Here is a 72,089-nt window from a genome sequence, read left to right on the forward strand (position 1 = left end):
GTTTCATGAAGACTCTCATCCAAAATTCTCTTCTCTTCTCTATCATTTTAGCTTTTGGATTAACTAATGTGTCAAGGCAAGGACTATATAGGTAAGAACAAATTTCGTTTGCAAGTCTTCCGTTCAACTTTATGTGCTTGGTCGCTCTTTCTTTAGCATATTTTCTTTACGCTTGTATGTATTATCATCCTCCAAGCTCCAACGAACCATGATCAAAAACATTTTCTCGGTGAGGTACTTTTAGCAGTAGTGTTATTTTGCGATTAACACTTGTGTGTGGTTGCTTTTTCCGAAAATTATTTTGCGACGGACGCTAACTTTTTAATCATATGGTGTAGTTTGATTACAATATTTGATAGATCTCAAGAAACTTTTAATAGTTAGTTACAACCGAAGAAATGATTTGTAGAGACTTGTATAGTTTAGATTTCTTTCCTCTTTCTGAAATAATTATTCTTTGGTAGGTATGATTAGAATAGAAATATTGTAAACATCATACATAGTATTTAGTAGTATCATATTAACAATTGTCTAGATTTTTTATTCAAGAAAAGAAGAAGGAAAAAAGGGTTTGGTATTTTTATATTAAATAAAATTAGTTTATTTTTTGTGTTTTGTGTTATTTTAATTAGAGAATTTATTTTATTTATTCATAACTGTATTAAAACTTTTTAGTTTAACTGGTAGGATATGATGAGGAGTTTTATTATTCTCATAACGAAAATTAAAATATGAACTAATTTATTTTATGATGTCATTGTTTAATTTATTTTTTTCTACTCTTTTGTGTATTTAACAATCTTTTTTTTGTTGTTGCTTTTCTTTTCGCTGTTTATATAGTGCAGGTTATTTTTACATACATTTAACTACATAACTAAGAAAATTTATATATATATGTATTATATAATTGTGATCTTTGAAATAGTGATGTGACACCTCTGCCATCAAATACATTTTTTTTATGCCTTTTTCTCCATATTTTCCCCCTTTATCTATTTTTTAACTCGGGAGATGAAATAAAAGAAAGAAAATATAAAGGGTCTTCACTTTTTGTTCTCTTTTTTGTGTTTCCATGTTTCTTCTTGAAAAGAACTTGTACAGATTTGCTACTTTCTGTTGATCATGAGTAAGCATATGCATGATATTATAACCGAGTTATCTTTTCTATTAAAAAAATCCAATGCGTAATGATTAATGTATTTAATGACTAATAAATATTATATATTAAAATTTCTTATAACTCACATCTCATCATCTTCCTAACTTCTACTCTTAATTGGGATCCACTTCATATGTATTTCATTTTCGTAACTCCTAAAAAATTAATTAATGTGTAAAAGATTGTAGTGAACAAATGTACTAAAAAAGAGGGGATTGAAACAAAAAATAATTATTTTCAACTTAATACGATAAAATGTCGTTCAAAATATGACCTCTGATTCCATTATCTTCACCACCCACCCACCCTAAATTATTATTATTACTTCTACTATGTACATATGAATGGTCAGTAATTAAAAAGAAATAAATATACGTTACATACTCCTTAATTATAATAAGAAACTATCAATCTATACAATTAGTTTTTGTATGTATATAAAGTGTAAATATAACAAATTCATTAATATTTTAATAACTGTGTGAAGCGCGAATAATTTCACTAGTATATAATAATAATATGTAAAATATAGTGATTAAACCTACTTCCCCACCTTAAACCCCATTTCTTGTTTTCTGTGATACTCATCAATCAACAATGGCATTCTCATCTCCAATTTCTCCATCTTATTCATGTCATCTCTCCTCTAAAGATAATAACGAATTAAATTTCAAGCCGAAGGGGACGAAGCTTAACAAGATCTACCACCCATTTTCTCTGCTCCAACGCTCTCCTTTTCTCAAGTAACACTCTTATCTCCTTATTACCCATTTGCTTGCTTTTTTGCTTTTTGGTTTATCTGGGCATGTTCTCTTGAGCCGAGGGTCTTTCGGAAACAGCCTCCCTGTCTTCCGAGATAGGTATACTGTCTGCGTACACTTTACCCTCCCGGACCCCACATTGTGTAATTTCACTGGGTATGTTATTGTTGTTGTTGTTGGTTTATCTGTGCATGTTATGGTAATTGAAATGTCAAGTCTTGGATTTTCCTTAATTTTTTATGTTCTTTTTTGGGGGATGAGTGAGTAATATCAGCTTTTACCCAAAGCTCAAGAAAGTTATCTTTTTTTGATGGGTTTGTGCACGGTTGCATGGGATTGAAATGCATCTTTATTGTGAGATAGAATCTGCAATTTACATCCTTGTGGTGTTACATCAGCAGCCACTTTCCTAGAGAAGGAAGGGGTGATTATTTGCTACTTTGTTATGGGTATTAGTCTTGAACTTTAGTAAAAGGAAACTGACAACGGTGGCGTTATGCTAAAAGCATGATAAAAACACTGCCTTAAACTATTTGAATAACCTCATCATTCTGCTAGCTTTTGAGCACTAGCCACCTTTTGTGGTTTTATGGTCTTCTTCTGACTAGTGAGGAGTGACCCTAGATAGGAAGGTATGGGGGACGGTTAATAGGTAGCCAAGTATTACCGCACTTTATTGTGGGAGAGACAGGGGGTTAACCTCGTCTCCTCTCTGCTTATTAGTAGCAGTAGTTAGTAATTGCGTAGTTTCTTATTTTCCCTGCTTTTGCTTCGAAAACTTCTCTTTTGAGCAGAGGGTCTATTTGAAACAACCTCTGGGGTAAGGTCTGCGTACATCCTACCCTCTCTAGACACCACTTGTCGGACTACTCTGTGTAAGTTGTTGTTGTTGTTGTATTGACTAGTGAGGAGGACTAGGAACTTCCTTTGACATAATTTTAATGTGCTTTGTTTTGTGGGTCCACATTTAGGAAGTCTAGTATCTATGTCTAATTACTCCATCAGAGAATTACTTATCTTGTACTCCAATTAAGCTTTGAACTTCTGTACCATAGCAATGACTGTAAAATGGATAGAGATATTTACTTGCTAGAATATTGGGGAGGGGATTTGTAAAATCACTGGATATTGAACATTTTCCATTGTTGGTCCACATCTTAGATGAATTGTATTCATCTATACTGAGGCTTGTATTCAATTTAAAGAGAAAAAAAAATCGTTAGTATTGTGTATGTGTTGGCACATATAGGAAAACAGGAAGAAAAGAAAGAGGGCAAGTATATCTTGGTGAAAGAACATTTCACTAATAAAGCACTTCTAATTTGCTATTTCAATTAAGGGTAAACTGTTATCAATATCACTGTGTTAGATCATACCATCTTCTTTGGTTTGGCACTATAATTGATGTAGGACAATAGAGGGCCTCTTTAGCCCACAATTGGGTAGAAGACAGGGAAGTTGAGCCTAAATATAGACGCTTATGTTACTGAATCTGGGTTGGAGAAAATAAGAGCATTTGATGGGTAGTTAACTGGTATGGGGTGGGGGACTCTGAGAACGAATAATTCAAATATTCGGGACCTTTTAGGAAGCAGATCAGAGATACCTCCATATAAAGTGTGAGCAGTGAAATTCTCAGAAAACTTTGAAGGAACAACTGAATCAACAAATAGTTGTTGAAATGAGCAAGTCCAAAATGTATTCAACTGATATTGTTTCAATATTATGTCCATAAAAGTCTTTATCCATTCTTCTTGTAAGAAGAACAAGGATTATTTTGCACATTCAAATCTGTAATAAGGCTACCAGCACAACCTATTGTGCTGATGATGTTTACAATGCTACCTTTCTGGAAAAAAAATTAACATCCATTCAGATACAGCAGTTTGATTGTAGAAAATTTGCCTCATCTGTGGTTACTGGAACAATGTCATCACCTTAAAGAAATAACATAAACAGAAAGCAGCTAACTGATGTCCGCACGATATTGATTAGCAAAGAAGTGAGGATATTCTGCAAAGGTCAAGAGAATGGTTATAGAGGAGCGTGTGCTAGCAAATTTAAGCCTGATGTTTGATCCCGTAAGAGATTGAAACTTCTTAAATAAGCCTGATGTTTGATCCACAAAGAGATGTTTCTCCGACATATCTGATTTCTTCTTTGGTGGAATTTAAGGCTACAAACTGTGGAAAGAGAAAGAAAGAAAGAAAGAAAGAAAGAGAAAATTATCCAACTCAGGGGGATAAGGTGGACTAACCATCTATGAATGAACATGTACTTTATACAAATGCAGATGATGTATAGAGCTAATTGACTAAGGCCATTTTTAATGCACAATGTGTCCATTCATCAACATGAATATCCATATATAATGCAGTTTTACTATTCAGATTCTTTTTTTTGGTGAACAGAAGAACAAGATAGCAAAAGACTTGGGTACCATCGAAATGCGAACCTTATAGATCATTATAACAAAGAGCTAGTGCCATGCTTATTAAATGATACACCTTTCAGACATACACAAACCTACATTCATACCTGCATAAATGCTCTTTAATTAAATCGTTTCGGTCATTTATATATCATGAGATGCGAAAAAGAAAAAGTAGAAAATTGATTTTAGTTGCATCTTTATCATGTGAATTTTCTCTTTTTTTTTTTTTTTTTTTTTTGTTTTTTTTGTTTTTGCTTTTTCCCCTTTTTCTCCTCTAAAAAAATGCCGTGTCTGCATTTATTTGGTCCATGTTGATGTTCCAGAAAAATAGCAAGTAATGATCTGCAGGTGGTTGAGGCAGTCCAATTCCTTTTATCTTCTTCTTGCTAATTTAGAAGAGGTTTCTGATCCATTAGAATTGAATTTACATCATTCTACTTATTCCCTTCTGTTGACTGTTGTAGGACTATTCAAAATTTTGCTGGTCTTGCTAATGCATGACATAACATTGAAGTGGTCCTCATATATAAATAAATTTTGGGCTAATGACCGTACGCCATAAGAAAGTAATGGAGTAGTTTTTCTCATGTCTAAACTTCCAGTTCAATTTTTATGTTACCCTCCCAAAAGGTGAAAAGAGCGAAGGAGAAAAAGGAAAAAGAAAGAACGAATTTAAGGACCATAGTTGTATACAGTCAGACCTCTCTATAACGGCATCCGCATATAACAACATCTCTCTATCACAGCCAAGTTTTTTCGGAACCGATTTTTTATGTTATATTTTACTTTTCTATAACAGCATTTCACCTATAACAGCAACATCCAACTTTATAATAGTACACTCTTTGTAAAATTACCCCCCATATAACAGCTATCTTTTTTTTTTTTTGGTAATATAATAATTAACCATCTTTATAAAAATAGAATATCTATGGTCTTGGTCACTACCCAGTGTAATCCCACAATAGTGGGGTCTGGGGAGGGTAAGATGTACGCAGCCTTACCCCTACCTGGGTAGGGAGGCTGTTTCCGATTGACCCTCGGCAACCCTCCTCCTTTATCCGGGCTTGGGACCGGCAATGTGAGCGAGCTCACACAGGCGGAGTTAAAAATAGAATATCTATGATTACCAATAATATATGTAGAGATTTTGACCAAATATTTGATCCTTTAATACAATATTTATGACAAAAAATATCATATGAATATATATATATATATATATATATATTGTCATCATTAAAAGATTTTCCTTCGTTATACAAAGTGTGATTAAGCTTAGAATTTGGCAATTAAAAATGAAAAATTAGATTTTATGCATCTTTTTTGCCTATAACAGCAAAATATTATTTAAATGCCAATGCTGTTATAGGTGTATAACAACAATTCTCTATACCGGCCAAAAAATTTCGGACCCAACGATGCTGTTATGGAGAGGTTTGACTGTACTTACCATTCTCAGAAGAAAATAATGACCATAGTTGTAAGGACCCGCTACTTCGACACATAAGGTTGAGGTTTCAAGTCATCGAAGGAGCGAAGTTGGCAAGGCCACTGTTAGGCTCATGGGTAGGGCGTTTGGAGGGGTGGGGTTTTCAATATTCCCCCACTCACCCCACCCCCAAAAGAAAAAAAGAATAAGCAAACAAAAAAGAAAATTTTGTTGCCATCTGTGACATATACTTTAAGCTAAAAGGTCCTTATGATATTGTTATTTTGCAAACAAAACTTCTAATGAGCATCCTGGACACTTACTATGTTTGTCCCTTTCCTTTGAGAATCTTCTTTTCACCTCATTGTTTCTCTTCTGGTAAAGCCTTTCCTTGATTTTGTCTTGTAATTTCATTTCAGAGTGGATTTTAGTTCACAATGGGAAAGAGGAGAATCATCAAAGTTCAGCATAAGTGCTGCTGTGACGAGCAAAGGTCTAATTTACGCTTAAAGATCTTGTCATCCATGTGTGATTTTCCCTAGTTACTAATTTCCTCTTCCTTTATCCAATGTTGTGACAGAATACATGTTGGATGGAGCGCTAGAAAATAGTCAGCTCCCTAAGGGCGATTGCTGGTCTGTTCATAAATTTGGTGGTACCTGTGTGGGAACATCTGAAAGAATTGGGAATGTAGCTGAGATAATAACTGCTGATCAATCAGAGAGAAAGTTGGTAGTAGTATCTGCAATGTCAAAAGTCACAGACATGATGTATGATCTGATTTACAAGGCGCAGTCTCGAGATGACTCATATCTAACGGCACTTGATGCTGTTCTAGAGAAACATAAATTAGCAGCTGTTGATCTACTTGATGGAAACGACCTAGCTAGTTTCTTTTCTAAACTGGACGATGACATCAGCAACCTTAAAGCCATGCTCCGTGCAATATATATTGGTATGGTTGTTTTCCCATTTGTTTGCCTGATGTCCGGAGGAAAAAGCTTCCTGATGCTTCTTTGCTCAAACTGAGTAAACTGCAAGTTTCTAGTTCGAAAAGAATGATGTAACAGAAAATTATTTTTGGAGCACCCCAATCCCCCTTCCCTCACACCTTTGCACATGGTTAATTGGAAGCATATCACGGGCAATAGTTATGGTTATACTTCAGTCTCTGGTTAGCATACTGGTTGTTGCTTCAGTCTCTTGTTTTTTCTAGAACTGAATTTGTTCCTTGTTGGAGTTCCTTTGATTGACCCCCTTCTTTGGCATTAACTTTACAGCTTACTTGTTTTGCAGCTGGTCATGCAACCGAATCTTTTTCCGATTTTGTAGCAGGGCATGGGGAGTTGTGGTCTGCTCAATTGTTGTCATCTGCTGTCAGAAAGGTGGGTTTCTTGTAGATTTCTTCCAATCTTATATAGCTATTATGTCTTCTAGTTATGAAATTAAAATCGTTCCACATCTTGGCTCCACCTTTTAAATTCATGTTTGCAGAATGGCGTAGAGTGCAAGTGGATGGACACAAGGGAAGTGCTTGTTGTGAACCCAACAGGTTCTAACCAAGTTGATCCAGATTATTTGAAGTCAGAGGAGAGACTTGAGAAATGGTACTCTAACAATCCATCTAAAACAATCATTGCAACGGGCTTTATAGCTACCACGCCGCAAAATATTCCTACTACTTTGAAGAGAGATGGTAGTGACTTCTCCGCTGCTATAATGGGGGCTCTTTTAAAAGCACGTCAAGTTACAATTTGGACAGATGTTGATGGCGTATATAGTGCAGATCCCCGAAAAGGTATGTCTAGTGAATGCCTTTTCCAACTTGATGCCTTTCTGGACTTTCATGAGCCAAAAGTTTATCAAGTATTTATCATTGATGTTAGGATGTTTTCCAACTGAAAGATGCTTCATTTGCAGTTAGTGAGGCAGTAATACTGAAGACACTGTCTTATCAAGAGGCGTGGGAAATGGTGAAGTCATGACATTCTATGCCGTTGCTGAATTTAGTATGGCTTCTTATCTGGCCCTTTCTAACAGCAAAATTTCTCATTTATGTGCAGTCCTATTTTGGTGCCAATGTCCTACATCCTCGAACAATTGTTCCAGTGATGCAATACGACATTCCAATAGTTATAAAAAATATCTTCAACCTTTCTGCACCTGGAACAACGATCTGCCGATCCTCTGGCAATGAATATGAAGATGGACAAAAATTGGAATCCCTTGTCAAAGGGTTTGCAACAATTGACAATGTAGCTCTTGTGAATGTTGAGGGGTAAGGCTGCACTTGATTCAGGAATAGCAACACTCAAGAATTCTTATTTTACGTGATGCTTATTACCCTTTTTCAGAACCGGAATGGCTGGTGTTCCTGGTACAGCTAGCGCCATTTTTAGTGCAGTAAAAGACGTTGGTGCTAATGTAGTCATGATATCCCAGGTACATTTGTCCAGTGATTTCCTGTTGTGCTTATTACTGTTATGACTACATGAAATTTAATTGGCTGCTATAGTACAGGCTAGCAGTGAGCATTCAGTGTGCTTTGCTGTGCCTGAGAAAGAAGTGAAAGCCGTTGCGGATGTTCTGGAGTCTAGGTTTGGTCAGGCTTTGAGTGCAGGGCGACTTTCTCAGGTATTATGCTTTCCTGATTTCGTTTGAGAAGTTAACAGTGTTGTCGATCCAATAGTAACAGAAATAAAAAAACGGGGTGTAATGTTGTGTTCAGTTCTCGGTTCTATCTTTAGTAAATGCCTTTTGCATCAATTGCACCTTCCGTTTCCTGGTTAAGGTTTGAGCCCTGCTACGTGATAAAGGTCCCCTTCTCTTCTTATCTTTTAACTTGTTCATTTAGATGTTGTACAAGACCAGTTAAATGGAAAAACAGAAAATTTGCAGTAAAGATGCAGTGTGAGTCTGACAGAGCTCCATTAGGTCTTCTCGTGGAGAATATAATCCCGTCCTTATGGGGTGGTTGTTAGATATGCATTATGTAACACTGAGAGCTCCAAGGATCATGAAATCTTGCTTAAGAAAAGGCCAAGAAAAGTTGATCGATCAGAAAAAGGAAGAGTATAGTTAGGGGTGGCAAATGGGTGGGTTTGGTTGGATTTGGTTTGAACAAAAATGGGTTGGGTTTCAAACCGCCCATATTTTATGTGGGTAAATATGGGTTGGGTGATAAATGGCTGAGTTGGTTATGGGTTAACCCATATTATACAAGTGGACTATTATTTCAAGTGTATCTTTATAATTTTTTTCATATAAATTTCAGGGGTGGGGGTGGGGGTATGAATTTTTTTTTTATAATTTTTTTATAAAAGTAAAATATATGAAATTGATTTTTTTTTTTTGTTGTGGGGTGGGGGTGTGTGGAGGTCGGGGAGGGGGACCAGAAATTCTTTTCCATTATTTATAATTTTTTTATAGAAGTAATATATATGAAAATTGAATTTGGGGGGGGGGGGGGGGGGGGGATATGGGTTGGGTGATAAATGGCTGGGTTGGTTATGGGTTAACCCATATTATACAAGTGGACTATTATTTCAAGTGTATGTTTATAATTGTTTTCTTTTTTCAAGTTAAATTAATTTTTTCATATAAATTTCAGGCGTGAGGGGTGGAGGTATGATTTTTTTTTTCATTTTTTATAATTTTTTTATAAAATTAAAATATATGAAATTGATTTTTTGGGGGGGGGGGGGGTTGTGGAGGGGGTGGGCCGGGGGTAAGAAATTTTTTTTCTTTATAAAAGTAAAATATTTGAAATTGAAATTTGTGGGGTGGAGGAGTCGTGGAGGGGTGGGGTGGGGGTAAGAATTTTTTATAAAATTTTATAAAGGTAAAATCTATGAAATTGGGGGGGGGGGGGGGTATGGTGGGCGTGGGGGTAGGGATCGGAGTGGGAGGTAAGAAAAAAATTTCTCCTTTTTTATAAGCTTTTTATAAAAGAAAAATAAAATATATGAAATAAAAAAAAATGTGGGTGGTGGGGGGGCATGGCGGGGTGGGTGGTGGGGTAAGGGTTGGGGTGGGAAGTAAGAAAGACATTTTTCATTTTCAAAATGAGTTGTTATTGGGTCTAGTGTGTTCTTATATGGATATCCATATTTTACCCATATTTGCCCATATTTTTATGGGTTAAAGAGAGACTTGAAGCTCATATTTTCCCACCTGAAATATGAGTGACCCAACTCACTAACATGTGGGTAAAATGGGCTAATTTTCTAAATATGGGCTCAAATTGCCACCTCTAAGTATAGTCATCCTCGGATTGAGCATTGTCCGGCAATATTGGGCGAGTTATGATGATAGTGAGATTGGATATTTGTGCCATTAGGTTCTTGGTTTTACTATTTTTTTTTTTTTTGGTAAAGTAATCAAATGTCATTAGTAAAGCATCAAGAAGATGCAAGGTTACAGGTGGGCAAAAGAAGCTGCCTCAATCAAAACGGGAAGCAAACTTAGACAAAAAACCTGTAAAACAGCCAAAAGGAATCCTGCCTATTGTACTAATCTAAGCTAAAGACAGGGAACTAACAAAATTCAAAAAAGTATCCACACTGTTTACAGGGGTAAGAAAATGCCAACTAAATAAGCTTGGTTTTACTAACTTGAAACTTAAAGATCAGCTGAAGAGAGCTTAAGGATTGGTATGACTGTCAAATTCTATGGGTAGTAGATGCAAAGAGGAAAGAGGAAAACCTGAAACAACAGCTTTTGGATGCCTGGCAACAGTGATATAAGCTCTAACTCAGTCTCTCTTGAGGCTTCTTTCTTCTGTAGAGTGGATAATAAATATGGCCAGGCAATTGGAAACAAACTGAGAAATTGTGGATCTGGAGGCTTAGCATTGCAGAAATAAGAGGACAGAGGAGGATAAACCCGGAACATCTATATTTTGTCTGGGCTAGTCAAACTGATTATGGGCATCACAATCCACTAGTATATTCACACTGCAGAGCTACTCTGATAAAAAAATATTATACAAAACACCCATTAAAGAAACTAAATTTACCTATAATGCTGCTGGTAAACAAATTTCACTATTCAAAGCACTGATTAGATAAAAAAGGACTCGGACTACTCTTTGCCCAACCTTCCAGATTGTGCAATTTATGGTTTCAACATGTAGGGTCTCTTTGACCTTTGGATTCAGCTTTGAAACAGTGATAGGCTTGTTTCTTTCTACTGTAGCAAAGTGGGTTGGGGTTTTTCTTTCTAACTTCAGATTCTTCTTTTAGTCGCTTCACTGGTGGCAACATTATACTATAGCTACCTTATTAAAGGTACTTTTGAAACAAGCTGATAATACTTTCAATTCTTCTCAGATTGCAATAATTCCGAATTGTAGCATTTTGGCAGCTGTTGGTCAGAGAATGGCTAGCACTCCCGGAGTTAGTGCCACACTTTTCACTGCACTTGCAAAGGTTTGACAATTTTCTACCCTTATATATCCAAAAAATTCTCTGTGGCTGTATCTCATGAATACAACAGTAGCACAAACAAAATGTCAAGCGAAGTTTCACAGTGACGATCACTATAATATGAATAATGTAATTTTATATGATCCTGGTAATTTTTCTGAATGATATAGTCTTCAAAAAGTGGCATTTTAGTGCAGGCTAATATCAACATTCGTGCTATAGCTCAAGGCTGCACAGAGTACAACATTACAGTAGTTGTTAAGCGAGAAGATTGTGTAAGAGCTTTACGTGCTGTGCACTCAAAATTTTATTTGTCAAGAACAATAATTGCTGTGGGCATTGTTGGACCTGGATTGATTGGAGGTACATTGCTTGACCAATTAAAGGATCAGGTTTGTCTATTCACCTTTTTTTTGTTAATTTGATCTTTCCTATTTCATTCTGACTTCTCTTATTGAAATTAAGTAGTTACTTTTTACTCTTTGGTTATTGTTTCTTCTATAATATCAATATCCATGATTGTTTTTTGAACATATTTTGATTTTCCATCCATGCCCTCTCAGTAATATAGTTTGAGTCTCTTCAGAATTTCAAGGGCTGATCTTTGGAATATAGCCTTATCATTTGCTATGTCTGCTTTACTTCTGTATTTTATCTTTTTAAAACTGCTTTGAGATGAGTTACCTTGAGCCGAGGGTCTTTCGGAAACAGCCTCTCTACCTCTACAAGGTAGGGGTAATGTCTGCGTACACTCTACCCTCCCCAGATCCCACCTGTGGGATTACACTAGGTATGTTGTTGCTGATCTTAGGAATATAGCCCATAATCATCTCCATCAGAAGGCCAAGTCCAATTTCACATTTCTATCTAGTCATTACACTTGTAAAATGCCCAGAACAATAGGTGTTTCTTTCAAATTTGATTTCCACTTGAAACGATACAATAGAATGATTTATAACCTACTTTATTTCTTCCCAATTGAAATATTACCCGCCTTTTGCAATTTTGATTTTAAATTTCAATTTTTACATGATTTCCTTTGTATGATCTGGGCTATTAATTTCTGGTCATGTATCGTGGACAGTTTCCTTGTACTTTGATCACTCTTTTCCTCTCCTCCCTTTTTGTGCCATGGGGTTTCTTATTGTTGCTACTGGTTTACAACTACATTTAGGGTGTGTTTGGTACGAAGGAAAATGTTGTTTATGGAAAATGTTTTCCTAGAAAATGCTCTCTTTGAAAACAAGTAGGTTTCTTACTTATTCTCTAGTGTTTGGTAAGTAAGCAAAAAAAATATTATCCCAAGAGCATTTACACTTTGTTTGGATGGTTGTTACATATTGTTTCATAATGTATCGTACTGTATTGTAATGTGTTGTATTGTATCGTGTTGTATTGTTTTGATTAACAGAACGTTTGGATAGATTGTATCGCTTCCTATCGTTACATAATCTCACCTATCAGCGATTTGAAGGATAAACCTACAAAAAAAAAAAAAGTAGGGTACGGGATAAAGCTACCATAAAAAGTAGGGTAAATGATAAAATAGAATTATTAGATAATACAAATGAGAAAAAAGATTTACATAAAATGAGACTTTTCGTCGTTACGTAACGATGGATTTAATGATACGATACATTAAAATTTAAGTAACAATCAAAACAACCATTGTATTTAAACTAACAACACAGTACACTACAATAGGTAACAACCATCCAAACAAGCTGTTATGTGTAATCCAGCAAAACACTGTGGGGGTGGGATGGGCTGGGGTGGCAGGGGATGGGATGATCAAGGGGTGGGGGTTGGGTGGGTGGGTGGGGAAAAGACGATGAACTCGAAATATCACGTATGGAACCTGTTTTCCCTACTTCCATTAGGGAACATTTTCCTCATTTTTAAGGAACTTGTTTTCCTAGAGAAAATGTTTCCCAAAACATTTTGACCAACCAAACATGGGAAAATTGGAAAACATTTTCTGGAAAATGTTTTCCTCCATACTAAGGGTGAAAATGTTTTGCTCCATACCTAACATACCCTTAGTATGCTGATTTATATTCATGATTTTAGTGACTTTAGTGATGTTTGTTATAGTCATTGCTTTATTAAATTCCTTTATACATTAAGTTTTTCCCTTTTCCCTATCCGTTAAATTTCTAAAGATCTAATCTAGTTGAGCCTTTCAGCATTTCCAAGCTGCAGATCATTTTGCTTTTGTTATGAACTTTCTTGTTCGAGTAGTTTACCTTTTCCTCATCTCTACATGACATGTGCCCGGGAGATGTGGTTAACTGTTTCAATTTTTTAGCACTACACAACATCAGCTAACAAGTCAGACTTGAAGAGTCAAAACTTAAATTTTAAACTTTATGTCTATGTTAGCTCCTGTTTGATAAGATCTTTTGCTTATAAGGATGTTTCAAATGTTATTCTTCTGTTTCAGGAACAATATTTTTTTACGGGTTATGGCTCGTCATTTTTAAAGTGATAATATCTTTTCATAGACCATCTTGCTAGACATAAGCCGTGGTCAACAAATTGATACTGTCTGTTTTAGCTTAACCCCCCTTGTTTTCTCCTGGAAAAGAAAAAAATAGGAAACAACAGAAGCGAGTAAAACACAGAAGGAAAAGCATAACTAGAAAGAAACACATATCAGGATATGAAGGCCCATTTTTGCATGCCTATTAAACATGCTTTCCTGCTTATTTCTTACTTTACTTTCGTTTCTGAAGGGTCTCTCTACTACAATGCTACAGATACAGTATGAAATATTCTGGTGATCTGGTCCACTCGTTGTGGTTGTTAGTTTTTCTGGAAGTGGACCTGAAGCAGAGTAATTATGTGTTTGATGCCACTTGCACCTTCGGTTTCCAAAGCACAGTTTGTCAGCATTCGTTGGAATGTTGTTTGACATTTATTGAGGACACTTTCAAAATATTATATATGACTTTTATGCTTCTTGTTTTAAAGGTTAGAACTTTGATGTATGTCAATATGGCATGCATAGGAAAACCTTTCATTATCCTCTTAGTAGTTGAATACCGAGGAGATATCTGCAAGCCTGCATACTTGTTCAAGTTCAAAGCCGGTCTTTCTTCCGGTAGCTTAGAATTATATTGGGTTAAATTGATTAAGATTTTTGATGCATTAGTGCTGTGAATGCAGCACTCAGGTTCTTGAGGAATCGAAAATAAAGTGCTAATTAACCGTTTAACTTCTTGTGTAATTTGTGGCAAGTTTTCAAGGAAAATTTGGTGAAAAACGCTTCAATAATTTTCTTTCTTTGGCAGACAGCTGTATTAAAGGAGAAATTCAACATTGACTTGCGTGTGATGGGTATAACTGGATCGAGGACAATGCTACTGAGCCAGTCGTAAGTCTTTTCTTTTAGATTCTCACTGATAAATGTTATGCTTCTCAATATGGCCTTTAGTTATTCCAGCTTCGACGTAAAAGATGAAAGAGCAGCACATTTAAGCTAAGTTACTCGGACTCTTCATTTTCGCTGCCGCACCTGTGTCGACACATGGGTGTGGGTGTGGGTATGGGATCCGTACCCGATTTGGTCAGACAATTTTGGGTACTTTGACCAGAATCGATAGTGAAATTTGAGACAGACAATGATTTCTGAAATCAAAACGAAAGCTAGGGCTATTGCAATAGCCATGTTACACCTCTATATCATTGCAATAGCCATGTTACACCAAAAAACTGAAGGAGATGCATCTATACTTAATAATAATTACACATTCAAACTTGCTCTCAAAATTCGTGCATTCTTTTCCTTCTAAATAGTCCACTATAATTTGGGCATATTTATTATAACTTTATTTTTAGATATTTGAATTATTTTTAGCCGTATCCCGGCACCCGTATCCATACCTGGATCCGTACCCCCAAATCTTAAGATTTAGATCATGAAGGATCCGACCTATAGATCTGCACCCGTATCGGACACCCGCACCCAAGTCCGAGCAACATAGCATTTAAGTATGCCGCATAGTAGGAACCTGATTGATTAACTAATGGAACTAAGTCTATTCTGTTGTTTGAATTTGATGAAGTAATGGTCAATTAAAAATATGTACATCTACTTCTCTGCAGTTAGTCCTCCAAGGGAAATTTTATTATGATTTGGTTTGCATGACAGTTTGCCAACAATGCTTGCTGAGGTTGCAGAATAATGGAAGTCAAATTTCAAAATTTGTATTGCTTCAGGATTTTTTTTTTGAGATTTGTAGTCAATCAAAGGGGAGAAACAGTCTTCTAAATCTCCTTCCATCTTATTCTTTAACTAGGAAAAAAGAAATAGAAAAAAAGTTTGAATGGTTATTTGGTTAGTAATACGTTTAAGATAATAGATTTGGTGTTAAATGTGAAGGAGTTTGTTGAAGAATTGACAAAGAAAATACAAACTTAGTGTGTACTCAGAAGGATGGCACTTCAAATGCTTCTTAGCTGGTTGGTTATACTGCTGTACATATCGATAATATTAAATGCTCTTTAGGAGTATTATTCTAAGGCATTCTTGACAATGTTTACAGGGGTATTGACTTGTCAAGATGGAGAGATCTGCTACGTCAAAAAGGAGAAATGGCCGATATGAATAAATTTGTTCACCATGTACGTGGTAATCATTTCATCCCAAACACTGTAATGGTGGACTGCACTGCAGACTCTGATATCGCAAGCCATTACTATGGCTGGTTGCATAGAGGAATACATGTTGTCACCCCAAATAAAAAGGCTAACTCAGGACCGCTAGACCAGGTAATTAAGTACTTTCGTATTTGACATTTCTAAACTTGCCCGCTTTCTGGAAATAGTACTTCAACTTCTCACCATTTTCTGGTCATTTTTAGCTTTCACCTTCTTTCCACTCAATCATAAAGGGGAAAAGATGACGATTTTTTTAAAGGAGTTGTTTTTTCTCTTTTACTGAAAATTCTGAAATAGATGAGACGGAGCTTCTCATACCTGTTATCTAAATTTCTTTCCAGTACTTGAAGCTGAGAGCTCTACAGCGACAATCATACACTCATTACTTCTATGAAGCTACTGTCGGAGCTGGTCTACCAATCATTAGCACCTTACGCGGACTTCTTGAAACTGGGGACAAGATATTGCGGATTGAGGGCATTTTTAGGTTGGTACCGTTAATAAGTGCAAATTCATTTCTAAATATTCAATTGTTACTGATAAGGTGACTCATGCTTCACTACCTCATGCACTATGGGAAACAAAATTTGTTAGTTTGGTTTCCTTGTATTCAGTTTCATCTTCTCTCGTTTTTGCAGTGGAACTTTGAGTTACATATTTAATAACTTTACGGACTCAAGGGCGTTCAGCCAAGTTGTGGAGGAGGCAAAAGAGGCGGGTTATACAGAACCAGATCCAAGGGATGACCTGTCTGGAACAGATGTTGCCAGAAAGGTATTTGGTGATGGTTTCAAGTATTTTATTTCTTGTCATTTAAGTGTTAGCGCCTCGGTGGAAGACAAGATGCGAGAAGCGAGATTGAGATGGTTTGGGCATGTGAAGAGGAGAGACACGGATGCCCCAGTGCGGAGGTGTGAGAGGTTGGCCATGGATGGTTTCAGACGAGGTAGGGGTAGGCCAAAGAAGTATTGGGGAGAGGTAATTAGACACGACATGGCGCAGTTACAGCTTACCGAGGACATGACCTTAGATAGGAGGGTTTGGAGGACCCATATTAGGGTAGAAGGCTAGTAGATAGTCTCATTACCCTGCCTTATTAATAGTCGCATTATCGTAGTATAATTTCTTGTGCTCTAATTTATGCTATTATGCTATTATCTGTTATTTCCTGTGCTTTGATTATTCTATGTTATCTGTGTCGCTTGCGTTACTTCATTTCCATATCGCTTTGAATCTCTTAGCCGTATCTGACCTCTTGTTATGTTTTTATTGAGTCGAGGGTCTCTCGGAAACAGCCATCCTACCTTGGTAGGAGTAAGATCTGCGTACACTCTACCCTCCCCAGACCCCACGTTGTGGGATTTCACTGGGTTGTTGTTGTTGTTGTTGTTGTCATTTAAGTGTTAGCCTGAAATAAACTATTCCTCCACTTCCATTTTTCCACAAAGTCCGCGATTCAATGAAGATTTTTAGCAAGAAGAAAAGGTTTCTTGTATTTCTGAATAATTATACAACCCATAAGAATTGGTACTTATACATGAGTTCTAAGACTAAATAAGGAAAGACAGTATTACACAATCAGTTCCTAATCAATTACATTAATACAATATATTCCTAAAATTAAGCTATCAATCTTAATCATCAAATATCAAATCAACATCTCAATCTTAATCATCAATATCAAATCAACATCTCAATCTTAATCATTAATACCAAATCAACACTCCCCCTCATGTTGGTGCAAAGATGTCGCACATGCCCAACTTGCAAACCAGTGTATGAAAAGTCCGTTTGTTGAGGCCTTTGATAAACATATCAGCTAGTTGTTTTTCCGATGACACATGGAACAAACTCAAGACACCACCCGTGACTTTTTCGTTGATGAAGTGTCGATCAATTTCAACATGCTTTGTTCGGTCATGCTGGACTGGATTTCGAGCTATACTGATTGCAGCCTTGTTGTCACAGCACAAGGAAAGTTTCCTTTTTTCAGACAATCTCAATTCTTCTAGTATCTTTTGTAACCACAAAAGTTCACAAACACCCTGGGCCATAGCTCTATATTCTGCCTCCGCACTTGATCTAGCAACTACACTTTGCTTCTTGCTTCTCCAAGTGATCAAGTTTCCTCCTATGAGTGTACAGTAACCGGATGTAGACCTTCTGTCATCTGGAGATCTAGCCCAATCTGCATCTGCATCTGTAAAGGCTTCTATTTGGAGGTGACCATGTCTGGAGTAAAGTAGATTTTTTCCTGGAGCAGACTTCAGATACCGCAAAATGTGAAAAACAGCTTGCATATGAGGATCTCGGGGATCATGCATAAACTGACTCACCAGGATGACTGAATAGGCTATGTCTAGTGTGAGAGAGATAAATGAGTCTTCCAACCAGCCTCTGATATCTCTCTTTATCAACTAACTTTCCAACTTCGCTTTGTAGTTTGTGATTGCTTTCAATGGGTGATTCTGCTGGTTTGCAACCTGTCATACCTGTTTCTTTCAAGAGATCCAGAATATACTTTCTTTGAGAAATAAAGATTCCTCTTTTTGATCTAGCAACTTCAATTCCCAAGAAGTACCGCAATTTTCCTAGATCCTTGATCTCAAATTCCCGTGCCAACAACTTCTTCAATCGGGTCATCTCCTGTCATTACTATGTCATCAACATAAACTATGAGAAGAGTGAGTTTACCCTTTTGATGTCTTATAAAGAGGGTGTGATCCGCATTGCTTTGCTGGTAACCAAAGGAGATCACTGCTTTATAGAATCTGTCAAACCAAGCTCTAGGAGATTGCTTCAATCCGTACAAGGCTTTCTTCAGTCTGCATACCTTTCCTTGACTTTGTTCAGTACCAAAACCAGGAGGAATCTCCATGTACACCTCTTCTTCTAAGTCTCCATGGAGAAATGCATTCTTCACATCAAACTGTTGTAAGTCCCAGTCAAGATTAGCTGCACAAGACAGAAGAATTCTAATAGTGTTCATTTTTGCAACAGGAGCAAATGTCTCTTGATAGTCCACTCCATAAGTCTGAGTGAATCCTTTAGCCACCAATCTTGCTTTGAACCTTTCAATGGAACCATCAGCTTTATGTTTTACAGTGAAAACCCATTTGCAACCAACCAACTTCTTGTCTGGTGGTGATGCGACAAGTTCCCAAGTCTCATTCTTTGATAAGGCCTTCATTTCTTCCATCATAGCTTGCTTCCATTTAGAATCTGCAAAAGCTTCCCTCCAATTCTGGGGAATAGACACAGAAGAAATAGACAAGGCAAAGGCTCTATAGGAGGGCGACAAAGAATTATAGAAAACAAAGTTAGATAAAGGGTGTTTAGTGCAAGAGCTTACTCCTTTCCTGTGAGCAATAGGCAAATCTAACTCATTAGGAAGTATAGATAACTCACCATAAGAAGGAGGTTCGGCTTCGGCAGGTTGCATGATGGCTTCTTCTGCTCTATTTCTCCTTGAGTAAGTTATCAAATCAGGCCTATCCAAACACCCAACAGTCTCCCCCTGAATTCTTTCTCCAATTTAACTTTCCCTTGTGGTAGTAATTTCAACAGTCTCCCCCTGAATTCTTTCTCCAATTTCACTTTCCCTTGTGATAGTAGTTTCAACAATGGGACTAGGAAAAACCATCTCTTCTTCCTTATAATTCTCCCCCCGAAGAGGTGATGGTGTAATACTGAAATAGGGCTCAGATTCCCGAAAGGGAACATCCACACTGACAAAGAATCTCCTAGAAGGAGGGTGATAACATTTGTACCCTTTCTGTGTTGGAGAATACCCAATAAAGACACATTTAAGAGGCAAATTCATGGTAAACAAAAGGGATCTTGCTACTTCTAACAAATGCCTATTTTTTCTTTCAGCAACCCCATTTTGTGCACTAGTATAAGGACAACTAGTTTGATGGATTATCCCAAAAGACTCCAAGTAAGCTCCAAAAGTTTTATTCATGTATTCTGTGCCATTGTCAGTTCGAAATATCTTTATCTTAGCCTCAAACTGAGTACAAATCATCTTATGAAATGATTGAAAACAGGAGAAAACTTCAGTTTTGGCTTTTAACAGATATACCCATGTCATTCTAGTGCAACAAACGATAAAAGTAACAAACCACCAGACAAAGAAAATGTTTGAATAGGACCCCAGACATCAGAATGAATAGTCGAAAAGGGAATTGTGCTTTTATTGTCACTCAGAGGATAAGAGTTTTTAGTGTGCTTGGCATATTCACATGCATCACAAGACAAAGATTCAAAATCAGTTCTAGAAAATAAACTAGGGTATAACTTTTTTAAAGCAAAAAAAGATGGGTGCCCCAACCATCTATGCCACTGTATTATTTCTCGGTTGACATCCTTATTTCCTACAAAAAAGGCCTGACCAGTCCTGAGTTCCATCGATCAAATATAAGCCATCATGCAATCTACGAATGCCAATCTTCTTCCTTGTATGAAGGTCTTGAAAAACACAATAATCAGGAAAGAATCTGACACTACAATTTAGTTCTTTGGTGATAGCGCTAACAGATAATAGGTTAATAGAAAAATCAGGCACATGAAGAATGGATGATAAGGTAAATATCAAGAGTACAAACGATTGAACCTGTTCCAGAGATAGGGGTTAGGGAGCCATTGGCTATTCTGACATAATCCCCTTTGGAATTAGGAGAGTAATTTTGAAGGTCTTTAGAAGAGCCTGCCGTGTGTCTATTCGCACCAGAATCAATAATCCAACAATTAAACTGAGCATTAAAAGCAATACCTGACTGCACATAATTGGGGCTAGCAACACTAGAAGAGTCGAGTTTGTTCAGAAGACGACGAAGATGTTGAACTTCATCCTGAGACAAAGTCTCTCCAGAAATAGTGTCACCCATATTATCTACCATTTTTGTGTCACCCATAATTTTAACAGATAATAACCCAAACAGAATTTAGAATCTGAAAAGAGCAACTTTAGAACCTGGATGGGAAGGGTCAGAATAGGCTACGACTCGAGATTTGAAAAAAAAAAATTCCAGAAAAAAAATCGCCAGAAGTTGGCTGCCACGCCGGAATCCTAATTCAGGTGATCGGAAAAAATCAAAACTTGTAGGGATAGGCTCAGAATATTCCAGCGACCCCAACAGAGAAAAACAATCCAGACTGAATGGGAGGAGTTTTTTGGTGCGGACAGCCACAAAGAGAGAAAAACTCGACCTCTTTGATAAAACACGGAACCCTAGTGCTGCGAGGGAGAAAACTCATCTCAAAAAGGCAGCAATGGCTCTGATACCATGAAGATTTTTAGCAAGAAGAAAAGGCTTGTATTTCTGAATGATTATACAACCCATAAGAATGGGTACTTATACATGAGTTCTAAGACTAAATAAGGAAAGATAATATTACACAATCAATTCCTAATCAATTACATTAATACAATATATTCCTAAAATTAAGCTATCAATCTTAATCATCAATATCAAATCAACATCTCAATCTTAATCATTAATACCAAATCAACACTCACATTTTGCAGAAACTAACATCTTGGGAGCACTATATGGCCAGAGTATAATACTCTGATTTTATTTATAGAAAATGGCCAGAGTATTATACTCTGATTTTATCTTTAAAAGATGGTCACAGTAAAATGAAATTGCAAGTCATGACTTTTTGTTGCAAATACCATGTTGATCAATTTGTTTCCAGCTAATGCTGTTGTGAGGATTTTCCTTGTCATCTAAACGTTAAAAATAAAAATTAAGTTCCGTATCTACTAATTCTGTAGTTTCTTATACAATGGCTTCAACGTTCCAGGTGATAATTCTTGCTAGGGAAAGTGGGTTAAAGCTAGAACTTTCAGATATTCCTGTTCAGAGCCTTGTGCCTGAACCATTAAGGGTGAGTTCTTAGTTTAACTATGAGCAGCATTAGTTAGATAGCTGTTTTTTCCATGAAGTAAATTTTGTTAGTTTATTTCAGGCTAGTGCATCTCCCGAGGAGTTTATGCAGCAGTTGCCACAATTTGATGAACAGGTGTCTACGCAGAGGCAAGTGGCTGGAGACGCCGGGGAAGTGAGTACTCTGGACTTAAATTTTGCAGAAATGAGCTTGAATGTTACAGATACTTTGTGCTGTGATGGTTATCTTGTCCGAAAGAAACCTTTGTCTTGCACTCTTCCATCAGAAATTGATGTTTGCCTTTCAATTGAAAATAATTTTCATTTTCCTAGAATGGGAAGTTTTCCCACACATTACATAACTTTAGAAACTTTACATGGGACTCATTTAACACTTCAGATCCAAACTTTTTCTCGGTACTCTTGAAAATGCTGTTCTAACTTTGGCAAATACACCTTTTCCTATGTCATTTTAATGTATGTACTGTGTTGAACGTGGATGTTAAATTTAGGATAGAGGGAGCAAAACAATTTTATAAGATACAAAAAAGTAGGAAAGAGAAGCATGAAATATTTGTGTATTTCACTCGTTAAAAGTTATTGCATAGAGAAATTGCTGGTTCATTTAGCATTTCAATCAAAGAAGTACCACATTATTCGTATTATGTAGAGATTCATCATTGACTACTGATTTGATTCAATCTTTGAGGCAGAAACTAAGTGAGAGAAGTCTTTCTGGAAGATGCGTGGATAATTGTTTATTTCTAATGTAATGTTTGATTTGGTCACAAGCATCATTTTTGTGTGAATCAATCTAGTTCAGCAGCAGTACATCTGCACATGCATGATAATATTTTCCTGTCTCAAGATTGTTGGAGTAGGTCTCTAAGCATGTACTATAAGTTTTGTTTTCTTGCATTTGTGCTATTTTTATATGAAAAAATTGATGTAGGTTTTGAGATATGTCGGAGTCGTGGATGTTGTCAACGGAAAAGGGACTGTTGAGCTGCGAAGATACCACAAAGAGCACCCATTTGCACAACTCTCTGGATCAGATAACATAATTGCATTCACAACTGAAAGATATGCGAAGCAACCTCTAATAGTGCGTGGTCCTGGTGCTGGGGCTGAAGTGACAGCCGGTGGAGTATTCTGTGACATTTTACGACTTGCATCATATCTTGGTGCTCCATCATAATTCATTTACTGCAAGCCACTTAAATTCCGATTCTCTCACTACCCTATGTATGCTTCACATGATTGGTGTTGCAGTTTCAGCAAAAGTGTGGCTCACTCTGTTGACTAGGTTCTTCTCTTCTTCTATAGGAGTTATTGTAACTTGCTCATTTATGAATTGATTTGATTACGCTGTATTTTGTTCGACATGCACATATCTTGTAGGGATACTCCCTTATTAGTGAAGTGGACTGGTGATGTATGTCGATGCAAGTGAGTGTTCAAGGGGTTGTTTATCTCGACTGTTTAGTGTTAATTATTCCATATCCGTGCTTCGTTTGCTCAAATTTGTTATATGAGCTCATTTTACACTTGGTGGGCACTAATTGGTGCTTTTAGTGTAAAAGATGATTTTGTTTCTTTTAATTAGCTCGTATATGGCGTTCCAAATTGAGTAGAGAGTTATCTCCACAGCAGATAATGAGTACAATGATGTTGGGGTATTGGCTCCCCTCCCAACTTGTATTCACCACACGCCCAGTTTTTCTATGTTCCAGTCATTATCAAATGAAAAATAAGAAAAATCACGTTGTAATGTACTAGGGGCAATTCGCAGGATTGCCCTTCCTTTGGGGTGGTCTTTATTTGGTGCCCCTCAAATTGTTGGTCTTTAATTTTTGCCCTTCGTGTTGCAATTCTAAGCTTCACATGGAAATCATGAGGTTCTGGGTTCGAACCCCTGCTCAAGCATAAGATTAAAAAATATTTTCGCAATGCAAGCCAAAAGCAAGGCTTGGACGCGTGTTTGCCTATACCGTTATAACCTTGTTAAAAAAACTTAAGTTATGCCGGTAAGTTCCGCCTTATAAGTCAAAGTTTATGCTTAAGGAAAAGTTCCGTCTTAGGGGCATACTTTTAGTTATGTCTTAAACTAAAAGTTTGCCCCATAAGGCACAACTAAAAGTATGTCCCATAAGGCGGAACTTTTCCTTAAAGCATAATTAAAAGTTTGCCTTGTAAGACAGAGATTATTTCTTAAGAAAATGTTATGCCTTATGGGGTATATTTTTATTCATGCTTTAACTAAAAGTCTGTCCCATAAGACATAACTAAACTATGCCTTAAGGAAAAATTATGCCTTATGGGGCAGACTTTTAGTTAAAGGCATAACTAAAAGTCTGCTCGTAAGGCATAGTTATGCCGGTACCGGCATAACTTTAGTTATTTTTTAACAAGGTTATGCCGGTACAGGTAGACACGCGTCCAAACCTTGCATTGCGAAAATATTTTTTAATTTTATGCTTGAACGGGGGTTCGAACCTAGAATCTCAGTATTCGCCCACTTTTTCAAGCGAGTGGTAAAACTTAAAGATCACAAATATGAGGGGCAATATATAAAGACCACCCAAAGGAAGGGCAATCCGCGCAAGTTTTTGATGTACTAGATATAAGAAGTTTTAGTGAGTATGAGAAATATCTCTAGGACCAGGCAGCAAGGTATAGCAAAATGATCATTGTTCGAATTCAATGGGACAGAACAGCAATCACTAGACAAATCATCAGAACATAACAAGACTGAATACAGTGAACTTTTCTATGAGTAACTATATACCTTTTATTTGAAGCAAACGGTAATATCTTTTCTTGTTGATGTTTTTAGGGAAAAGATACACACAGAAATTTGTTGGGCTTAATACCCTAAGTTGGCCGTTCGGCCCAAAGAATTGTCAAGTGCTAGCCTAGCTGGCCATTCACTAAAAAAAAAAAAAATCAGACTATTTGTGGCCACTAAAGATCGACGAAAAAATATTTTATATTAAGCCTTTAAAAAATATCCCAAAACATGTTTTATATGTGTATATTTAAAAAATATACGTTAATTGAGTCTTCAAGAAATATCCTAAAACATGTATAATATGTGTATAGTTAGTAAGTATACATTAATTATACATCTATTAAACAGAAATTATACACCAATGATACATTTTCTAATTATACGTTGATTATACATCTATTATACAACAATGATATATTTTCTATACATATACAGTAGTGATACATATTCTATACAACAATGATACAGTTTCTATACGTATGATACATTTTCTATACATATACAATAGTGATATATATATATATATATATATATATATATATATATATATATATATATATATATATATATAACAATGATACAGTTTATATACATATGCTGGAATTAGTTGAAAAATGGCTAGAAAATGTAATTATTTTGAAAAGGCTAAAAAATGACTTTTAAGATTCTTAGGCCATCGGGTGTCAATAGTTTCACCCGAATGACCATTTGTGTCCTTTTCCCATGTTTTTATCCCCACTTGTCAGTTGTAACCAAGAAACTTTCTCGTTAAAATTATTTTATGTATTTTTTTTGTGTCCTAGCATATGTCATGTTTCGCATTTGAGAATCACCCCATTATCTATCAGTTATGAAATTCACAGTTGCAATTTCATTGAGGAGAGAGAGTTCAAAGTTTTATGCTTGGATAATTTCCTTATTTTGCACCACTATAAATTAGAAGATTTGCACAAATAGGAAACTTCAACATAGCTATTTAATTTTTTTCGTTGTTTAAGGATTTTGTGGAAAAACATCGTGTGGCATAACTTTGGTACACTAGTCTTATTGGATTGATAAAGTTTGCCTTGTTCACAAATTATGCCAGACGAGGCATAACTTTTGCATAAATTGTTCATAGCCAAATTGACAAAACTTGTCATCTTCACAAGTTACGACGAGTAGACATATTTTACTACAAAATTGCTCAAAAGTTTGCTACATTGGCAAACCTGTTCATAAGTTTTGTCGGATTGGAGAAACTTCGTACTGTCTTCATTCTACCTTCTTATGAAATTGTTCACACAAGTCTTGCTGGATTGCCTAAGCTAGCGAGGTACACAATATATTGTTAAATATTCAATATGACTCCACAAAATCTAATTTCGTCAAGTAACAGGTTCTAGCCAATTAAAGGCATCTTCTGACCATTTATATTTGTTGTTATATTAATTGTCTCAATGCATAGGTGGAAGACACAAATTCATCTTCCTCAAGGAGAATCCCCTTGGCGAAGAATTGTAAAGATCTTCCAATCTTGCATTCGCCTCTGAACAAATTTTAAAATTATATAATTTATGTGACACACAAGCATGGAGAGATAGACGAGACAACCAGAGAAAGAAGAAGCGGAAGGAATAAATATCTTTTGCTTGTGAAGGAGGAAGAAGAAGAAGTTATGACATAAGAGTTTATATTTGCATAACTTTTAATACGGAGAAAAATAAAAGAGCATGAATTGAGATCATTCCATAATGACATTTTGAGCTGAAATCCCTTTGAAATAGAGTGTAGTTGTAGTCGATAAATTACAAGACTTCATAAGTGATCTTGTAGGAAATTGCCAAAGTAGTTGATGGCTGTAACATAAATTAATCCCAATAGAAGATATGTCTAGTTATGGATTAATCTCTGAGTATTTATCCTTCATTGGTACCAAAAGATGTTAGATGTGTTTTCTTCCACCATTGCATGGATAAAAGTTAGAAAAAAACTGAATTTTCCATTTCACAGATGTTGCATGTCAGAAGATTTGTGAAAAATATGATTAATATTTTTATTTTCGACTGCATCATCTTTCCGTATAGGCTTCTTCCATATGTGAGCCTTATATTACTGAAAAGGTCTTTTTGATATCTTTCCCGCAATTTATTATTTGTAATATTTTAATATCGGATGAAGGAGATATGATTATCGAAAGTCGGTATGTGCGTCCCAATTTGCCATACGTTTTTTCTCGCTCTTCAGGCTTCAATTATGTGAGTTACATATCACACGTATATTTTTATATATATTTCTAACAATATATTATTTGTGATTTTGGTATCCGCTGAAGGAGATATGAGTGTTAAAAATTGGTTGACTAATAAACTGGGTCGGGGCGGGTCAGGGAATTGGGTATTTTTTCCACTAAATTGGGTAATTTAAGAGGATTTGGGTTTTCCATCCAAACAGGGTACAAGTGTTAAGTCTGTAGATGGTAGGGGTATATTTGACCACTTTAGCTAATGGAGGGAAAAATTGACTAATAAACTAAAGTAGAGGGTATATTTGACCCTTTTCCCTACTATATATGCACATTTGACTCACGTTATGGACTGAAAATTCTTTAATTTGACAAATGGTGAGTTTTAATATAATCTTTTTGAGTTTAAAAACTTATCGAGAATATGTTTTATTTTATTAAAAAAATAATATAGTACGACGTTCACATTTGTTATGTCCCCATTTTTATGAGACAGAACGACACACACATACATATTTTATATTTTCGCGTGGGAGTTCTAAAATGGTACACAACTTAATTATCTGTAGCTATTATTGACCAACTTGCCAAATTTGATTTTTTTTTTTTTTAAGGTTCATGTGATGAAAGTAAGACAAACGTAGACTTCAAACAAGACCTATAGTACATCAATGTTAGTTTAGATGCAAATTTGTGGCAAATATAGATATTGTGTTAGTACTTATATGTGCTATGTCTTCTATGTGCGTAGATAAGTTTATAAAATAGCTTGCAAGACTATCATTGCTGCATAATAAGGGTGAAAATTTGAATGCGATAATTATGACATCTGACACTGTAAGATTCGGTACATCCTTGAGGAACAAGAGGTTTTGGATGTAACACCTCGTGACTTCGGACTATGATTTGACTCGTAAAATGTAGATATAATGGAATCAAAATGGGAAGTGTAGGAATTGTTTTGAAACCTATAAAAGGTATAAGAAGAGTCTTTGGGCAAATTAAATTTGGAAGCTACGCAACAGACCATGTCTTCAAATGAACTTTCATAAGGCCTCACTTCAAGCGGGCATAATCCCCTTATTTGTTGGGAATTTGGGAAAACTTCCTTAATGAAAATTATAGTCCTTTGAAATACTTTTACATTCATATAAGGACCGGGCTAAACGGATCTTTGTAAAAGAAGTTATTCCTATTTTCCTAAAGGCAGTGGCCGGCACCCCCGCGTCGCGCGGGTGGCGCATCACAACACCCTCTCAGAATCTTTTTTGTTCTTGTGTGGCTCCCATGCGACGCACAGGTGGCGTACGAGTCGGGATTTTTCTAGGCTTCGTATTTTATAAGTATCCAAGGTTGGGGTTTATTTCCCCAACTTCCCTAAGTCCGAAAAACATTCTAGAGAGAGGTAAAACTCGTTTAAGGCATCAAGAACCCTTCAAGGTGAGTTTTAATAGTGCTTTAACATTGATTCCAACTCTCCAATACTCTTATTAACAAGGTTAAACCTTGGGAGTTCATATGTTATCGCTTGAATCTTCATCTAGGAAAACAAGCCCTAGAATCCGAAAGTTTAAGAACTTGATATCAAAAGGTAAGACCATTCCTATGATGCTTAATCAATACTAGCATTAAATACATGATTCTCGAACGAAAACATAGGAATTCCAAGTTATATCTCTCAAACATCCAAAGCTAGGGTTTTGGTGTTCTTTTTCAGAAACTCAGTTTAATTCGTTAGATTGGAGTGGATACAGGTATGCAAGGCTAATTCTCTACGTGCAGGAATGTTAGTGATCTTCACCACGTCACGTTCATTCACTATTACTACGAATTGCTTCAGATATAGAGTTATGCTATAGTCTCATGAAAATCTTCAGAACTTGTATTCTTTAAACGATATAGTTGTTGACACCTAATGTTTGACTTCCCGTAATTTATTTTAAGTGCTCGAAGTTCTTGGACAATAAATAAAATCAGCTGTGCACCCTAAAGGGTCTAGGTAATTTTTTTTATGAAATTATAATATTTCACCCTTTTAAATTGATGAAGAAATCTCCAGGGTATTTTAAATTTTGTGGAAATTAATGATATTCAAGGATTTGTTTTATTAAAGTCAATCAAAGGACAAAAAACCCGTTTTTTGATAATTATTTGCCTAATTAATTAAATCAAGTTAAATTAGATTAAGGGGTAATTTTATTACATTTTATTGTCCAAGGTACTTTGAGTAATTAAAAGAATTGACCATTTTGCCCTGTAAATCTTGATTATGTGTGCGTTTGCGTAGTTGATTAATTTTCTTTTTGTCTCGTTAATTAATTCAAAACCAGTATCTGCAAAATGATTTTTATTTATGAGTCATGTTTTAAATTAATTAAGTCCTAATGGACTAATAATTAGTTTTTATTTTTATTTTACTTATTCATTATTTTATTTTTCCCCGACCCTCTATACATACATATATATATATATATATATATATATATACAGATAGTGAAAGGACCAGGCCTAGCGTTTTTAAAGAAAAGGGACCAGGCCCAGTCCAATATGGACCAAGACCCGGTCCAATAAGAAATTAAAAGGGAGGGAGTATATACTCCTCTCCTCCGTCCATTTTCAAGACCCTAGGGGTCTGTTAGCAAAGCAAGAAGAGGGGAGGTGGCTAGGGGTTAAACCCTAGCGCCGCCCCCTGTTCCACCACTTACCCTGCCCCTTTTTCAGCCATGTCCCATCGTAGTGGGCATGTAGCATGAGGAGAGAAGGCGAAGCCACTAATGCTTTGTCCTTCTCTCCACAAAATCAGGCCAAACAAGCCCTTGAAGGTACGATCCCCCCCTTTTCATATTTTTTCTGTCATTATTATTAGTATTGAGGCTTGTAGACTGTTGATTTAGTTTTTGTACCTTGAATATGACCGTGTGTTTGATTTGTGAGTGAGACTTGCATAATTTTCAAGTCCCACATCGTTGGTTGCAAGTCTAAGAGGCATTCTAGGGCTTCTATAAATAGAAACCCCCATTTGTTCGAGAAGGTAGGGTTGAAAAAAAAAAGGTTGAAAATTACTATTTTTAAGTCTTAAGAGTTCCAAAGTCAAAAATTTTAGTTTTAAACCTAAGGGTTTTCAGTTTTCTAGTTCTAAATTTTTTCTTTCATTTGTTTGTGTGGCCTGAGTTTGGCATTGGAGCACAAAAGCCTCCAAATCCATCGCTTGACCCCGGTTGCACTCACAAAAGGTAAATACTTTTTAGTTTATTGCTTTATATTTAGATTTATGTTAATGTTCAGTTAATAAGATTACGTGTTGTTTAAGTTAGTATTGCAGTTTATTGCTTTTCATACTTAGGTTATGTTTATGTTATGTTCAGTTAGTAGGATTATGTGTGGTTTTATGATAAAGTTTAAGTAGTTTATTGCTTTTAATACTTAGATTCTGTTTGTGTTATGCTTAGGTAGTATGATTGTGTGGTTTATGATAGGATTTAAGTTAGTGCTTTAGCTTATTACCTTTATATCTAGATTCTGTCTACATTATGCTCATTTAAGGTGCTCTATGTGTGGTTAGAGTGTAGTTTCAAGCTGATAGGCTGGTTTGACAGCTTTCCTTGCCTTTAAGGCTTTACCGGAATATGCTGAAAAGTGATCGGTCATTGGAGTAAGAAGTCCCCAAGTGAGCGTCTTATGGGGGGCCGTCAAGCACATACGGCAAGGATCGAATTTTCTATTCTTACTTATTCTGAGTCTTTGCTAAATACTTCAACTATTGAAATCAAGAAGTTACAATGGGTCAAATGATATGAAAGGGATTAATTACTGGTCTCCTTTGAAATAGGCCCATTTTTACCCAGGTTTTACCAGTAAATAGGTATAGATTTTCTGAATAAAAAAGAGTCTTTTATTTAGGATTTCTGTTCATATTTAGTGACTAGTTGTTCCTTTTTCTCTACATATAATCTAGACTATAACATTAAGCTGATGCACTTGCTTGACTTAGACTTCCATTTAGCTTTCCTATTTGTACCGTTGCTTGTTTAGTTGTGACTAAGGGTCTTTACGTGTGGTTTAGAACTATGGTTTGAGTTGAGGAGTTTGTTTGATTTGGATTTCCCTTCTGTGTTTTCTGTTCTATCATGTTTGTCAAAACATCAGTAAATGCTCTATGTGAGGGTCTGGGATGTATTTTAAACTAATGTATTGCTGGATGTCAATCCTGTGTTTTTTTAAAATAAAGTCAAAGAAGGTCTATTAAATGTCATGAGTGGTCTAGTCCCATGTGTCTCATGTGATAAGCTTGGTTCATGGGGGTTAGTTTGAAGTCACAGGCTCTTTGACTGACTGATTTGCCTTATGTTCTTGTTGTTGTTCACTTGGAGGTATGTCTTGGTCTGGAGGTCAAGAGGCTTGTTCAAACAGGGAAGTTGAAGTCTTGTTATGTTGAACATTAGTCTGGTTGTTGTTGTCCTATGCGACCAGGTGTTAGTTTGGAAGTTTGAAGTCTTGAACCTAGTCTGGGTTACGGTTTGTCCTACCTGATCATGTGTTAGTTGGGAAGTCTTGAAGTTTTGAATTCAGTCTGGTTATTATTGTCTTACCTGACCATGTACTTATTTGAAAAGTTGAAAGTCTAATAGGAACTAGACTCAGTCTGATCATTACTTGTCTTTCTTAATCCTATTGTTTGTTTGGAAGTTGGAGTGTTGATATGCCTTAGACCTAGCCTGACCATGTCTGTCCTATCTAATGATGCCTTGATTCTAAAAAGTGAAAGTGTATTGTGTGTTCTTTGTGGAATTCTACTTGTTTTACTTGGTAACCTGCTTGGCCTTATGGGTGTTGGGGGTTTCAAGGGATCAGATGCCCTTGGTTGGTCTGATCTCTGTCTACTCCCTCTAAGTCTTACTTACTTGATAAAACTTGGCATTTTGGGTCACATTAATGTATATTGAAACAAAGGTCTTAAAAAGTGATCTTGGGGAGGGGAGGGATTCTAACTTGGCCAAAGTATTTCACTTGGCTCTGCTTTTTGTCTGATTGTTCTGCTTGTGGTAAGTGTGGGAATCTGTTAAACTACATCTGAGTAAAACGTGTGAAATGTGTGGTTGTGATGTGTTTGAGTCTAAAAGGTTTCTAATGTTGCTATAATAAGTTAGGTTCAGGGTAGGACAATCACCTAGTCTAATAGGTTGGTTAAGAGGTTTCATGTTTGTGTGAAAATAAGTTTATTTTGAGGACTGATCACCAAGTTGTGATAACTGTAAAGGTAAAGGATGAAAGGAGGCAGAGTAATGGGAACCTTGATATAAGTCTCCTGTCTTTGCGTGGCTTCTCTAGATTCTTCCGGTTGATGTTATAAACCAAGTTTTTTTTAGTCATGATAAGGCTAGAATAAATGTTTAAAGTCTGTTGATGTTTTTTTGTGTGGTTTGATCCTGATGAAAAAGGGAATATGCTCTCTCTCTCTCTATCTGTCTCTCTCTCTCTCTTGAAATATAATGTTGGTAAGAACAAGACCTTTCTCACAATCAGTTTTAGTTTGAAGTTGTTAAGGAAAACTAGTTTATTGTTGTTTGCTCTGTATCTATGGTGTGTCTGCTTTTAGTACATCATATCTGGACTTGGAAATGAAGGTGACATAGTCTTCATGAATTAATTAGCTTGTTACTGTGTGCTATGTGTTTGTAAGGGGGCTATTCCTAGTGTTCACAGTTGAATTTGGTAATAAGGACCTTTTAAAATCTGGACATTAGTTCCATGGGTTCACTGTGGAAACTGTATGGTAGAGTTAAGCTGTTTTAGATCTTCCCTTGGCCCTTAGTGGTGTCACTGGGATATGAGAGGGAGTTCATAAAGGAGAGGAAAGAGGTCTCAGGAGAGTGAAAGGTGAGCCTGGGCATGAACTGGAGGTAATGACTAGTGGAACCTAGGATCCCTTTGCTGAAAGGAGATTCAAGAGGAGGAGATGGGGAGGTGATGACCCCGCCTTATCCTATTTCCCTTTCCTTACCCTGAGACCCCATCATTTTCTTTTAGAACTTCTTTTCATGACCTTGGGACACACAAAGGCCATAGTCGGGTTGGAACAGTCTAACCATGTCTAAAAGGGAGGGGAAGATACACCTAGAACCAAATAAGCTACTGTCAATACTTGCTGTCACACCCCGACTTTACTAGGGTGTGATGGGCACCCGACCCCATATTCGGAGCTGAGCGAACCCGCTGACTCTTATTACATGCATAATATCTTTGGACTCTTAAATCGAATAAGAATGAAATACATAGTAAGCTTTCAGAATCTTTCTTTTCCCTCGTACTCAAATCAAATGGAATTTGTAATCACATGGACTTTATAACATAACATAAGATGACACATCGGCTGGTGGAGCCGTTTACAATACCGACACTCTATACCCACGACTCTGTCTGCAAAGTCTCTAACTTCGAACAAGACATCATAGCATAGTACTCTGTCCCGGCAACACCCCAGAGCAAATGGAGCTTGCCAACTCCGCTGGAACATCTTCTATAATAGCTTCTACTCATCTGGGTGTACCTGCGCGGCATGAAACGCAGCCCCCGAAGAAAGGGGGTCAGTACGAGCAATGTACTAAGTATGTAAGGCATGAATAGTAACATAGTAAGGGATATAAATATGAATAATAACAGAATGGAAATATAGAGCATATCATGAGGTAGAAGGGTAACCTGTACATATGAGTGCCTCTTAGGGCGGATGCCATACATGCTTAGCTTTCTTTGAAAAACATTTCTTGTCCATATGTAGAAAATAGAACATATCATAGCGCCGAACCACGTCGGCTCCCCCACATATGTCCCGCGTCCGGGCATCCCGCGTCCGGGATGATAAGTTACGCCAACTGACCAGGTGGCAATGCGTCTATAGCGCAACATATGTCCCTTTTCCCCATCTTCCCCATATATATATATATATATATATATATATATATAAGCAGCATGCAGGAGAACCCAAAGAAAGTCATGTATCTATCGGAGTGACGTAAGGTCGGTAACCTCCGATTACATTATGGAATAACCGTGGTCGTTTGTCTCACCTTGAAGGAACAATTATTATAAGATGAGACTGGCAACGAATAACAACGTACATAAACCGACACCTGAAGACTCAGAAACAAGTTTCGGGTCGATCCGATTTAGTATAAGAAAGTTATGAGCGTTTGAAGTACAGAACCTTCCACGAACGTTTCAGAAGCTATTTTTGGAAAATCAAAGCAATAATCACATCAAGTACCTTTCGAACATGAAATCATTCTTATCATAGTCATCATAGAAATATTCTCATGCTCGACATCATCAATGTCATTGTAAAACATATCCATCGTTTTTGTCATAAAAGCTTACAATACCATAAACCTTTGTTTTGAAAAGATACGGACATTTTGGAAAAACATTGACGGGTTATCGGGAACACAATCATTGCCTTGGGACCATAGACTTCTAACCTTTGAAGACAAGGAAGATATGGAAACATTTATAAATTTCGTAACGTAGGAATCATGCCTTTGAAAGAAAAGGACGAGCCTTAACATACCTGCTCCACGTCCTATTAGCTACGCTTAATTGTCCAAGCTCGCTATCGTTAGTCTACATTCAAGAAGATTGACGCAATCATTAGATTCATCACCATATACTTGTCTTAATCTTTCAAGTAAATTCACTTATGATCTGCCGAAATTTCGGCAGCATCTCCCCTGTACATACACCATCCCCGAGAATCTAACTCGGCCCAAATCATCAATCAAAAATCCGAGAATTCAACTCGGACAAACTCTCAATAACAATATCATCAATCATACCAACAACATCAACAATCAATTCAAGACGCATTCTAACATTAACAACCTTTGTCATACAATTTAACGACATTTCATTTATATTCAATTCAATTCACATAACATTCAAAACGACTCAATCAACACACTACTTCACCCGACACCTTCCAAATTCAACAAGAACAATAACAACCTATTTCCTTCTTTCAAATTCAATCACAACAACCCAACTTACAATCTTCCAAACAAATGTCTCACTTCCAAATTCATAAACTACACCAACAATCTATACTTTAGCAATATCACTCATACAAATGTAAGAAACCATACTAGTGTCACTTTAACTCATTCAATAATCCCACAACAACTACAAATTCATTTCAAGTCATCAAACCTTTATTCTCTTCATGAAATCCACAACAACAACAATCAAACTACTAACTAAAATCCAATTCATCACATCCTACCATCATCACTCTCATTCGGCCATGGCACACTCATACCTATTTCATGAATTTCATTTATTTCCCAATACTATAACATGCATAAATCATTCCTACAAATATAAGAAACCATACTAAGGTCACACTAACTCCTTCCATAATCCACAAACAATCACAACTTCATTTCAAGCCATTAAATCCTCATTTTACATCATAGAATCCACAACGACAACAATCAAAATACTAAATAAAATCAATTCATTTGTTCTACACCACACAACTATATTCGGCCACAACATCAACAAACACATGTACCATGAATTCCATCCGTTTCTTCATACAACAACATACATAATCATCTCTAACACATGTAAAACAAGATTGAACCTTACCTTTCTTCACTTGTGTTCTCACTTGGCTAGGGTTTATAAATCACCCAAATGAATGCTTGTCTTTCTCTAATAACTCCTTCATATTAATGAGGACCTTCCATTTGGTGGAAATACTAGAAGAAAACAATTTTTCTTGAACAATTTCTATGGACCATTTTTTTTGAACCATGGCCGAATGGCCTTATTTTTCTTTCTCCAAGTTTTCTTCTTGGAGTTTTTCATGAATAATTGTCTTGCTTTAGGGGAAATTGTCCATATATATTTAGCCTCACCAAATAGCATGTGGACACATGCCCCTTCTTGAAGTTTCTTAAGAATAAAAAAAAAGATGACTAATTGTTTTATTAGTCTTCACTTTTCCATATATATATATATATATATATACCCCACGGCCAAAGTGGCCTTCTTCAAGAATTTTCTTGAACATTTTGTGAAATTCCCATTTTGCCCCTAGCCTTCCGCAATATTACCATGAGTCATTTTGTGAATTTCCCTTTTTACCCTTAACCTTTCTCAATATTTTCATACTAATAATGTTCATAAATAATATTCATAACCAACTTGTACATTAAAATAATTTTGGAAGATGGTCATTCCCTTAACTTACCACGACTACCTTGAAATATCCGAACGTACAAAATACGGGATATAACACTTGCCAAGTCTAAGTGTTGTATGATTCCCACCTTCCTTTATGAGAGTTTCTTTTTCTAAGAAGTCTGTAGGTTCTTAAGCCATATTTTTTAAAATTGGTTGGGTGTAAGGGAAAATGGGGCTAATGGGCATGAGTCCACCTCTAAGAAGACTTAGTGTCCGCTGGGTTATTTGCCATTTATTTTGCTGCTGGCCATGTGTCTTCATCCACTTTCCCTAACTTGTTTATCCATACTGATGAGTGATGTCTGAGACTTGCCATTTGGTTTATTGATTAAGACTTGCTTTATGTGATGTTTGGGTCCCTTGTTTGCCAAAACTGTGATCATGTTATAGGTCCACTTCTTGCTTCCTCTTCCTCTCCTTTTGTTCTTTGAAGAAGCTTCTGGTTAGTCTAAATGTGCGTAAAGACCATCTCTGAGAATCAAACTGTCTTAGGGCTATCATGACTGAGTGTCCATATGACTTGCCCAATGGGATTTTTTTTTTCTTCATCAAAGACCTACAAAACTTATTTATTTTTAACAAGTGATCCTGATTAATGAACCAGCTTGTTATGTGCTTGAGTTAATAAAGAGGGGTAGGTTTTAGAAGCTTCCAGTTATAAATGTGTGCTTTAAAAATCCTAAGTGTTGTCAAAACTTCTTTCATCTGAAACAAGAGACACTAACATGAGTGATAGTTGTCTGTGAAACATTCCCAGACCCCTTTTCCTGTGAATGCTGTGCTTGTTTTTGGACTTGGTTGTGTGTCATCTTGAGCTTAGTTGGGATAGGGTGAATGCCATCACTTGAATTAGTGTAACCATGTCTTGTTTCCTTTAGGCAGTGGCTTGAACCTTAATAAAAGAGTAAGTCTGGTTGTCTAGACATGTGCATTTGGAATTTTTTATGAGGAGACTTGGGCTAAGTGGTTGTCTGAGAAGAGATAAGCTTGTATTTGACCATAAACCCTCCTGTATTTGCTTTGATATGTCTGAACTGTTCCAGCTTATTCCTTCTGTTACTATGATTATCTTAATAAGTCCATGTCTTGACTGATCATTATCTGTGTTCCCTCTAAAGCAGTTGTGTGCATTACCTTTGTTATCATCCAGTCATGAAACTATGTTTGCCCTCATTACTCCTATACTCTGCTGATTAACTAGTCTTATTTAGATGCTGTTATTGGCTGTGTTTGATATATCTACCTATCCTTAGAGTATGACTCTTGACTGATGATTGTTTGTGAGTTTACTCAAAATCCGTTGCCATTCCTAAGTTCTGTACTCTTGTTTTTTCTTGCTTGGGTATATTGATTGAGACAAACTATGGTAGTTCGGGGTCGTCCAGGCCTTCTTGGTGTTAGTCATGCCTGAGATTCTTAGAAGCCCCTTGGAACTTGTGCGACATCGGGAATACAAGGTAAGGACTTAGTCTCTATGTCATTGCAAAATCTTCAATCAAAATAAACCCACTCAAGGAAAAATGGGGCAAGTATAGAACAATATGAGTACTTTTATGTTTTTGTGTTACATGTTATTTTTGGGTATTTTAGTGATAAGATCAGTGTTTATGAACTAACCGATTTTCTTTTTCTTTTACCCCCTCTCCTCACTCGCATGACCATTCGGGTCCAGTCAAAGCCTACCTATTGGGCCAATAGGAAATTAATTCAAAATCGAGTCCGCGAAGGTGAAGCAAATAGCGAGGCATGCAGAAGGCCCATCCATGGGTGAAAATGGCTAAACTAGGGGCTTGGTACGCCCCTAGTCTAACTCTATTCCATTATAATTTCATTTGTTTTTATTTTATTATTATTATTATTATTATTATTATTTGTTTTAAGCTTTGTTGTATTTTTAATTTGTATCAAACTCATGTTATAGTGGAAAATATTATGGTTAGAATTGGTCGTCTTAGGACAACAGTGCTTATATCATTTAGATGACTTTAGGTCCCCAACGAATTTTTCCAAAACCCCGAGCAAATTCAATGGTTTTTTTTTTAGGTTAAGTGTAAAAAATGAGATTTTATAAACTCCTTTTTATATAACTTGATGTTTTAAACTCCAAACGGATAAAGACGTTTATTGATAACAAAAGCATTTTTAGAAGCTTAATAAAATGAAAAACTCCTTTTAAACAAACTCGTTTTTCTTAAGCTTAAAAGGGATTCTTTTACAACTACTTGAAACAAATTTTGGGCCTCAGTGCACGGGTAATCTCTAATCAAAGGCCAATTTTGTATTATTTACAGATTTCAGAAAAGACGGACCAATTCCATACTTAAATCTTTTAAACGGACAGGGACCAGATTTGATAAAAGAAATATGTTACAACTCTTTTTCCTGAAAATTAAAACAGAACCAAAGCCTTGCCTATGTTTGCAGTTTTGGGCCGAGGAAAAGGCCAAAAAAAGACGAGTATATACTAACAAGATATACTCCTTTGGACACATAAAACGCTGTTTTAAACATAAAAACCAAATCGTAATATAAAGTTTCGGATAAGACTGAATGTACCAAAACGGATTGACACGAGCCGAGGTCTGAGTATGACAAAAACTTAAATCTATAAAACTAAAACCTCTCTTTTCCCTTCATTTATAAAATAAACTATACTCCTTGTATATAAAAGGAGACTATTTATACACAGATATTGTAAATCCGAAAACTACAATACCTTGTATATAAGTGTCAAGACCCAACTCCGTGGGCCATGACTAGTGCCCGAACTGGACACCCGTATACGAACCTGTTAAATTATAATCAAACTGAATCTATGAACAATATGGAAACTTGCAAAAGAACTCCAACGGTTCATAACGTCAACATATATGTATATTCAGATAACTTTCTCCTGAGGAGTCATAACTGATCAAATCATAAAATGATACGCAAGCCGACAAGGCTGCCACTACACATCATCATCATGTCATATGCAAGTCGCCAAGGCTGCCACTACAGACGGACATCATATCATAGCACATCGGATAGACACAGTTGAACAGAACTTATACACAACCCACATATCTGTCTATAGACCTCTAAGAGTACTAACAGTGAAATATGACGGGACAGGGCCCCGTCGTACCCCTGGATAAACATACATACATATATATATATATATATATATATATATATATATATATATATCATAAGATCTGTACCAAAAGTCTAAACTCCCGAACAACGGAGCTCTCCAAGACAGCTGAGTAGAAGTCTTATGCTGAAGGGTCACCAAACCGACTATCTGTACCTGCGGGCATGAAACGAAGCCCCCCGAAGAAAGGGGGTCAGTACGAAATATGTACTGAGTATGTAAAGCATGAAATACAGTAAAGAGGATCATAACTGAAATAGGGAGTACAGGAGACAAGGATAACATCCAGAATACCAAAACACTTACCTTTTGAAACATAAATCATGCATGTCAATATCATATATCATACCCGGCCCATTATGGGACTCGGTGACATAATCATTTCATATATATATATATATATATATATATATATATATATATATATATATATATATATATATATATATATATATAATGTGTCCCGACCCTCTAGTGAGGGACTCGGTGAATAAAGTCATCCTTGGCGCCATAATCACATCACCATATCATCATATCATCACATCATCATATCATCATATATATATATATAACGTGTCCCGGCCCTCTAGTGAGGGACTCGGTGAATAATGCAGTGAAACCGTGCACGAAAACGTGTCCTGGCCCGGGACTCAGTGAAAGATATATTGAGGCATGCACGAGCAGAGTAGTGAGAAACCATATGCAAGTTAAAACACATCTGAGACTCGATAGAATAATCAAAACGAGCTATCATTTGAAAATCAAGGCAATAGTCATATCAAGTACCTTTCGAATATCACTATGAATTATATCAAAATAGAACTTTTGGAATCATGTACACGTATCAAGACATAATGAAATAGCTTCTGGGAGTCAAGAACATTAGCCATCCTAGTGGCTTTAAGAATAGGAGCTTCTTTGAAATCATACATATACGTCGATTGTTTGTTTCATAAAGATCATGCCAAAAGAAAGAAGGGTTAACTTTACATACCTGTTAGCAACTATTCGCAAACCCGTTCGCCTTGTTGCTCTTTTAGCCTATTTAATATAAGAGTAACGTTATCGTTAGTAACTATACTTTCTAGTCCATAAATCCGTAGCCCATCGCTTGTAGAATTTATTCTTTGGCTTATACTTTCTCGTTAAGGGTTTTTCATTATTTAGGGACTTAACGAAAATCGGGCAGCATTTCTCCTATATATTCATTTAACCCGAATTTCTAATTATTCTCCTGTTAACACAGAAATAACAACAACAGAGATATGCATATAAAATTCTCACAATTCAGCCTATAACAATTCTAACAACCCAACAACCCTTCTAAATCCATTTCAACCCACAATTTCATATGACGACGATTTCATGCATTTTCTTAATTCCAATTTCGTCCAATCCAATTTTAATCCTTCCATTACAACATAATTAATACAATTATGCCACAAAATAAGAAAATCTTACCTTAACTAACTCGGAGGAATTTCTACACTTATTTGTTCCAATTTCACAATTTCTCCTTCCTCAATTCAATATTCTTGTATTGCTGCCTCCTTGCACGAAGAACACCCTTGAGAATTTAATTTTTGCTATAAAAAAAAAAATCCAAAGTTGGATTGGGACAGCCATGGCCGTGAGCTTGCTGCTTATTATTTTTGTCACGTCAATTTCTCCATTTCTCCAACAATGGAGTTATTTTGTTGCAATACGTACTGCTTGCTGTTTGCCCTTCCTTTTCATTACAAGATATTCCTTACTTGGGTGGGATATTCAATTTTTATGATAAGAGATATTGAAGTATGTGATTCTTTCCAACAAAGACGTTGCTGCCTTATCCTTGAGAGCAACAATTCAAGAAAAATAATCAAAGGTTTCTTAGGGTGGCTTTTATATTCACACGTGTAATACTATAAGCCCATCTTAAGCTTTGTCATCACAATTATATTTACAAGATTATATGCTTCCCCTTGGTGCACATGTCACCCACGTTGTTTGGTCCACCAAACTTATTTATTTATCTTAATTTAATTCTTATTTTCCACTACAAATCCCAATTTAACCAATTATACACATAATTAATTTCTTGATCTCAATTCACTTAAATATGGACTATTTTTAACACACTTCATATACTCATTATCGTAATCGTGTCGTATAACATAATTTCCGTCCATAACAACGTTTACATAACCCACAAAACAGTCCAACAAACAGCCCATGAGTCAACAACAACATCAAATACAATTTACGGTATAATTTTCGTATTTCTCGTCCCACAATTTAGCTATGACTTCAATGAATTTAAATATACTTAGAAGAGGATAATCCTTACCTTTTATACCAAGAAATGATCTTCTCCCACTTTACTTCCCTTCGAAGAAATCTCCATTTTTTTTCTATCATCCGGAGAAAATCGATGTGAGCGTAATCTCTACCTCTTCTTCGTATTTTGTTGCTTCAACGAAATCAACTAAAATATGTAGTTGCTACCAATTTGGAATTCACGTTGCTGTAGCTTTCCTTTAAGGGAATAGCTTAGTTGCTATAAGTTGGCTAATTTCTCCCAACGTTGGTCCCAAAAACGTTGCTACCATGTTTTCTTGGAATGAAAAATAGTTGCTGCCATGTTGTATCATTATAAGCACAACTCTAGCTAAGTGGGAATATCTCTTATTTTGTGCAAAATGTTTAAAGATATCCAGACAATGAGAATTCAAGACCTTTTCATCTTTTCCTAACCATGGGGCCCGTCCACCTCTTCTATGTACTACTATATCACAACCTTATTCAAATGCTTCCACCTATACATGCTATAAAAGCATTAACTATACTTGCTGCCTTGCCATGGCCACACGTGGAAATTCAAGATAATAATTATCCTTTTGTTCAATTAGTTAAGTACTTGTTCCCCCTTGCAATCCAACACTTGACATTTACCCGCTTAATTAATTTCTTGGTCTCAATCCACTTAAATGTGCTTATATATTCCTTATTATACTCATGTGATACAACATTAGTCCGTAACCTCATTTGCCACACATAAAATATTATTTGCAATCATCATCGTCACATTTTTTTGTCTTAAATCATTTCGGAACTTCATTCCTCGTATATACCGAGTTCTTGATCCTCATGCTTGAATATAACTAAATTCTCCGAACTCGGATAAATTTACTCATGTTGGACGATTAAATTTTCTAGTCCAAAAATACGGGATATTATAGCTTGGACCATATTTTATTCAAATAAATTTTGAACCTCGACGAAACTTATTTTCTTCGATTGGTTTAACTTCAAATCCTTACGAGACATGTGTACCATCACTTTAACCACCTATAAGCTTGGGGAATAACCTCGTTTCAGTTGCTAATGTCATTTAACTCGCACGCTTTCCAACGTATGAAAACACGGGATGTAACAATAAGGGGGTAATATTCAAATTCTTTCCAAAGAATGATATGCAATTTACAAAAAATGCCAGTTTCTTTTCGCGAGAATAAACACAAAATAGACAGTTTAGGCAAATACTCATACTTTAGAATTCGAAAGTCAACCGTATAGTATGGATCCTTAATACTGGGGTGCCTAACACCTTCCCCAGGAGATCATCAGAACCCTTACCTAGAACTCTGGATTACGAAGGTTTTTTCGCGGTATTTGAATAAACCCTTCAAAATCGATTTTCCTAATTTCCTAAAAATTAGGTGGCGACTCTTGTAAAACAAAGTCCGAAAGAGCACCAACGAGTTCGTAGTGGCCTTTTATGCCTTAACTGTCGCGTAAAAAGCGAACCGCAACAATAGTTTTGTAGTTAGGTCATGTATGTTATTCTGAACAACATGAACTCAGTACTTAATCAGTGTATACTAATATTTGACATCCCATGAGTCTAAGTCTCGAAAACCCAGAATGCTTATGACCAGTTAATACTCTAAATTCTATGAACAACTCATAATTCCATGTCTTAAAATAGTGATGCTCGTATTCCATGTTATAAATTACAGTATGTTTCTCAAATTCATGATATAAATTGTTAAATGATGAACACATGTATTTAGGCCCGAGACCACAATTTACGTGTACATATATTTAAGCTCAAGGCCACAAAATTGTGCACTTATAATTGGGCCAGAGGCCACAGCTTATGAGCTCATATAAGCAGGCGATTTCCCCATATTCAAAAAAGGGAGTTGTCACGACCCAACCCCGTGGGCCGCGACTGGTATCCTAACTGGATACCCATACGTACCTACCTGACAGAATCGGCGTGCCAGACAGAAAATTCAGAATAAGCGTTCTCAGATTCAAACTAATACAAATGTAGCGCGCTCGAAATTATATATGTACATAAGCATACTGAAACTTTCACATAAGCCGATGAGGCTAACATAACGGACAGAGTCGCAAAATCGTACACGCCTACCTGAACAGATGTAACCCGTAACCCACATACATATCTACAGGCCTCTACAGACATACAAAATCAGATGACGGGACAGGGCCCCGCCGTACCCCAAAATACCATACATACAGAGTCTACAGATGACAGAAGATATATACCAAAAGTATTTGCTCCGGATTAAATGAGCTCTTCCAAAATAGCAGAATCGATGCCCTAAACTGGCGGCGTATCTCCAGGTGCGTCTGTACCTGCGGGCATGTAACGCAGCCCCCGAAGAACCGGGGGTCAGTACGAAAAATGTACCGAGTATGTAAAGCGAAAATATAACAAATATAATCATAGTCTGAACCAGAAGCACAGAAATATAGCAGACAGAATCATAATCCAGCCGGACGGACGGAATCATAATCCAGACGGACGGACGGAATCATAATCCAGACGGACGGACGGAATCATAATCCAGACGGACAGACTGAATCATAATCCAGACGGACGGACGGAACCATAATCCAGACGGACGGACGGAATCATAATCCACACGGACGGAAAGAATCATGCATGCAGAGTCATACAGAGTCATATGCTTATACAGATGCAGATAGCATATACATACATACATACAGATCCCGGCCCTCTCATGAGGGACGCAGTAACAGAACCCGGCCCTCTTAGTACGGGACGCGGTGGACAGACATATCAGATCATATGCCATCCTGGCCGCCAACCCCATACACACATCATAATATCATATACAGATGTAAACAGATCCCGACCCGCACACCGAGGGACGCGGTGAACAATGCAGTGGAATATGCACGATAACAGAACCTGGCCAGGGCGCAGTGAAGGAAGCGTTGAGGCATCCATGAACAGATTAATGAGAAACCACATACATACAGATCATCATACAGACTCAATGGAACTGAAATAGGCCAAACGGCAGGTCAAATCAAAGTATTCGGACAGTATTCAAAATACGCGCCTATATATCACTTGGGATGGCACGACAGATTATTACCAGGATCAGATTTCCAGGTGTAAAAAATATTTTGTCAGATTTATGAAAATAGTCATAACGCTTGCCATATAACGGATAGAATATTAGTCCAGATGTTGTCTGAGAAAATCGGACAGAAACAAGGTAGTTAAAGTTATACAGAAAGTATCGGGCTTTGTGGGCCCACCTCGGACCAACTCGAGGCGGCGTACGTAAATTACAGATAATAGACCTTATGAGGTCGTCCATAATCATTTAGAAGCATACCGACTCCGTTTAGGAAAGTTGCATACATAAAGTTTACTTTAAGGGCAAGTTATAAGAAAACTGATTCAATCTTACTGAAGGAAATGGAGCAGATTTCAATCTCGAATTCCGAAGAACAGAGTCGTATCTAAGGCTCGCAGCCGAGCCTATTACGTCTAGAACATGCCTGAGAATGAAGGGGTAGGCTTTACATACCTTATTCGCTCCTTACGCCTTTCCAAATTCAAATCCCGTTTCGTCCGAAATCTGCATTTGGTCATGTTTACCAAATATTAATCATAGGGCCTAAAGGTTCAATTTTTGCCAATACTTGTCTACGGAAATTTGGGCAGCATCTCCCCTATACATACAACATCCCCGAGATTCAACTCGGCTCAAATATCAACAACCAACCCAATCAACAATGCCAACATTATCAACAATCCATTAGAAATGCATTCTAACATAAATTGTCTTCTTTTTCAAATAATGCAACAACTTCCAAACCAACTTTACACTTTCAAGTCAATATCAACCTTCTCATATTCATTTACTAATCAAGATCATTACAATACAATTTGAAAATATTTCATATAATTTCCACAAAATATTCACAAGGTATACAAAATATACAAACTTTCCACCAAAGTCATAATTCATCCAAAACTTCTAATATTCAACCTACCTATCCATAACATATTTCCATCTTCCAATTTCATCAACCATAATCATAATTCACATCTTAACAACTTCATTTCCATAATATCACAAAATCATTCTAAAGTGACATAATCTTCTACATTCCAACTTCAACCAAAATTCATTCAACTTTCATTCCCAATATAATTTTCACCATAACCACAACTAAAATACAACATAAAATTAACTCATTTTGGCTATACAATATTCACATGCACACGGCTACTTACACACATATAAACACCATACAAACTTCCATACTTTCATGAATTCTAACCATTTCTACATACTACAACATAAATAAACCCTTCATACCACATAAAAAGGGATTAATTCTTACCTTTTTCTCCTTACTTCTTCACTTGACCAAGGTGTGCATTTGATGAACCAAGGGTTCTATCTTCCAAAATAATTACACCAAGTTGTAGAGGACCCTTGAATTAGTGGGTATACAACAAGAAAATAATTTTTAGAACAATATTTCATGGGGGGAAAATTCCCCCATCTTGGCCGAAATGGCCATGGAGTTTTCTCCTGGTTCTTTCTTTTCTTTCTCTCAAGTTTTCTTGAAACTTCTATGCTTTATGACTCATCCAAGGCTCTTAAATTAATTAGCACATGGAAATTTAATTAAACTATGGGCTGGGCCTCACTTGGCCGGCCACCCCTTAAACATTGGGCCTAATATTTTTTTTTCATTTTTTTTTTGGGCCAACTCGGTTGGTCACGAGTTGGGCCTAGCCCACTGACCTTTCAACCTTAAAACGTCCATATCTCCTTGTACCGATGTCACCTATAGGCCCACAACCTACCGTTGGAAAGCTATTTCAATTATCTACAACTTTTATTTCTGGGCGTTTTCCAAAATTCCAAACTTATAATGCCAATTTGTCCCTTCCAAGTCAGGTCATCCGAAAACGTTTTCTTAAAAATATCCGTTTGGAGGGCTTCCACTTTGATTTGGCCCCAGGGCCCTTCACGAGTTGTGTTTAAATTTACATATGCGATTCATATAACTTGTCACATGTCCCAAAAAAAATCTTGACGTGTGGGCCCCACCTCGACTTACAAATAATCCGACGTTCGAAAATACAGGATATGACATCCTCCCCCCCTTTAAAACATTCGTCCTCGAATGTTCGACTGTCCTTATGAAGTTTCATCATATTTCGGGGAGGTTCCTTTCTCTCCTTCAAAATTATTTTCAATGTTACAATTACCATCAACATCTTTCACCCCTTGTCACACTTCTCGGTTACTTACAACGTTATCATAATCCCATGTCATATCGAACAGATTCATAACTAGGGTCAGACGCACAGAAGCATACCGGACAGATCCATAATCAGAGTCAGATGTACTGAACTATGGCGGACAGATTCGTAGTCAAAGTCAGACGTATGGAAGTATGTCAGACGTTCCGTGATCAAAATCAGATGTACAGAGATGTATCAGACAAATTCGTAATCAGAGTCGAACGTACAGAGGCATATCAGACAGAAACGTAATCAGATCCAGAAGTACAGAGGCATCATAGACAGAGCCTCGTCAAAGTCAAAGGTGCAGAAGTACAGTCAGAGGCGCAGAAGTATAGCAGACAGAATCTTGATTAGAATTAGACCACTTCCACTAAGGCTTCAGTGATTTACGAAAATTTCCCTTGTCGACGTTTCATTACTCACCCTGATCGTTGTACCACGAGTTATTTCATCAAAGTATCCAATCAAATATAACAAATAAGTTTGTATCCTTATGGAACTCTACTGACCCTGTACAATAGCCCTTAGGCCCTTTCTTACTTTCTTATGCATACCACTTCCTTATCGTTGTTGCGCTGTTACAGAGGTACACTTACAATATTTTCCTTCACCATATTTCTTAGATTTTTATTTGGATCCCCTTCTTATGCCTTTGATACATAACATTCCCTTATTGAGTCTCATCGCAAAAGTGCAATCACAATATATCTATTCGCAATGTTTCCAGATCCTCATTCGGACTCTTTTCCAATTTCTTCTTACTCGATCTGCGTGACTCCTATAAGGGTACTGGCTACTCCACACATTCTCTTGTTCTTTAGGTTACCCCAAATTTCCATTCATAGCTTATACTTACATTTGTGAAAATTTGTATCCTTCCCAGGGGGTCACCCATCCTAGAATTGCTCTGGCTCCAGCACGCTTAACCTCAAAACTTTCATGTGTTTTGATGCGTTAATGCTAATATAATTGCGTCGAATGCCCCACACGACCTTTGTCACGTAATTTAGGGCCGATCGGGGTCTTAGTAAATTTTCGGAAAGTTTTCATAACGGGTCCCACTCCGGTCTAAACCATACAATTACCATGTTGCCCTTCTGAATCTTCAATTTTCACTTTCATCTGGGTTTTCTAGATTCACACTGGTGGCGGGGACATCTCAGTCGCCCTTGTTTTTAACCACTGGGTCTTTAATCCCTTTTTAATTTTTTTTTCCGTTGTCGTCATTGAATAATATTCTACAGAAATCATACACACATAGGAAGCTCTAGGAAACTCATATACTTATAAATGATCAATCTCGGGTCTGACCTGGGGAGCTGCCGTGGGAAATGTGTCCATCATCATCATCGTCTGTCTGCCCCCCACTCGTCTGGCTCCCGCTATTACCTGCATCCGAATCGGAGGAGTATAGGTAGCCCGATAATTCCTGGTTCACTGATGGCCAGGACAAAGGACTGGAGTAGGGCGTAACACTCTCCGGGGAGGCCTGTCTGACATAGTGCTCCACCACGGGAGCTGCTGGCATGTCCCCGGAAACCTCCTCCTCCGGCGTCCCAGAGGAATGCTCTAGTGGATTTGTATCGTGGATATCCTCTTCTCTGGGGGTAAGGAACTCTGGAGGTATCGTCGCCGGATCCTCCGAAGGGTCTGTCTCAATCGAGTAGCTGGGGCTCTGCTTACTCGGTCCTGGTGATATCCTGGGGGCCTTCTTAGCACCCCCATCCACATCGTCAGAAGCTGCCCTTTTCATTCTTTATCAATCCACAATCACCTGCAGGAAGAGGGTTAGAAACAATTTCCCAAATGCTGACACTGTTGCTCGTTGGAGCCTCGCCGTAGATACAGCAATTCGTAGGAAAAGAAACATCCTAACCATACGGCTCTATCGCACGATCTAAGATTCAAAGAAAGGGTAACATCCTAAATGTCCTGTAGCCTCCTGTTTATAGATGTGGTGCACAACACACCGATAAACAAGACTCTACTAGACACGGCCTGTAGACATTCCGAGGACAAACCGCTCTGATACCACTTCTGTCACGACCCAACCCCGTGGGCCGCGACTGGTATCCTAACTGGATACCCATACGTACCTACCTGACAGAATCGGCGTGCCAGACAGAAAATTCAGAATAAGCGTTCTCAGATTCAAACTAATACAAATGCAGCGCGCTCGAAATTATATATGTACATAAGCATACTGAAACTTTCACATAAGCCGATGAGGCTAACATAACGGACAGAGTCGCAAAATCGTACACGCCTACCTGAACAGATGTAACCCGTAACCCACATACATATCTACAGGCCTCTACAGACATACAGAATCAGATGACGGGATAGGGCCCCGCCGTACCCCAAAATACCATACATACAGAGTCTACAGATGACAGAAGATATATACCAAAAGTATTTGCTCCGGATTAAATGAGCTCTTCCAAAATAGCAGAATCGATGCCCTAAACTGGCGGCGTATCTCCAGGTGCGTCTGTACCTGCGGGCATGTAACGCAGCCCCCAAAGAACCGGGGGTCAGTACGAAAAATGTACCGAGTATGTAAAGCGAAAATATAACAAATATAATCATAGTCTGAACCAGAAGCACAGAAATATAGCAGACAGAATCATAATCCAGCCGGACGGACGGAATCATAATCCAGACGGACGGACGGAATCATAATCCAGACGGACGGACGGAATCATAATCCAGACGGACAGACAGAATCATAATCCAGACGGACGGACGGAACCATAATCCAGACGGACGGACGGAATCATAATCCACACGGACGGACAGAATCATGCATGCAGAGTCATACAGAGTCATATGCTTATACAGATGCAGATAGCATATACATACATACATACAGATCCCGACCCTCTCATGAGGGACGCAGTAACAGAACCCGACCCTCTTAGTACGGGACGCGGTGGACAGACATATCAGATCATATGCCATCCTGGCCGCCAACCCCATACACACATCATAATATCATATACAGATGTAAACAGATCCCGGCCCGCACACCGAGGGACGCGGTGAACAATGCAGTGGAACATGCACGATAACAGAACCTGGCCCGGGCGCAGTGAAGGAAGCGTTGAGGCATCCACGAACAGATTAATGAGAAACCACATACATACAGATCATCATACAGACTCAATGGAACTGAAATAGGACAAACGGCAGGTCAAATCAAAGTATTCGGACAGTATTCAAAATACGCGCCTATATATCACTTGGGATGGCACGACAGATTATTACCAGGATCAGATTTCCAGGTGTAAAAAATATTTTGTCAGATTTATGAAAATAGTCATAACGCTTGCCATATAACGGATAGAATATTAGTCCAGATGTTGTCTGAGAAAATCGGACAGAAACAAGGTAGTTAAAGTTATACAGAAAGTATCGGGCTTTGTGGGCCCACCTCGGACCAACTCGAGGCGGCGTACGTAAATTACAGATAATAGACCTTATGAGGTCGTCCATAATCATTTAGAAGCATACCGACTCCGTTTAGGAAAGTTGCATACATAAAGTTTACTTTAAGGGCAAGTTATAAGAAAACTGATTCAATCTTACTGAAGGAAATGGAGCGGATTTCAATCTCGAATTCCGAAGAACAGAGTCGTATCTAAGGCTCGCAGCCGAGCCTATTACGTCTAGAACATGCCTGAGAATGAAGGGGTAGGCTTTACATACCTTATTCGCTCCTTACGCCTTTCCAAATTCAAATCCCGTTTCGTCCGAAATCTGCATTTGGTCATGTTTACCAAATATTAATCATAGGGCCTAAAGGTTCAATTTTTGCCAATACTTGTCTACGGAAATTTGGGCAGCATCTCCCCTATACATACAACATCCCCGAGATTCAACTCGGCTCAAATAGCAACAACCAACCCAATCAACAATGCCAACATTATCAACAATCCATTAGAAATGCATTCTAACATAAATTGTCTTCTTTTTCAAATAATGCAACAACTTCCAAACCAACTTTACACTTTCAAGTCAATATCAACCTTCTCATATTCATTTACTAATCAAGATCATTACAATACAATTTGAAAATATTTCATATAATTTCCACAAAATATTCACAAGGTATACAAAATATACAAACTTTCCACCAAAGTCATAATTCATCCAAAACTTCTAATATTCAACCTACCTATCCATAACATATTTCCATCTTCCAATTTCATCAACCATAATCATAATTCACATCTTAACAACTTCATTTCCATAATATCACAAAATCATTCTAAAGTGACATAATCTTCTACATTCCAACTTCAACCAAAATTCATTCAACTTTCATTCCCAATATAATTTTCACCATAACCACAACTAAAATACAACATAAAATTAACTCATTTTGGCTATACAATATTCACATGCACACGGCTACTTACACACATATAAACACCATACAAACTTCCATACTTTCATGAATTCTAACCATTTCTACATACTACAACATAAATAAACCCTTCATACCACATAAAAAGAGATTAATTCTTACATTTTTCTCCTTACTTCTTCACTTGACCAAGGTGTGCATTTGATGAACCAAGGGTTCTATCTTCCAAAATAATTACACCAAGTTGTAGAGGACCCTTGAATTAGTGGGTATACAACAAGAAAATAATTTTTAGAACAATATTTCATGGGGGGAAAATTCCCCCATCTTGGCCGAAATGGCCATGGAGTTTTCTCCTGGTTCTTTCTTTTCTTTCTCTCAAGTTTTCTTGAAACTTCTATGCTTTATGACTCATCCAAGGCTCTTATATTAATTAGCACATGGAAATTTAATTAAACTATGGGCTGGGCCTCACTTGGCCGGCCACCCCTTAAACATTGGGCCTAATATTTTGTTTTCATTTTTTTTTTGGGCCAACTCGGTTGGTCACGAGTTGGGCCTAGCCCACTGACCTTTCAACCTTAAAACGTCCATATCTCCTTGTACCGATGTCAACTATAGGCCCACAACCTACCGTTGGAAAGCTATTTCAATTATCTACAACTTTTATTTCTGGGCGTTTTCCAAAATTCCAAACTTATAATGCCAATTTGTCCCCTCCAAGCCAGGTCATCCGAAAACGTTTTCTTAAAAATATCCGTTTGGAGGGCTTCCACTTTGATTTGGCCCCAGGGCCCTTCACGAGTTGTGTTTAACTTTACATATGCGATTCATATAACTTGTCACATGTCCCAAAAAAAATCTTGACGTGTGGGCCCCACCTCGACTTACAAATAATCCGACGTTCGAAAATACAGAATATGACAGGAGTACATCCCTTTTTCCTGGGGTCTGAATTTCCCGATGCAGGTACTGATTTACAGGACGATGGATCTGTTTGTTAGGACCTCCTACGTATCAGCTGCTTGGTGAGCCCCAGTCTCTCTCGGGGCGTTGCTTTTACTTTCATTATTCAGTTATGTTATATTGTCAGGTATGCCGAGGGCCTTGTCCCAGTAAACAATCAGTATTTCAGTACTCTTCAGAGGCTTCATAGACTAGAGTATCAGTTAGTCAGTATTTTCAGACATTGCGTTAGCCCTGTCGGCTACACCTTTATATTCTCAGATATTTCTCAGTATTTCTTATTTATAAGATTTAGTCAGAATTTTAGTAGCTTAGCATGTTTATAAATTACATTCCGCATCAGTACATGTCCCATGTTGATTCAGTCAGCCATGTGGTTTGCTCAGTCACATGTAGTCAGGCACCAAGTGTCGTATTATGTCCAGGCCCAGGTTCAGGGCGTGTCAAAGCTTGGTATCAGAGCACTAGGTTCAAGTGTCCTAGGGAGTCTATGAAGCCATGTCCAGTGGGGTCACTTTTACGTGTGTGTGTACCACACATATATACAGTTGACCATTAAGACATTTAGGATTGTCTCATTTCTTTCATACTCTAGATCGTGCAATTAGAGCTATGCCTTTAGGAACTCTTCTAACTCGTGCGTATTGCGTTCTTTCAAAAAATGCCTGCTAAGATAAAGTATACCAAGAGAAAGTCATTGACTAGCCAAAGGGCTAATATGGATGCTGCCCGAGAAGTGGACTTTCAGACTCAGGGAGTTCGCACCAGGACTCAGGGAGCTGTATGGGGTTCAGTACCCCAAACATCACCCACACCTGCTATTGAGAGGCCTGCGGAGGTCCGTTCTATAGTCACTCCGACGTCCAGTGCTACTGATATGGATGTTAGGGGAGCTATCCAGTTTCTCAACCAGATTGTTGCTACATAAGCTGAGCGCCAGGGAACGGCTCCAAGTCCAAGTACTCATGAGGGGTCGTCTAGCTCCAGGACCAGGGAGTTCATTTGTATGAACCCTCCAGTGTTCACAAGGTCCAATAAAGCTGAGGATAAACAAAATTTCATCGATGACGTTCAGAAGATTTTTCGTGTTATGCATGTTACCGAAATAGAGGCAGAAGAGTTTGCTGCTTATCAGCTGAAAGATGTTGCTTCTATTTGGCATAAATCATGGGAAGAGTACCGAGGGGAGGATGCACTTTCTGCGACTTGGGATGAATTTACAGAGGCATTTATTGAGCACTTCCTACCATTAGAGGTCAGATAGGCAAAGGCCCTAGAATTCAAGAGACTTATGAAGAATGACATGAGTGTGAATGAATACTACCTCAAGTTCATTTTGCTGGCCAAGTATGCTCCACATATGATTACCGATATAAGGGCCAGAGTTAGGCGTTTTGTGTTGGGTCTTGCACCCTACTTATTTGGTGATGCTAATATCGCTACTCAGAATAAAGACATGACCATTACCAAGATGGTTGGTTTGCACAAGGTAACGAGGACATATAGAAGAAGAGCAATTGCAGAAAGAGAAAGACAAGGAATTCAATAAGAGAGCTAAGTCTACAGGTAACTTCAACCATGGGGGATCTCAGGGAGGCAAAGGTAGACGATTTTTCAAAAAGAGGTCATCAAGACTCACTCCCTCCGTAGCCAGTGCACCAGTCCCGAGGTCCAAGTATGATCAGAAAAGCCAGAATTTCGGAGCAGCAGGCTCACAGTCACAGGCCAGTGTGGGCCACAGAGGTTTTTAGAATCCTATGTGCAACAAGTGTGGTAAGAGGCACCAAAGGGTGCATCGTTCAGGCACGGATGATTGTTTTGGGTGTGGCCAGCAAGGTCACTATCTAAGATATTTCCTATTAGCGAGACAGAGTACCGGGGGTAATGTGGCTCAGTCCATGAATTCAGCAACTCCTAGTAATTCTCAAGCCCAATCAGGGCGTGGTGCAACTAAGTCTAGTAATTAATGTAGGTGGAGGTAAGAACTGCTTGTATGCACTAGTAGGTCATCAGGTTACAGAGGCACGTGCAGATGTTGTAACAAATATATTAACAGTTTTCACCTTTGATGTTTATGCCCCTGTGGATCTAGGATCCACTTTATCTTATGTAACCCCGTTTGTCGCTAAGAAATCTGGGTTAGAACCAAAGAAGTTGTGTGAACCCTGTGAAGTGTCCACTCCAGTTGGAGAGTCAATTATAGTTAGACGTGTGTAAAGGGGCTATCTGGTTAGAGTCTATCTGTAACACTCGATAAATTTGGATTAGGTGTGAATGTGTTTGAAAGAGTATTAAGGTGACATTTTAGACGTATGAAGTCCTATCGAGATGAGTTTGGGTGAAAATAGTTGTTTTAAGATCAACATGAATAGTGAGGTGTATAAGATTCGATAGAATCGACTTAATTTTCGGTAGACCTGAGTTCCAGCCTGTTTACGTGAAAATTCGTTAAGAATTCGAGAAAACTTAAAACAGAAAAGTTGTATATCTTTGAAATACCTTTCCATCCATATTAGGTAGAGCTTAAGAGGAGCTCTGTGCTAGTAGTTATGCCCATTTTACTAAATATTCTTGACAAAATTGAAAAAAGGTAAAATTTTGGCTAAGTATGAAATAGACATGGGAGCTCACTCAATGAAAGTTAGGAGTATGCCATAGCCCTCGCTCAGTGAGGTAGAGGGTCCAAAAGTGAAAAATTAAGAAAAATCAACTAAGTCCATTTTGGACGGGTGAGCTTGCTGCGCGAAGCTCAAAGCGAGGTAGGACCTCGCTATAGAGCTCGCTGAGCGAGGCTCGTAGCGAGGTCACCCCGGCATAAATTAGTTCGTTTTGAATTCCCTAATGAACCTGTGATTGTGTGGAAAGGTGAAGTTGCTAAGCCTCAAGGTAGGTTTATTTCATATCTTAAGCCTCATAAAATGATTTTGAATGGGTGTGTTTATTATCTAGTTGTCGTCAATGACATTTATGCCGTAGTACCCGAATTTGAGTTTGTTCCTATAGTTAATGAATTTCATGAAGTGTTTCCAGAAGATCTTTACGGTATTCCACCTGATAAAGTTATTGATTTTGGGATTGATGCTATTCATGATACTCAACCGATCTCTATTCCACCGTATTATATGGCTCTGGCAGAGCTACGAGAATTGAAAGACCAATTGAAAGACTTGTTGGATAAAAGTTTTATTCGACCAAGTACCTCACCGTGGGGTGCTCCTGTCCTGTTCGTCAGAAAGAAGGATGGTTCTCTTAGAATGTGTGTTGATTATCATCAACTTAATAAGGCGATCATTAAGAATAAGCATCCTTTGTCTAAGATAGAGGACTTGTTCGACTAGCTTCAGGGTGCTATGTTCTTTTTCAAGATTGACTTGAGGTTTGGGTATCATCAGCTGAAAAAAGGAGCACGATATTCTAAAAACAGCTTTTCGTACCAATTATGGGCACTTTGAATTTCTTGTGATGTCCTTTGTTCTGACGAATTCCCCTGCTGCATTTATGGACCTAATGAATCACATTTTCTAACCCTTTCCTGACCATTATATTATTGTCTTTATTGATGATAGTATTCGAAGAGTCGTGAGGAACGTGCAGGTCACTTGAGAATAACCTTGAAATCGCTTGAGGAGAACAAGCTGTATGCAAAATTTTCTAAGTGTGAGTTATGGCTTAACTCTGTGGCATTCTTGGGTCACGCCGTGTCTAGCTAAGGCATCAAAGTTAATCCTCAGAAAATTTTGGCAGTCAAGGACTGGCCGAGGCCCACGAGTGCAACTGATATTCGTAGCTTCTTGGGGTTGACAAGTTACTATCGGAAGTTCGTGGAAGGCTTCTCATCTATAGCCCTCCCACTGACGAAATTGACACCGAAGACTGCTAAATTTCAATGGTCTGAATCCTGTTAAAAGAGCTTTCAATAGCTTAAGGTAAGATTGACTTCAGCTCCTATTTTGACCCTACCTTTAGGATCTGGTGGTTATGCAGTTTATTGTGATGCTTCCAGAATTGGTTTGGGTTGTGTGTTGATGCAAAATGGTAAGGTGATCGCCTATGCTTCACGACAGTTGAAGAAACATGAGAAGAATTATCCAACTCATGATTTGGAATTGGCTGTTGTGGTTTTTGCTTTAAAGATTTGGCGTCACTACTTGTATGGTGAGCACTGTGATGTCTTCACTGATCACAAGAGCTTGCAATACATCTTCAAGCAGCGAGAGTTCAATCTCAGACATAAGAGATGGTTAGAGTTGTTGAGAGATTGTGACTTGAATATCTTGTACCATCCTGGTAAAACGAATGTTGTTGCTGATGCTTTGAGCCGAAAGTCTATGGGTATGCTACCATATTTGCGTGCTCAGGATATGCCGATGGGTAGGGAAATTCAAAGACTTGCTAGTCTTGGAGTTCGACTTGATAAAACTGAGGATAAGGAGCTAGTGGGAATCACGCAAGCGCAGTCTGATATTGTGGAGAGAATTAAGGCCAAACAATATGAAGATGGACTTCTGGTGAGACTGCGAGATAGAGTTGAAAGGGGTGAGTACTCTTTATTCACCGTTGGAGCGGATGACGATGTTCTAAGATTGTAAAGGAGCTTATGTGTCCCTGCTGTTGATGGTCTCCGACAAGAGTTGATGGTGGAAGCGCATAGTTCTAAATATTCTATGCATCCAGGATCCACCAAGATGTATAAGGATTTGAAACAACCCTATTAGTGGAAGTGCATGAAGGTAGATATCTCTAACTTTGTGGATAAGTGTTTGAACTGTCAGCAGGTGAAGGCTGAACACCAAAGACTTGGTAGATTGACTCAGAATATTGAGATTCCCCAATGGAAGTGGGAGATGATCAACATGGACTTTGTTGTGGGTTTACCTCGCATAAGGGCCAAGTTCATTTCTATTTGGTTGATCGTGGAAAGACTCACCAAGTCTGCTCATTTCCATCTTATGAAGACAACTGATACCACAACATATTACACCAAGTTATATCTGAAAGGGATAGTCAGATTACATGGAATTCTGATATCCGTCATATCAGATAGAGGTACGCAATTCATTGCTCATTTCTGGAAATCATTTCAAAAAAGTTTGGGAACTCGGGTGAACTTGATTACTGCTTTCCATCCTCAAACGGACGGACAGGCATAAAGAACTATACAAACTCTGGAAGACATGTCACGAGCATGTGCAATTAACTTTGGAGGTAATTGGGTTAAGCATCCAACTCTTGTGGACTTCGCGTACAACAATAGTTAGCAAGCCAGTATTCAGATGGCTTCGTATGAAGCACTTTATGGGAGACATTATAGATCACCAATCGGGTGATTTCAACCCACCTAAGTATAGTTGTTGGGTCCTGACTCAGTGCACGAAGAAATCAAGAAGGTGAACCTCACTGTGCAATGACTCAAGACAACTTAGAGTCGACAAAAGTCTTATACGGATATGAGGCGTCGTGAGCTAGAGTGTGTTGTTGGTGACAAGGTCTTCTTGAAATTGTCGCCAATGAAGGAGTGATGTGGTTTGGGAGAAAGGGTAAGCTTAGCCCTCGTTTTATTGGCCCTGATGAGATTTTTAGGAGAATTGGGAAGGTGGCTTATGAATTGAAGTTACCGTCTGAGATGGCTATGGTGCATCCCTTGTTTCACATTTCGATGTTGAGATTGTATAAACCTGATCCTTCTCATGTCTTGACTCATGAAGAGATTGAAGTCAATGAAGGGTTGTCTTATGAAGAGGAATCGGTTCAGATATTAAATCGACAAGTTAGAAGGTTTAGGACAAAAGATGTAGCTTCGGTTAAAGTCCTGTGGCGAAACCATAATACCGAAGAAGCGACTTGGGAAGAAGAGGAGGACATAAAGAAGTGATACCCTCACTTATTTCCTATTTTAGGTATGTGTTGAACCTTTTTGGTTATCGAATCCTAGCAAATGTGTTGACCAAAGGTATAAATCTCTTATTTCATACATAGGCTTGTTTGGTGTAGTGGTGGGGAGTCCCTGTGAGGACCATATGGTTATTGTTAGAGTATTAGATGAGTTTTGCTTGAGATAACTTGCAATAAAAAGGAACTCTAGCAAAAATTTTGAAGACTTGAGGTTTAGTGAAAATCTTAGGCCATAACTCTTATTCGAAGACGAAAGATCCTGAGAAGGGGATAATGTAACACTCTGTAAATCCTGATTAGGTGTGAAATGTGTTGAAAGAGCATTAATGTGACATTTTCGACATATGAAGACCTATCGTGATGAGTTTGGTTGAAAATAGTTGTTTTAAGATCAACAAGAATAGTGGGGTGCGTAAGATTCGATAGAATCGATGAAGTTTTCGGTAGACCTAACCTTCAACCTATTTACGTGAAAATACGTTAGGAATTTGAGAAAAAATAAAACATGAAAGTTGTATATCTTTGAAATAGCTTTCCATCCATATAAGGTGGAGCTCAAGCAGAGCTCTGTGCTAGTAGCTATGCCCATTTGACTGAACATTGTCGACAAAATTGAAAAAACGTAAAATTTTGCCTAAGTATGAAATGGAAAAGGGAGCTCACTCAAAGAAAGTTAGGAGCATGCCATATCCCTCGCTCAGTGAGGTAGAGGGTCCAAAAGTGAAAAATTAAGAAAAATCAGCTAAGTCCATTTTGGACGGGTGAGCTCACTGCGCGAAGCTCAAAGCGAGGTAGGACCTCGCTATAGAGCTCGCTGAGCGAGGCCCATAGCAAGGTCACCCCTCATTTTGGAGCTCGCTCGATGAGATAGGTGGTCCAAGTTCCCCGTGCTGTAAATTCAACACTTAACTCAAAATGTCATTTAGCAGATATTCCAACTTCCTAGAAAACCTTTGAAGGACGACTTTTTGAGAGCAAACAACCCTAAGTCCTCCCCATAACATCTAAGGTAAGTTATTGATCAATTCCAATGATTACTACCTCAATATAACGAAGATTAACACTAGAAATCTCACGTATTCCATATATTGTGAGAATTCAATTCAAGAACGGTTGAAGAGGAGAATTGTTGGGAATTCGTCATGAGGTAAGTTTATGATATTCAAGTATAGTTATTAGGATTTTTTGGGTTTTATGCATCATTTGTATATTGTCATAATCCATGCGTGAATTGCACGAAAGCAAGAATATGAAATTTGGCCTAAAAACCCTAGTTTTCAAAAAGGGTAGGAATTCTACGGAAAGGTGTAAAGTTCTAATCTTTCTCATCTAAAACCTTTGTAGTGTGATTGTTGAACCTTGGGAATTACGTTTGAGTGGGATTTGAGGTATGTCTAGGTTCTGAAAATCTTATTTGAAGCATGACAATTTTTTAAAATGTATTAAAGTATGTTCTTCTTGTTCTATGCGTGTGGATGAATACATGTGTCTTGAAATCCTTCTGTAGAATAAACATAACTGAAAAATCTTGTTTTGGTGGATGCTTCTTTCGGGTTTATTTTTGGAATGTGAGATGATTATGACTGAGGTCATGCGCGTGTAGGGTTAAGCCCCCATCGAACCTTCAATGAATTAAACTATCATAATGAACACGTTTTACCCCATTATGGGAGGATTGAATTTATTTCTAAAAGACTGAAGCTTTAAATGTGTTTTTGCCTTGAATGGATGATCTTGAACTTGTAATTGAATAGGTGAATTGAACACGATTTTCTAAATTGAATGTGATATGAAATACCTCTATTGTGAGAAGATGGACTGAGAAGTGAATTCGGCTATAAGCCATGATTGATGATTCGGTTATATGCCATGATTGTAATTGTTTGTGTTTGGGCTTGTATGTGCAAGCTATGCTAGTCCAAAGGATGATTAACCATTATAGATCCTAACGTATCGATATGATTATTGCTGTGTCATTCCATAGGACGATTGACCTCCAAGGCATACAACCCAGTGCATTTATTGTTGTGCTAGTCCAGAGGACAATTAGCCTCCATGGCTTCTTAGCCCGAAGTATTGAGTGGTTGATATTTTGTTGCCTGTGAGTGGCTTGTGGTGATGTTAAGTTCCTAAGTGAAATACTTGACACGGTAAACGGTAATGAGTTAATTTGATGTGTTCTTCATTGTTGGATCTGATGATTTCTTTAAGATTACTGGTTTACTCTATCTCTGGATTTGAACTGTCTTTCATTGATACTGTTTTACGGATTTTATTTATCTTATTTTGTTTTTAATAACTATTTCCCCTTAGACACTCACTGAGTACCAGTACTCAGGCATACCATTGTTGTTTTTGACGGTATGTCAGGTAACATTGAGGAGCAAGTTCGTGATACGTGTGCGGACTAGGAGAGCTTGCTACTTTCAGATTTATTGGTGAGCCCACATGCTTATGTGTCGGACACCATCCTATCTTTCCTTATTTATTTCAGTTTTTCGAGCTGCGTCCCGATGAGTTATACATTTACTTATTCTCTTAGAAGCTCCACAGATAGTTGTCAGATTATGGGTAGTGTGTTGGAGTCTCGTGTGACTCGTTCAAGCATTTACGACATTTTATAACTAAGTATTTGATTTGACTTCCGCTGAATTATCTCTAAATATGATTATCCTTTCATCAGAATTATAAACGACTTGTTTCATATTTATTATGATAGGTTATTTAACAGAAAATATTAGATGTTCGTTGATTCATAAGATTCTTCCGATGTTGTTCATAGCATCGGATGTCTGTTACGTCCAGGGTCGGGTTTGGGGCATGACACTATCACCATAATACCGTCGCCGACCTAGTAGAGTTAGGGATACAAACCTAGACCTTAACTCTCCAGTCCGTATCAGTTGTTAATAAGTTTCCAGAAGTTTTTCCTGAAGATCTTCAAGGAGTTCCTCCCGATAGGGAGATTGTCATGACCCAAACCGGAGTGTTGCGACTGGTACCCGGTGCCCTATTCAACTGAGCGTCGACGTTCATTACATCTTTTAATCATTAACTCAATATGGGCTAAGGAGGCCACATTATTACTTAACCTTATAAAAACATAACTCTAGACATGATGAACTGCCAAAAGGAAATATACGTATACGGGCCGACAAGGCCACTATGATAGACCGACACCATCATATACATACTATACACATGACACTATCTGCAAAGCCTCTAACATGGAACATCATACTCATTCATAAGGCGGGACAGGGCCCCGACATACCCAATATACAAAATGATATGTACATATGTATACTCTGACTTGGTAATACTCCGGATGAAAGTGTAGCTCACCAATCAAGCTAATATCCAGGGACAACCTACTGTGAGGGGTCCTCTATTCGTCTATCTGCACCTGTGCAGCATGAAATGCAGCGTCCCCAAGCAAAGGGTCGTCAGTACGAATAATGCACTGAATATGTAAGGCGGGAAAGAAACATAACAATAAGACAACATCTATGAGAGGGACATAAGCATCAACCTGTACCTTCAGGCTTCCACTGTGGGCTATGAACATGCATACTTATACTTATATACTCATATATGCGCCATTGGACTCATTGGGCATCTTCCTTACTAGAACAGCCTCCGTGGGCATAATTATCATCATGTACCAGCTGATCGTTCAGGTGGTGGTGAGTATATACCGCCATTTCCTTCCCCATAACCCATATAGATATAATATATGCGTATATAACGCCATTGATCATAGTACACACAAACACACACACACACACACACACACACACACACACACACATACACACACATATATACAATGCATGAAGACTCTTATGGAACATTAGAACATCTTTCGGAGTGACTTGTAGTCGATAACCCTCCGAATACATTATGAACATAAACATCATTATTATGTGCCTCAACGGGACTTAGGGATCATACATATGAACATGCTTGAAAACAATATCATTAGGGAATGAATAACATGGACATCCCTAACTACTAAGAGTAGAATCATTACGGAATAACATTTCGTTTCACTTAAGAACATTCCAAAAGAAGAAGGATTAGCCTTCACATACCTTTGGAATCTTCTCTCTAATCATCAAACAAGCTCAATATGATCCTATTACATCCATAATGAGTAAAACGACTTCGTCGTTATCATATAATTGTCGTAACTCTCATTTTCGATAACAATATTATATAAGAAAATGGACACAGTAAAACGGGCATAGCTTCTAGCGCACAGCTCCGTGTGAGATCCATAATATATGGTTGGAAAGGTATTTCAAAGGCCTACAACTTTCATGTTTTGAGTTTTCTCAAATTCTTAACTTCAATACCCGAAAACTGGCCATACGTACAAACTGTCTCAGGCTTAGACAAATTTAGAAGGCCTTAAGAATTTTACTTTTTGGTTTGACTTCAAAACGACTATTTGTCACCCGAATTCATCCCGAATGGATTCATATAGCTAAAATATCATCTTTATACTAGTTTCATACATTCACACCTAACTTGAAGTTACGGGATGTTACATTTCAAGAACACTTTCTACACTTCCCATCTTGGTTCCATGATATTATCATCTTACGAGTCAAACCTTAGTCCGAAGGTATGAGGTGTTACAATTCATTGGTCAAGTTCAAGCTAGTAAGTGTCGTATGTAAATTTGGGCAGCATCTCATTTATAATATTGACTTCCGTCAAAACCAAATTCAGCCAACAACAATCTCATAACATCAGCAACAATATACATGTAACCAATCCATTAAAATAGTTCTCAAATGATCCTACAATCTTAACCCAAACAACCCGCAAGTATCGTTCTTAGTTCTACTTTCTCAATTCAAGTTTATGTCTTTCCCTTCAATAATATATCCATGAATACATGTATATACCTACAACAACATCAAGAACGTCTAACTTATGTCATTAACCATGATTTTCATTCAAAACAATACCCATAATTACTTCAAAACTGCCCATGAATACAACATCAACCATAAATATAGTCTTTCACTCTAATCTCCAAGATTTATCATCTAAACAATATATCCAACACTTTTGTTTCATCAAACATGTCAAGAAAGGGTAGAATCTTTCCTTTACGAAGTTACTTCATATACTCCAAGATCAGCAACAACAACCACAACTCAAGGTTTCTTCTTCCGTCAACATCTCTCTTATATTTCCTATACTTTTGAGGGGTTTGATTTAGTGTTTAATCATGTAGAACTTGTTTTAGGGACTTGGGAGAGGTTTAGGGGTGACTTAGGGAGGGTTATTAGGTCTGGAGATGAGTTAGAAATGAGAGAAATGAACTGAGCTTCGAAATAAATATACAAAGGTCGGCCACCGCCATAGAAATACGGTCCGTACATCAAATCGTATAATTTTGTACGAACCGTAACTTTCACCGTACTTCTCCAATTTGTGATCTGCCAGTTGCATTGGAAAGAAATTCTCTGAACTTGAATTTACATAGGTTATGCATTCCATAACTCCTCATATTCTAGGAGATATACCTCCCAGAAGTTGGACCAAAAATCCTGTCCAGAATTCTATCAAGTTTTCCCAAAGTTTTGACAAACTTAATTTCTTTGATTCGCTTGATCTCGAAACCTTTAGATACTTTCTTCAAACTTGTTAAAATTCTTCCTTAACCTTATAAGGGCTCGTGGATTATTCCACAGGCCGTGCATCCCACCGTGAAACAGTCCACTTGCCAATTTCCAACGAAACGTATTCTTTCCGATTCGTTTAGCTCCCAACTCTTACATCCTCTAGGAAACATGTTGATGATCATATATTGCCTTAATAAGTGCTCGTAGGCTGTATGTACGACTTCCCAAAAGGTTCTCAACACGAGTCTATATCATTGGATTATAACGATACCTAAATGTACGAAAAGGGTGGAATGCAACCCTATTATCTTTACTAATTTTGAAGGAACTTTATAATTTGCCCCGCTTATTTTGGCTTGCATACGACTCGAATAACACAAAAACATTTTGAGGTGTAACAGACCGGTAAATGTCCCTTTGATCTTTCCTGCGTTTGTGGCAAACATTTTACTAACTAGTTTAAACATCACAGAGAGGAGATTAAGCCGCGTACCCATTGCAACATTAATAAGGGTTTATGTCTCATTAACTGAACGGAACATAAGTATAGCGCTGCTTATCGTTCAAATATAAGAATTCTACCTTTACCTTCATATTGTATTCATTCTTTACTTCCATTGGAATGCCTTAACTCCTCATAATGCAATAAAATTCAAACTCCCCAATCTAGATACCAGTAGTATAGAACATGCAGTACTTTGCCACCAATTAATAAAGACGGGATCTCACAAAAATATAGTTTATATACCTGTACTCAGAAGGTAACTTCACATAGCATCGGAGTTCGACGCTCTACCCTCACTCCTATCCTGGTCAGACGCTTAAGCGTTGGACATGGCCGTATCTTGATCTCTTACTTCCATACCAAAAACAAACACCCTTTCCTACATGATATTGGCCGGCATGCGGCTGAACACACTGATGACACAATGGTCGGGGCGGCTCCACTCCACCTGTACTAACATGATCCTGACATACTGATGTCTGTGAATCCTATATCGGCCTTACCTGAGAGCTCTGATCACGCGCAAGTGGCTGCACGAACCCAGTCTACTGCAACCTACCACCACTCAACATTCTTCTATAATCATGAACTGTCCTGGCCCCCTTAGTCCATCCCATAGCTTCATCAGAATCATCTCCTGAAAATATAGACGGCTCTCACTCTCTAAACTCCTTAGGTTGTGAACTTCCTGACCCTTCAAGGGCTCTATCACTATCAGGGGCTTTCGGGTGACACCAAGCCTAAGAGGCAACTAACTACTTTAATACCTATACCGCTTTCCTCACATCCAGATCAGACGGAGCCGATGATGGAACTGGTAGAGCTAATGCTGGTGGAGCTTCCCTCAGCTCCTCTAGTACTGATGGAATTGGGGCTATCTGAAGAAGTGACTCACTCTGGTCCTCAGATGGATCTGTCTCAATAGAGGGTGTATATATCATACCATCTCCCAATCGTTTCTTAATGTTTCGTTTAACTACAGCCTTTCTGGACGAAGACATTTCTGCACAACCTACATTAACTCATACATTAGACTCGATTCCCTACAATTCAGCTCTATCGCACGATCTAGGACATGAAACGATGGTAACCATCCTAAATATCCTGTAGCCACCTAATTATAAATGTGGCGCGCAACATATCCATAAGCGAGACTTCACTAGACATGGCTTTGCAGACTCCCCAGGACAGACCTTCTCTGATACCAAGTTTGTCACGATCCAAATCGAAGGGCTGGGACTGGCACCCGGTGCCCTATTCGACCGAGCACCGACGTTCATTACATCTTTTAGTCATTAACTCAATATCGGCCAAGAAGGCCACGTTAGTACTGTCACGCCCCAAATTTAAAAGGCGTGGCCAGCACCCGGTGCTGTACATGGCCCGAGCGAACCACTCTGAAATCCGTAACTCTAGAGAGGAAACCCTCAACTTAGACGGATAGGGCCTACCTGCACACAGACAATACCAACCAGCCGGCAAGGCCACAATATGGATAAACATAAACACTGACCATCTCATCTGAACTAGGCACACACACCTAAACATATATATACATAACTGAGCAAGCCGACGAGGCTTCTATGATAGTACAAAACCAATAGCGATACCACTTTGTCACACCCTAATTCTGATAGGGCATGATGGGCACCCAACCCTCACTTAGAGCCGAGCGAACCCGCCTGTTCTCATTATACTCATAATCTTACTGGAATCTTAATCATGAAATGATATGCATAATGAAAGCTTTTCAAAACATTCTTTTCGTCTTCCTTAACTCAAGTAAAAATCTGTAATAATATGAATCCGTAAAGTAATGCATAATGCTACATCGGCTTGTATAGCTACTTACAAGGCTAATGTACTGTATACATGACTCTGTCTGCAAAAGTCTCTAACATAAGATATAATATCAAAACCTAAGTTGGGACAGGACCCCAACATACCCATAATATGCATGACTCAGCTCATAAGGACATACTCCGACGCGGTATCACTCCGAACCGAATGGAGTCTAACAATCCAGCTAATAGCCGTGAACATCCTATAGTCAAACTCCCGGAAAACGTTCCTGAAAAGCAATATGTGGATGTATGGCATGAAACACAGCCCCCCCGGGCAATGGGACGTCAATACGGGTAATGTACTGAGTATGTAAAGCATAATCAATAGCATAATGTAAGCATATGAAATAACATAGTATGGAGGAGTTATGAAATGAAACAGCTAGGTATACCTCTAGCAATGTTCGTTAACCTTACTTATCCTCTTTCTACTAGGAAAACTTCCATTTCATACATTTGAACACATACTAGTATCATACCCGACCATAGAGGTTCCATGTCTTACGTACCCAGCCATAATAAATGTTACATCCCTCGTTTTCACAAGTTGGAAAGCGTACGAGTTCAATGACATTAGTAACGGAATAAGTTTGATGAATTTTGAAACTGTTATATATGGTCTTGATATAGTATTTTATTTTAAGTAAATCCCTTTTAGTAAATATTTGATAAGCATGATTTTCTATAGTTATTACTGTTACTACTTCTGGGATACATTTTTAATTATGTGTGCGGTATGAGGACATTTAGAAATGAGATTTTATTTGTTATGGGTACATAAATTATTTTCTCTTATGAAAAGCTATCTTTTTCCATTATGAGAATTGATAGTACAATAATTTGTACTATTGATGTTAAGTTGAGGAAAGATTATAATTTGACGAACATGATTTCTAGATGTATTAGTTTTTATGAAATACGTGTATGTCTTAAGTTGATATGATATTTCAATAACAAAATTTTTGGAAGCTTATGTATTTCAAAGAAATATTAAAATATTAGTGTATGAGATTATATCTTATGATTTTACTTTTTACATTAAAATAATTGGAGGGGTGGCATATCATCCACGTTACCACATGAATTTTGGACATGTATTAGACATCATCATTACCTATTCATTCTTTATAATTAAGAAATTTGGCCAGCAATAATCTTTTTCTGATAAGTTTCCATCTTACTCCATAACATCCCGTATTTTTGGACTAGGAAATTGAAACATCCAACATGAACAAATTTACCTGAGCCCGAAGAATATGGTCATATTCAAGCATGAAAATTAAGAACTCGATGTATACAAGGAATAAAGTCCCGAAATGATTTAAGATGGAAAAAGTGTGACAACGATGATTGGAAATAATATTTTGCGTGTATCAAAAAGAGCTATGAACTAGTGTCATGTTGCATAATCATGATAATGAGTATATGAAGTATATTAAGAGTAGTCCATATTTAATTAAATCAAGATTAAGAAATAAATTACGTGTAGAATTATTATAAACATTCTATTGATTTTAAGGGAGACAACATGGGACACATCGGTCCCACCAAGGGAATTACTAGCATTGGATAAAGATTAACATCAATAGTTGGAAAAGGATTAAATGGCCTGTCCAAGTGTTGCTACGTGGAGAATTCATGTGCTTACAAGAAGCTAAGTTAATTCTAAGGGATGAGTAAAATAAGGGACACATGTCTTCTTATATACCAAGTAGACTAACTGCTTCCAACACCCATTTTCGTTAATTTTAGCAACAAGTCATTGAGGGAATTAAACGTTGGCAGTACCTATTTTCTCATTTTGGGAGCAATTTCCAAACGTAACCAGCAGCCCCAAGTTATACTTAGCTAAATAATTTCTCATGAACTTATGCAGCAACGTTTCACACTTATTTTATGAAAGCAAGTATAGTTCTTGTTCAAATATCTAACAGGAGCAAGATTGTTCTTGGCAAATTTAAGTGAAAAGGATGGTTGATAGATTCATCAATTAAGGTATGTTTTATCCTCATATCTTGTTAATTAAGTTGTTTACGAAAGAATTCCCTAGTTTAAAGTGGCGGAAATGGTGCTACGAAAGTATTAACTAGTTTGTTGACATGATTGCCTTGTGGACTATTTTGGTGAGGTTTTTGGGGAAATTATCAAGTGGTTATGTTGCTATTTAGTGTTGTTGCTGTTGTTGGGGATATTGTACGTATTATGGACCGTTTTGGAATTGGATTGGAGTAAGGGTTATAGAGGAAATGCTACTCGAATTTTGTTAAGTTCCATTTGTATGCAAATTAAATTATAAATGGTGTAGGTGGTCTAATCGTGATGTTATCATCTTAATTGTAGTCTTACGAGTTCGAGAAGTAGACGTTGGACAATTAGATAGAAACCCAGGTATGTAAAGCCTACCTTTCTTTCTTTTGGCATGGCCTTTATGAAACGAACAAATAACACATATGTATGCTTTTAAAGAAAATTCTATTCTTAAAGCCACCAGGATAGCCAATATCTTTGACTTCCATAAGCCATTCCACATGGTTTGATACGTACTTATGATGTCCGAAGTTCTATTCGATATGTTTCCGAATGTTGTTCGAAAAATATTTGATATGGCTAAAGTCTTGGATATATATTTTGATACGTACATATGACTCTAAAGGCTCCATTCGATTTGATCCATAAGGATATTTAAAAGTTCCCTAATATGATTGTTACTTGAATTTTCAAAAAGAGCTTCTGAAACGTTTTTAGAACGTTCTGTACTTCAAAAGTTCGTAACTTTCGTATACTAATTTCGGTTGACCCGAAACTGATTTCTGAGCCTTCGGATGTCGTAAATATATTTGTCCATCGAGTTTTGGAATTTATTTAATTATATGCATTTAGTTTCTCACTACTCCACTCGTGGATGCCTCAATGTTTCCTTCACTGAGCCCGGGCCAGGATATGTTATCACGCGTATTCCACTGCATTGTTCGCCGCGCCTCGATGTGAGGGGGCAGGTATACATGTACATGGGTTGTGGAGTATGTTGTGCCATGTACACATATTCTGATATATGATGATATGATATGATATGATATGGCCATCTGATATATTTGACATGTGCACATTCTGATATGATATGATATGATATGTTACGGAGTTATTCCCTACTCTGGAGTTATGCTGTGTTGTGGCGCCAGTGTCGGGGTGGCGACCACGTTCTGTTTACCCAGTCCCGTAATGGGACCAGATATGACATATGTTTTCTGCATGCACTATTTATGCTTTATGATCAGCATTTTGCTATTCTGGATATTCCGTTCATTTTCTGCACCTTCTGCTTCGGTTATGACTTTGTTTACTACGTTCCGTGCTTTACATACTCGGTACATATTCCGTACTGACCCCCTTTCTTCGGGGGCTGCGTTTCATGCCACGCAGGTACAAACGACTGATTTACCGATCCGCCCGCTTAGGATTCTATTCTGCTGTCTTGGAGTGCTCGGTTGTCTGGAGCCTACGTCTTGGTACAGTCTTTTGCCATTGTACATATGTATGTGGTTCAGGGGTATGACGGGGCCCTGTCCCGTCTTGTGATTCTGTTGCTATCTGTAGAGGTCTGTAGACATATATGTGGGTCATGGGTCGTGTTTGTTCGATCATGTCTGTGACTTGTGCCTTAAGCGGTCCCGTTTGTTATTATGCCCAAAACGGCCCATATGTTTGTTTATGTGTGTATATTTGGGGCGATGTGTATTCCGCCAGCCTACAGGATTGATATGATGTTTTTGTATGGGTGACCGCTTAAGATGATGTCTGTTCTCAGTATTTGTGCAAAAGAACGTATGCTAAATTTGGATAAGTCTTTGATATGTCGATCTTGTACGTAAGTCTGTTTGGGTGTCCAATTAGGGCACCAGTCGCGGCCCACGGGGCTGGGTCGTGAAAAATAAAGCTTGGTGTTAAACGTACTTGGCCCTACCAAGGCTCAGTGTTATCCGTACCTGGCCCTACCAAGGCTCATTGTTATCCGTACCTGGTCCTACCAAGGCTCAGTGTTATACGTACCCAATTGCAGTGGTATGCACGCAATAGATATCGTACCCGGCCATATAGGCTCGGTGTCACAACATAGCATTCATACATTTATAACATACATATGTATCCGAGAGAAATATTTCAACACTATCGGGGTGACACAAAGTCTATAAACTCGCGATTTCTATTATTGAATTCCATCATCTTTATCATCATCACTATTATCATTATCATCATCATCATTATCACTATTATCATCGTCATCATTATCATTATCATTATCACTATTAGGAGCTTTTACCAAAGTATCTCAAGAATGTTGTAAGTTATGAGCTTCTAGCGTCCCTAAGATTTGGACGTTTTGGATATCTTGGATGGCATCTCTAAAATTGAACTCATCATCATAATTGTTATCATTATCATCAGAAGAAACATTGTCAACAATATCAAGAAAATCTCGAGGCTTACAACCTTTATAAGATGCAAAATGAGGAAAAACATACCTTTAGAAAGAAGAGTTAGCCTTAAATACTTTTTGTCTCCTTAACTCTATCGACTAAATGGTTCCCTTCGTAGCCGACGATTCTACATTCAAGAGAATTCGTGCTAAGATTAGATAATCGATAATATACACAAGCTTAAGCTAGAGCTAATAAAAATTGGGCAGCATCTCCTTTGTTTATATGACTTCCTCCAAATAATATAACAACTCCCAAACATCAAATACAACATTCATGATACCATAGTCAATAGCGTCGACAAGTTCGACATTATTCAATTCTCAAATTTTCCTTTCAAGGTCATCAATAGCCGTGGCCATAATATAATACCACATTCTTCCTCATATAATGTTTCTCCAATATTCTTAATATCATTTATAACAAAATTATACTCATACTATCTCAAGAATTATGGTTCATGTCACACTACTATTCAAGAACACCATTGTTTCACATATGAGCTCCATATTCTACTTCTTCCATAATCCGAGTCTCCCAACCATTCAATATTCTAAATAACATGAAATGATCATAAAACTTACCTTTGATTGTGTAGAAATGGGTTTTGGATGGAAATGCCTCACTTGAAGAAAACCCTAACTTCAATTCCAAAGAGATTTCTTGCTACCATCAACCCTAGCTAGCATTCTTGCACTTAATTCTACTAGTTTTTGGTATTTGATCTTTGCTTTTCCTTGGATTCATGTAAATGAAGTGTGTGGAATGTTATAGAGGTTTAGAGAGAAGTGGTGGAAATAAGAAATGAGATATGAGACTTGAGTCCTCTTTTTATAAAAAAATAAAACTGTCTGTCGGGAGTTATACAGACCATTATACGGTCCGTATAATTGACCATATAACTCCGTCAGTGATGGGCCTTCACTGTAACGGTTATACGGACCGTATAAATGGTCGTATAATCCACTTTTTCTCCGAACTTGTTCTCGTCGCTTCGTTTGATCGCCAATACTTATGGAACCTTTTTAACACTTGTTTAACACTTCATTAGCAATCTAAGGGGAGTTATAAATTCTCCCCAAGACATTATTAAATCAACATTAGCTCGGTACTTTGCAAACCCTTTTCCAAGACACAACTTAAGCTTGACATTCTTCAACGAATTCTCTTCTCTTGCCTCAAACATCTCTGGATCTGAATTAGAACCGTTAAGTACTACTTCTTACTCGTAGGAACATTATATAATTCTTACCCCGCCTTAGTCTATTTACTGTGCAACGACATAAAATTTTCCGAGATGTAACACCAAAATAGGTATATACAAGCCGGCAAGGCTATCACATTGGCACACCATATACAGGACTCGTCTACAAGCCTCTAAAGAAAGCATAATTATATCATGGACGGGACAGGGCGCCGACCTACCCATCAAGTCTGTAAGCTCGAAAGAAAGACTCCAAAAGACCTAGCAACTCCGAACAAAGGGAGCTCACGAATCAGCTGATATCGGGTCCTGTCTACTAGGGAGGTCTATCAGTCTATCTATTTGTACCTGCAAGCATGAATGAAGCACCCCCGGCAAAACAAACTGTTGACACCTAATTTTCACCGCATAAAAGGCGTATTTTAATTTTCCA

At 37.6% G+C, this 72,089-nt stretch overlaps 1 protein-coding gene and 2 long non-coding RNA genes across 5 annotated transcripts; 2 read left to right on the forward strand and 1 right to left on the reverse strand.

Annotated features, from left to right (window-relative positions):
* The first annotated feature begins 1,696 nt into the window (after positions 1–1,696).
* On the forward strand, positions 1,697–23,246 carry LOC132606210 (bifunctional aspartokinase/homoserine dehydrogenase, chloroplastic-like). Of its 3 annotated transcripts, none has more exons than XM_060319604.1 (18): positions 1,697–1,902; positions 6,206–6,279; positions 6,367–6,741; positions 7,071–7,171; positions 7,281–7,584; positions 7,707–7,759; positions 7,850–8,064; positions 8,141–8,228; positions 8,307–8,420; positions 11,117–11,215; positions 11,410–11,604; positions 14,506–14,588; positions 15,760–15,985; positions 16,216–16,361; positions 16,513–16,648; positions 21,686–21,769; positions 21,851–21,943; positions 22,721–23,246. In XM_060319604.1, the coding sequence occupies exons 1-18, from the start codon at positions 1,757–1,759 to the stop codon at positions 22,964–22,966; spliced, it is 2,778 nt and encodes a 925-aa protein (XP_060175587.1). In that variant the 5' UTR covers positions 1,697–1,756; the 3' UTR covers positions 22,967–23,246. The 3 variants fall into 3 exon arrangements, with proteins under 3 accessions (XP_060175587.1, XP_060175588.1, XP_060175589.1); XM_060319605.1 differs by having other exon boundaries at positions 7,083–7,171; XM_060319606.1 differs by lacking the exons at positions 1,697–1,902; positions 6,206–6,279; positions 6,367–6,741 and adding an exon at positions 6,807–6,960 and having other exon boundaries at positions 7,083–7,171.
* A 15,634-nt stretch (positions 23,247–38,880) lies between these two features.
* Positions 38,881–41,477, reverse strand: LOC132605104 (uncharacterized). Its single transcript, XR_009569035.1, has 3 exons — positions 40,621–41,477; positions 40,154–40,200; positions 38,881–39,315 (listed from the first exon to the last, which is right to left on the reverse strand). It is a non-coding gene; the product is annotated as an uncharacterized LOC132605104 (long non-coding RNA).
* Positions 41,478–67,654: 26,177 nt separating this feature from the next.
* LOC132605105 (uncharacterized) lies at positions 67,655–69,819 on the forward strand. Its single transcript, XR_009569036.1, has 3 exons — positions 67,655–67,972; positions 68,318–68,365; positions 69,398–69,819. It is a non-coding gene; the product is annotated as an uncharacterized LOC132605105 (long non-coding RNA).
* The last annotated feature ends 2,270 nt before the right edge of the window (positions 69,820–72,089 follow it).

Source organism: Lycium barbarum, chromosome 8 (genome assembly GCF_019175385.1).
Source record: "Lycium barbarum isolate Lr01 chromosome 8, ASM1917538v2, whole genome shotgun sequence".
NCBI classification, from domain to species: Eukaryota; Viridiplantae; Streptophyta; class Magnoliopsida; order Solanales; family Solanaceae; genus Lycium; species Lycium barbarum.

What these genes read in the sequence shown, in the direction of transcription:
- LOC132606210 (XM_060319604.1), top strand. Translation starts at nt 1,757, where the DNA reads ATGGCATTCTCATCTCCAATTTCTCCATCTTATTCATGTCATCTCTCC. An exon ending in GCTCCGTGCAATATATATTG is followed by an intron (nt 6,742 to 7,070) that starts GTATGGTTGTTT and finishes CTTTACAGCTTA; the next exon opens with CTTGTTTTGCAGCTGGTCAT. An exon ending in TTGTGCCTGAACCATTAAGG is followed by an intron (nt 21,770 to 21,850) that starts GTGAGTTCTTAG and finishes AGTTTATTTCAG; the next exon opens with GCTAGTGCATCTCCCGAGGA.